The sequence below is a fragment of the Mercenaria mercenaria genome, chromosome 12, assembly GCF_021730395.1.
Source record: "Mercenaria mercenaria strain notata chromosome 12, MADL_Memer_1, whole genome shotgun sequence".
NCBI classification, from domain to species: domain Eukaryota; kingdom Metazoa; phylum Mollusca; class Bivalvia; order Venerida; family Veneridae; genus Mercenaria; species Mercenaria mercenaria.
In genome coordinates, this window is record NC_069372.1 from 52263609 (window position 1) to 52335697 (window position 72089).

General features: G+C 33.4%; 2 protein-coding genes across 2 annotated transcripts in view; one reads left to right on the plus strand and one right to left on the minus strand.

The window, feature by feature from the left end:
- Positions 1 to 989: 989 nt before the first annotated feature.
- LOC123535333 (protein phosphatase PTC7 homolog) lies at positions 990 to 19997 on the minus strand. Its single transcript, XM_045317949.2, has 6 exons — positions 19651 to 19997; positions 10932 to 11111; positions 10016 to 10214; positions 8647 to 8770; positions 7317 to 7443; positions 990 to 6844 (listed from the first exon to the last, which is right to left on the minus strand). Exons 1-6 carry the CDS (start codon positions 19862 to 19864, stop codon positions 6783 to 6785), a joined length of 906 nt encoding a protein of 301 aa, XP_045173884.2. The 5' UTR covers positions 19865 to 19997; the 3' UTR covers positions 990 to 6782.
- Positions 19998 to 59408: 39411 nt separating this feature from the next.
- The window catches only part of LOC123535018 (uncharacterized), a 14996-nt gene continuing 2315 nt past the window's right edge, over positions 59409 to 72089 (plus strand). Inside the window, exons 1-2 of the mRNA XM_045317530.2 lie at positions 59409 to 59619; positions 69826 to 72089. The exon at positions 69826 to 72089 is cut by the window's right edge and continues 2315 nt beyond it. Of these exons, the coding sequence (XP_045173465.2) occupies positions 69928 to 71427 (1500 nt within the window). The 5' untranslated portion in view covers positions 59409 to 59619; positions 69826 to 69927 and the 3' untranslated portion in view covers positions 71428 to 72089. The remainder of the gene's footprint in view (positions 59620 to 69825) is intronic.

Here is a 72089-nt window from a genome sequence, read left to right on the forward strand (position 1 = left end):
GCATCTCCTCTATAGTGAAGCTTCCTAAGAAGTTTCGCTAAATTCCAACTAGTGGTTGCCGAGAAATATCCTGGATAAGAAATGTTACACGGACGAGGCAGAAACTATATGCTTCCCCTTCAGGGAGCATAAAAACCATTTCTATATAGATGATTGCTATTGCATTTCAGTTGCTTAGCCAACTGCATTTCAATTGCTTAGCCAACCATCAGGGTCATTTTGACTTTGGCTCATGCCCTCTTGACTTCTTACCAATGACTGCTTTCCAGGGAGACGTGCTTTTCTACAAAAGCATCTAGCTGGAAAGGTGGCCCTTTTGTGCTAACTGGGTGGGTGGAAAATCATTTTCTCCATTTACCTGTCGAGTCAATAGGTTGTAACATCGTAAGGTCCTCTCCCAAGTTTGTTCAGAAAAGGGCACTTTGCCCCTTCAAGGTGCCACTGATACTAAGAATAGAAATACCTTTAAACGACTTCGTCTCATGAACCGCTTCATGGATCTTCATCGCTGAACACCATTGTTGCCATTTGTGATTCAGTGTGTCATACATATATTCAAGGTCAAAATAGTTGAGGTCAGTTGAGGGATTTTGTGCCATTGTTTTAGCACATTTTTAAACATTATTTCAGTTATGTATCTGCAGGCAGTTAACCTAACCAGCGTTTCTTGGATTCTGCACCAGTATTAACCTGTTGTCTGCAAGTAACTGCAAACTTCTTCACATGAAACAAAGGTGGAGGATGAATGTTTTCAGTGTCTTTCATCAAATCATTCAGGTTAGATATATAACAAAGTAGACTCCAAAGCCGACTGACTGTTGTACATAACTCTGAGAATTTCATCTGAATACAAGAATGAATCAGACCAGTAAAATACTCGCCCATTAAGATAATCTTCCTAAAATACTAAGACAGAATGACTGACACTGAATAAGAACTGCATCTTTATTCAGTCTGTTATCTGGGTGAGATATAATTCAAGTCAGACGAAAGGTTTAGTTCTTTATTTTGAGGATACAGAGTTCAACCTTTACCACTGTAAAGAGAACAATGTTTATAACAATCCATTTCAAAATTCATATCTATCATTAACAAAAAGCATATCAATCAACTTTAATGCAACTATATTTGTTTAGATAAAATTTGGGTCAATCGTTAGTGTTTATGTGAGCAGAACCAAATTCTTAGTAGAGAATTGTGTTTTAACTTGAATGATATAGATTGCCATCCATAAGGTATCTGAAATTCTTCAGTGACTTTAATATTGTTTATGTAACTATTTGTTTAGATATAAAATTTAGATTAATTGTTAATGTGTTGGGGACTGTGTTGATTTCTGAGTAGGGGATCGTGTTTTAACTCTAAGGATGTAAATTACTTTTCACTGGGTATCTGAGCTATCTCTTCATTGATATATTGTTGTTTAGTTAAAACCTTATTCACACAGACTACATGTACATGGGTACCAGATGTTTAGCCGTGCTGAATTTTGTCGTGAAAAAACTTACCCTATAGTCACTTTACAGCATATCTGTTTCAGTTATAAAGACAATCGCATATTTTAAATTTAAGTGTGTAAACACTACTGACTGATATCTAAGATGTGTAATAAATACTGACATCTATAAACATGTCAACGGAAAAGGAAATTCTGGTTGCATTAAAATCAATTGATTTACATTTTAACATAACTGGGAACATCTTCAAACAAATACAAATAATGGAATTTGCATTTACATAATGCGAATGCAAAACTGAACAGGATCAAAGAACTTTAAAATACTTTACAAATTATTTCATATTTTCACATGCTGCAGAATGGATAAATTTCACATTACTTTCATCTAAACAAGTCTACAATTGTTTCATTTTCTTATGTCATAACATTTACATGTCAAATGTAAATCTTCTACAGCTATATGATGGAAGTTCTGATTAAAAATGAAAAAAAAAAAAGATATTGTGAAATGAAAGCAAAGCAAATAATATCCAATCTTCAGAATGAGTTCATTATAATGAAGTTTCTCTAACTAAAAGAAAAGAGCATTTAAACTCAATAAATAAAACAGCAAAATTACAGTAAACTAGATACTTTTAACGTCATTTTAGACCAAATGAGAAAAAGTCCTCTTTAGCATGCTTTGGTGTGAATGCCCTATCTACTTAGTACTATTGACCTGTTGACCTGTTCCTTGGTGAATGGTGCTACTGATCATAAGCCAAAAGCTGAACTGGCAACTTTGAATAAAGTATTGGTGTAAATATTGCAAGTGGTGTGTGTTATGTGGTAGGGCTTTTTGAGAACTATTTGTTGGGAAAAAAACGCAGTAATTTTCTTACTTTTTTTGTTACACATTTAAAACACATTTACTAGTATTAACAAAATTTGTGAAGGCCAGCCTCAAACAATTCAATAAATATTTAAAAAAAAATGCTTCAATGTGTGAGCAACCACAATGACTTGACAACACAAAATAATAAATTCAAATACAAGGACAAAACATGACAAATTAAAGTGTAATTAATCCAAAACTTGAGGAAAACATACAAATGTTCATATCATTTCAGTGGAGAACATAAAGATGACTTTTCTATGCACATTTTATCATTATTATTATTAGGTTAATTTTTCTGTCAGAGGTGAACTAAAGAAATAGGTCATATCCTTTCAAAAAGAAACTGGAGAAATATTTTTGACACTGAAAGCCCTGCAAATTAACTTTGCCCAATAATACCATAAACTGCCAGTCTGTCTGATACGAAGATAATACACCAGTAGTTTACAATCATCAATAATTATTTCTGAAGTCAACTGTATAAAATAACACATTTACATAAACTGTATTAATCACAATACTTGAATGCACCAAATTTCTATTCCGTTTATGGAAGTGGTTATAATATATGCATAATATCTATTATCAAGTGTACAACAAAAGTTTAAAATCAATAATACATCTCCATAGAGTGTAGTGCTTTTACAAAATGTTTAATGGTATCGTATGAAAATGGGTGGACACAAACACAACAAGAGGGTCATGATGACCCTGGATCGCTCACCAGAGTAATATGAGCTACATGTTTCAAATGTCAAACTGATGATTTTTAGAAATTTTTTGGAAAATTTTCCGATGTACAATCAAGTAACCCCTGGGGCGGGGCCAATTTTACCCCGGGGGTCATGATTTGAACAAAGTTTGTAGAAGTCTATTAGGCAATGTTACATATCGAATATCTAAGATCTAGGCCTTCTGGTTTATTTTAAGCAAATTTATGAAGATTTCCCTATGTACAATCAAGTAACCCCTGGGGCTGGGTCAATTTGACCCCGGGGGGTCAAGATTTGAACAAATTTTGTAGAGGTCCACTAGGCAATGCTACATTTCAAATATCTAAGCTCTAGGCCTTCTGGTTTATTTTTAGAAAATTTTGAAGATTTTTCTATGTACAATTAAGTAACCCCATGGGGCGGGGCCAATTTGACCCTGGGGGTCATGATTTGAAGAAATTTTGTAGAAGTCTATTAGGCAATGCTACATGTCAATATTTAAGATCTAGGCCTTCTGGTTTATTTTTAGAAATTTTTTGAAGATTTTCCTATGTAAAATCAAGTGACCCCTGGGGCGGGGTCAATTTTGACCCTGGGGGTCATGATTTGAACAAATGTTGTAGAGGTCCACTAGGCAATGCTACATGTGAAATATCTAAGCTCTAGGCCTTCTGGTTTATTTTAAGAAAATTTTTGAAGATTTTCATATGTAAAATCCAGTGACACCTAGGGCGGGGTCAATTTTGACCCCGGGGTCATGATTTGAATAATTTTAGTAGAGGTCCACTAGGCAATGCTACATGTCAAATATCTAAGCTCTAGGCCTTCTGCTTTTTGAGAAGAAGATTTTTTAAGATTTTCCTATGTAAAATCAAGTGATCCCTGGGGCGGGGTCAATTTTGACCCCGGGGGTCATGATTTGAACAAATTTTGTAGAGGTCCACTAGGCAATGCTACACGTGAAATATCTAAGCTCTAGGCCTTCTGGTTTATTCTTTAGGAATTTTTTGAAGATTTTCATATGTAAAATCAAGTGACCCCTGGGGCGGGGTCAATTTTGACCCCGGGGTCGTGCTTTGAACAACTTTAGTAGAGGTCCACTAGGCAATGCTACATGTCAAATATCTAAGGTCTAGGGCTTCTGGTTTTTGAGAAGAAGATTTTTTAAGATTTTTCTATGTAAAATCAAGTGACCCCTGGGGCGGGGTCAATTTTGACCCCGGGGTCATGATTTGAACAAACTTGGTAGAGATCCACTAGGCAATGCTTCACACCAAATATCTAAGCTCTAGGGCTTCTGGTTTTTGAGAAGAAGATTTTTAAAGTTTTTCCTTTCGGTTGCCATGGCAACCAGAGTTCTGCATGGAATTCAATTCTTTGAGCAATTTTTAAAGAGGACCATCCATGGAACATCCCTGTGAAGTTTCATCAAAATTGGCCTGGTGGTTTAGGAGGAGATGTTGTTTAAAGGAAAGTGTGGACGGACGGACGGACGACGGACGGACGGACGACGGACGGACGCCGGACGGTGAGCGATCACAATATCTCACCCCGAGCACTTTGTGCTCAGGTGAGCTAAAAAGAGTGATGGATTTTACTGTCGTTTATCAATATAAACTTGCATACTCAAAAAAAAAAAAAAAACAAACATCAGAAAATGAAAGGAAAAGAAGTTACCCAAAATGAAATTTATACTTTTTGTTCCTCTATAAATCTAAATACTTTTATTGCTGTTCCTAACTGATAAAACTCATATTTCCAAAAAACTTTCTCAAGACTTGTGTGTTAGTTACTTGATAATCTTTAGTAAAACATACCAGTATTTTTAACCAGTATTAAAATTGTTTAGCCACAAGAAAATGACGACTTCCCAAAATCAAGGACTGGTGATAAATGCCATTCATCTGTATATCTTTGTATAAAGCATTTATGTTTCCCATAAAATGCATTGCAACTTGTGTATTTGTCCATGCTGGCTTTTTGCCAGAATCTATACTATACAGATCTTAATTCAGCAAGTCAAGCACATATAAAATAAGTACAAAACCTATTACAAATGCTCTCACACTTAAAATGTACAAAACCAGTTTCATTTATTCTGATATCACAGATAAGTAAAATAATGAACACAAACATTCAGTGAAAGGTGATTGCTTCATGCAAGTGAAACACTACAGCAAACAGATGTACTATATTTACATATTTTTCCGTATCTGTATACAAATAACTACAAGCTATATGGTACCGCTTCTTATTTATATATACATTCCTTCAATATCTACATTACTTGGCTTTATTACTAGTGTTTTATTCCTGTTGGTTTTAGTGCCGTTTTTCAACAGCATGGTGTTCCTGAATTCTGTGTCATTTTTCAACAGTATTACGGTAATAATAATAGGCAGCCAGTATTCCAGCTTTCTTTACCAGCACTGACCTGTTCATTAGTACCTGCCAACTTCTCCACACTAAACAGATTTGGAGGATGAAATTTCTAGAGTATATTACAATCTATCCAATGTTTACACTGTTTTCAGTACATATAAACCTAAATATTCTTTGAATAAACATATCCCTGTAACCCAGTCATATTTAAAAACATCCATAGTGCAAAGGCTATAATTTAATTCCAGTTTGCATTTAAAGTCAATTAGATTTCAGATGAAAACTTACCTGCCTGAAGAACTATGAACATGTTTCACAGTGAAGTGCCTACTGATACTGGATGTGGTATAACAGCAAAATCCCATACTTTAGGTAATAATATTTCTTGCTTCTTTACCCTTACCCTGCTAAATTTCTATAATGAACTTGTCCATCTTCAATTTCAACAGTATCATTAACTGTTAAAAGGGGTGATTACCAAAAGGATACCGACTGAATGGCAAACAGTGCAGATCATGATCAGACTGCATGGATGTGCAGGCTGATCATGACCTGCACTGGTCGCAAAGGCAGAATAACTTGCCGCCAGCAGATTAAAAGTTAATACATATTTCATGATCTTCACTATTTTGTCCTATTTACTCCCCTTTTGTTTACATTAAGGGAATGTACTCGTAATCCCATTTGGCAATTTATGTTTGTATGTACAAAATGTATTCTACTGATGGAAGATGAAAGTTATTAAAAAAAAACAAATTCAGATACAAGTGAAGCCAACTTCAGACAACTATTTAAGGTACATTTTCATTTAACAAAACTGTTCCTACTACTGGTAAAACGACTCTTTGAACAATGAAAATGTCCTTTGAAAAGTGCGGTGCACTCACTCTTATTACAGAGACATAATTTGCATTAAAGTTGTATTTCATTTTACCTTGAGTAACACATGACACTGAACAATCAACATGCAATATCTTAACTTAAATAATTATCACTTGATTGAACGTTTTTTTTTATTGTTGTTGACATTTCTTTTTTAGTTGTTGTTGTTGGCACTTAAACTGTCTTCAGCCATTCTCGTAAAATTCTTTCAATGCAAATGCATACTGAAAAGAATGGAGACTTCTATTTTTTCAATCATATTCTTACTCCACCACTCGGCTATACACATTTATTTTCCACCTCTTGGCCAAATACACGTTGCATAAACCTTTTCTGCATATGCAATTTTCCTCGTTCTGTTAACCTATCACTTGCTTACAGCATAACACAACAACTGCCTATTTGACATTACAAACAAAAAGTGGTCTAGATGAGTTGTGTCCCTTTGAAAAACTAGATGGCACTGTTGCTAGGTACCTAAATCACATGATACTGTAGCAACTAAAACTGTTATATCATCTGGCTTACCCCCTGAAAGTAGAACAAAAAAAAGAATATTTGTATTATTTCAAAAGTACTAGTGACACAAGATTATAAGCTAAACGCGAACAGGCAAATTTCTATGTATTCCAACCTCTTGGCTTTCAAGTAACCAACAGATGAAAACGTTTCAAACTGATAAAGATATGATATGTCATCGAGATGTTTTCAAATAACATGTCAGACTGTCTAGTAACTCAATTCTCTTTTGCTGTGTTTTAATGTTTCACCTTTTTTCCAAAAGATATGGAAGACTGACTATATCCAGTTAACCCAACAGCACTGCTGCACTGCTGAATTGTAGACATCAAAGGTTAAAAGTTGATACATACACAGCAACGCCTCCCCTGCCAGAACGTTCTGAAGCCTACTGATGCATCTATCCTCTGCCATAAATGATATTCTTCATGTATATTCTACTCTAACACTTATACATTTCAATATCCAGAAATCCAATACGTACCAGTAATAGGTATTCCTGCATTTAAAGCTGACATAGAGAATGGTGACATATAGTCAGGATCTAGAGAAAGATCGTGTGCTTTCTGTGCTATGTGATTGGCAGATACTTTTGATGCATCTTTATGATCCTGTAATTCAAATTTTGCATGAATCAAATACACAACATTACAAAATAGCTATCTACAGGCAGACTTAAGGAAACCAGAAAGAAAAGTGTCAAAACAAAACAATGGTAAGTTTGGACCCCTTTCTCTTTTCAATTTGTTTTATGAAATATTTTATCTTTAATATTTCCTTCAAATACAGAAAATCCTCATCAAATATATTTAACTTTTAACATCAACTATATAAATCAACAGTGTATGTAGAGCTACATTCATAATTAAATGTCATACAGTAACAGTCCTTTGTTAAATAAAAATCAGTTTTTTTCAGTGATAGTACAACTTTTTTTCAAGTTGAGCTATAAATGTATTCAGTGTGTACTATTTTAAACATAATGTAAAGTATTGTCAATACACTAAACTTGTTAATTTCATGTTTACAGAAACTATGTATATTAATTGTTGATATTTTCAGATACAAAATTTGGGTCTAGTACAACTTGAAGTTCCAGAGTCAAATTCATCACTTCAGCTGCCTAGCTATATAAGTTTCATTGTAAAACGTGTATGCCCCCCATAATGGTCTGTTGCATACAATTTGGTATGTACTTTAATATCCTGAGACCTTAAGCTCTTACATAAGGATCTCAAAAGTAGCAGAGGCCATCTACTCGCTTCAGACAATCAGAAAACCATTCTTTCAAAGCCATATGCCCAAGTGTTCTCCAGCAACTAATCAGAAACCATTTTCAATCTCAAGGTCACTCAGCCCAGCCCTTAAGGTACTGATCAGAAATCAGAACAGATTATACCATGCAATTAGAGGCAATCATCCTACTCTGGTCAAAAGGTTCTGGTTATACTATTTATACAGTGGAAATTGTTTTCTGTCTCAAAGTACATTTTTAACTGTGACCTTGACTTGACATACTGACCCAAAAAATGAAAGGGGTCATCTACTGACAATAGACAATCAACCTAATGAGTTTGAAGACAGTAGGCCAATGTGTTCTAAAGTGGAAATCATTCTGTCTTAAGTCACTGTGACCTTGACCTTTAACCTACTGACCAAAAAAAATAGAAACCATGTACTGTCCAAAGCAAATACCTGAAAAGTCAGATATTTTGTTTCGTACAATATTATTCAGTCAATTAACCTCTTTCAGAGCAAGGTCTGTACAACAAACATTTTTCTCCCAAGTGTTGTTCTTTCTAAATATCAAGTACCTTATATTTGGAAATGTAATCTAAGATCATATCTTCGTGCATGTTGTCAAACAAACCATCTGTTCCCATGAGTAAGACATCTCCCTCTTCCACTTTATATGATGATTTAGCTGCCATGTCAATCCTGAAAAAGTGTCAATATGTATAATTCTAATGACAGTAATTGCTGTACAGCCCTTGTATATAAATGTCAACTGATATTAACACTGCTGAACACACTCATTATATGAGTTATTTAAGTTTTTAGAAGAAACTGTCTGATATAATGTCACAAGCTATTACACAAAGTGAAACAAAGTAAATTTTTGTAGATTTCAGCACTAGTTACACAATATTTAACCTTTAAGATATTCAAAAGTGTCAACAGCCACACAGGTAAAGTGCAGCTGATGGCAGAATTTCACTACACTCTGCCTAAGTACCAAGCATTTTCCCCACATTAAAGGCCAGGGCACCTTCCCCTCTGTTAAAAACGCTGTTATTTTGGTATACTAACAAGGACGTTGACAATCATTCTTATTCATCAAAAACAACGAATATTTCTGAAATGCAACACCAGTGTATCTGAACTGCAAACTAATCAAGCCTGACTGACAGACCTTTCTTTACCAAGCTTGAACTATACTTGAAGATATTCTTAATTAACTTCCCCTATTAATCAACAATCTCTGTACATCAGATACATTTTAGTACTCCTTTCAGTTTTCACTATAGAGGTTGCATTGTACAGACAAGTAAGTGCTGTCCAGCAGACAGTGTGTGTGACTCCTCGAACTTCTAAGTTAATCAAGGGTCATAAGACTTGCATTATTTCATTACAATTTATTTTAAACTAATTTTTTACTTAGGCAATGATAGCAACTTGCATTCAAAACTTCAACATAACTTTTTATGTCACATAAAGTTGTTACTGAGACACAGCTTGATAATTGCATGCAAAGTTAACCAAATTTTGTAAGTCAATAAAGGCCCATAATTTACACTTAATTAAACCAAGAGTCTTGGTCATTTCAGTAAGCTTGACGACTGGAAGCCTTGTCTAACTTTCAATCCAATACATACAGATGTACCAGAGATACAGCTTGATATTCAATTACATAAAAAAAACTTAACACAAAATTTTTCTAGGTTGAAACAGGGCCATAATATTTATTAAATTTAACCAACAGTTATTTTTAAACTTCATTATTCCAGTAGGTTTGATGACTGGAAAGCATTATCTGGTTTCAATCCCAAATATGCAACAGTAACTGAGATGTGAACTTGCATGGAACACTTTAACCATTGATGACAATGCTTAGGTGAGTAGAATAGCTCGCACAATTATTCAAATAGTAAAGCTAAAAAGCAACATCAGTAACAATCTTACCTATCACTGAGTACGAGACCTTCCTGTTCCGGTGGAGCTACTGTTAGCTGGAATGGTGTGTTGAAGTAATGTTGTTGTTCCTCAGACCGATGTACTACCTCCCCATTACGTATCAGCATAAACCCACTGTCTCCTAGGTTAGCAGTATAAATGGTCCGTTCTGCTTTGTGTAATGCCACTACACATGCTGTGCTTCCACCTGTCGTAAGAATTAACATACGGTAGATAATCAGTGATAAACCAGTGATAAATCATACAGAGAGATTTTCACAACTATTCCTTAGAAGGCTTAATTTGTGCATGTTTTAAATAATATGTTACAATTAAAACAATTTTATTTAATATCCAATGGCCATCTTTCACTAAAATATTTTATCTTTAGAGTCTTCAGAATGAAACGTATAAAATCATCATCAAATATATAGATTAAGTTTGCATACAGAGCTACAATTATAATTAAATGTTAAGCAGTAACTGTTGATTGTTAAAAACGCCAGTTTTTTAGTGGTAGTACATATTTACAAGTATTTCTGTGTTTATCTATATATGTACATGTACATTGTCTGTACAGTACTATTTAAAACCTAAAGCATCTATAGTACCGTTAATACATGAACTCGTTAATTTATGTTTATATAAACTACAAGCAGTAATTGTTCATATTTTCAAATATGAAATTTGGATCTCATAAACCTTTATTTGAACTGACATCCATATATAGATAAAAAAAAAACAACTTCACATTCAACTTGTGTACTTCATAGAAAGATCTGCTAAATTTCTGGACTTTTTTCTGCCATCTATGATCTATTATGAGGGCCAATTTTTTTCTTGTCTACCTTAAAAATTAAACTGAACTGAAAATACATAACAATAATTATCATTCAATTTTACAAGATGTTAAACATAGCCTTACCTATCAGAGGATATTTGTGTGCTAATATTTCTTCATAACTGTCCTGTATTAAGTTGGCAGGTGATTGTGGTTTGAAATGACCGTTTTCAACAAGACGTTCACAAACTCTCATCAATGATGTAGAAAAGGCTGATGGATCTATCCCATAATTCCGCCAGCCTCCAACACCATCTGCCACTCCTAAAACAAAAAAACAAAGAACTTAAGAATACAATCAAGGATTTTAAAAACACCCATAAACGCATTTGGAGAAATTGATCTGAGAGGACTTTTGAAATTCAATGAAATCATATATTTAAAAACTAAGCATAACAAATAACCGTATTTAGAAGGTAATATTTCTGTGCTAAATAAAGGATGTTTACCACTCATTAACCTCATATTGATAATTCATATAATTTTATTAGTTTTATTCAGATATATAGAGATCTGGTTGTAATATCAAAAGTCCATTAAGTTAGGCCATTTTTCAAGTTGCAGAACGTCAATGCAGGTGATGTTGACATCATTTAAAATGTTCAAAAGGTGATCTCAAAGGCGCACCATATCCAGTATTATTTCCGTGATTCTCACACACCAAAATACATGTAACTGTATACTATGACCAGTGTTCAATATTTGTCATGTGATAGTGTTTCAAGAGAAGCCTACTTCCAAGTTTGTCCCTGACCTTAGAGCTAGGGGTCTGGATCTTGCTCATGACACATCGTTTCATTATTGGGTACATTTATGCCAAGTAATTTCAATTCTCTTCTCCAAGCACGAAACAGACCATGTTAACCTTTGACTTCTAAGTCTGACCTTGACCTTGGAGCTAGGGGTCTGGGTCTTGCGCATGACACATCGTCTCATTATGGTGAAAATTTAAGCCAAATTATTTCAATATCACTTCATGGATGGCAGAGTTATGGACCAGACACGAAACAGACCCTGTTAACTTTTGATCTGTAAGTGTGACCTTGACCTTCGAGCTAGGGGTCAGGGTCTTGCGTATCATTATGACATGTTGTCTCATTATGGTGAACATTAAATTTTATGCCAAGTAATTTCAAAATCCCTTCATGGATGGCAGAGTTACAGGACAAGGACAAGAATTTACACGGACGGACAGTGCGATTTTAATATGTCCATCTTCTGGGGCATAAAAATTATATTTTACAAGAGCCATGTTAGACATGGCTAATCTCCCTGCCGGGCATATTACAATTGAAGGCTAAAGTTCCTGGCAAGTTAGTGTCTGAAAGTATTAATTTTGGGGAAAGCTTTGAAGAACCTTTTAGTTGTGGTCCACATCAGGGGTTTTAAAGATGTGGAAGAAAGAATAAGTCAGTGGTGAGGTGGTTTAGTGCTAAATTTTATTAATTTTCATGAACAGTATAGCTATGATGTTTTTTCTATATAGCTACTGTAAAAAGAAGGAATGGAAAGCTAACAGGGAACAAGAGTGCCAAAATGTCACAATATACGCCCGTCACAGCAAATTTCTTTACTCTAGGCAGTAGCAGCTGTATTTGCAAATGGAATTTTAATTTTGTGGTTGTTTAGTAATCATTGTAAGTCTTTTGTTTATCTAAGTCCACAAAAAAACTCCTTACCAGGTAGAGATACCTTAAAATACACCTAAAATTGGAAAGTAACATCTATGTTGTACCACAGAAAAGTGGTCTTGTTTTTTCCCTACGGTCAATTATAAAAATGTTACAATATAAGTTATTTATAGTAACAACTAAGGGAAGTTAATCTTTAAACAAGAGGACCATGATGGTCCTGAATCGCTCACCTATCCCCACATGACCCAGTGTTGAACTGAGTATGACGTCGTTATTTCTATAAAAAATTCTGACCAATTTTCATGAAGATCCATTGAAAAATATGACCTCTAGAGAGGTCACAACTCACAAGGTTTTTCTATTATCTGACCTAATGACCTAGTTTTTGAAGGCACGTGACCCACTTTTGAAGTAGACCTAGATATTATCAAGGTGAACATTCTCACCAATTTTCATGAAGATCTCATGAAAAATATGGCCTCTAGAGAGGTCACAAGGTTTTTCTATTTTTCGACCTACTGACCTAGTTTTTGACCCCACATGACCCAGTTTCAAATCTGACCTAGATATCATCAAGCTGAACACTCTCACCAATTTTCATGAAGATCCATTGAGAAATATGGCTTCTAGAGAGGTCACAAGGTTTTTCTACTTTTAGACCTACTGACCTAGTTTTTGACTGCACGTGACCCAGTTTCGAACTGGACCTAGATATCATCAAGATGAACATTCTGATCAATTTTCATGAAGATCTCTTGAAAAATATGGCCTCTAGAGAGGTCACAAGGTTTTTCTATTTTTAGATCTACTGACCTAGTTATTGACCGCACGTGACCCAGTTTCGAACTTGACCTAGATATCATCAAGGTGAACATTCTGACTAATTTTTATAAAGATCCCATGAAAAATATGGCCTCTAGAGAGGTCACAAAGTTTTTCAATTTTCAGACCTACTGACCTAGTTTTTGACCCCACATGACCCAGTTTCAAACTTGATCTAGATATCATCAAGGTGAACATTCTGACCAATTTTCATGAAGATCCATTGAGAAATATGGCCTCTAGAGAGGTCACAAGGTTTTTCTATTTTTAGACCTACTGACCTAGTTTTTGACCCCACGTGACCCAGTTTCGAATTTAACCTAGATATCATCAAGGTAAACATTCTGACAAATTTTCATGAAGATCCATTGAGAAATATGGCCTCTAGAGAGGTCACAAGGTTTTTCTATTTTTAGACCTACTGACCTAGTTTTTGACCCCACGTGACCCAGTTTCGAACTTGACCTAGATATCATAAAGGTGAACATTCTGACCAATTTTCATGAAGATCTCATGAAAAATATGGCCTCTAGAGAGGTCACAAGGTTTTTCTATTTTTAGACCTACTGACCTAGTTTTTGACCGCATATGACCCAGTTTCGAACTTGACCTAGATATCATCAAGATGAATATTCTGACCAACTTTCATAAAGATCCCATGAAAAATGTGACCTCTAGTGTGGTCACAAGCAAAAGTTTATGCACGCACGGACGGACGACGGACGCCGCGCGATCACAAAAGCTCACCTTGTCACTTTGTGACAGGTGAGCTAAAAAGAAAAAAAAAAAAATTGTAAGTCCACACAAAAATCTTTACCAGGTAGAGATTGGTCAAAATACACCTCAAAATTGGATATAGCATGCATGTTGTACTACAGAAAAGTGGTCTCGATTTTTCCCTACGACTAGTAATGAAAAAGTTACAATAAAATCAATTTAAAGTAACAAGAAAGGGAAGAAATTCTAAAGAAGGGAACTGCGCATGACAATTCGTCTCATGATGGTGTATAATTGTCACAAGTTACATCAAAATCCCTCCATGCATGAAGAAGAAATGCTTCGGACAAAGTCATTCTTGTATCTGACCTTTGGCCTCTAAGTGTGACCTTGACCTTAGACCTAGGGACCTGGATCTTGCGCATGACACTCCGCCTCGTGGTGGTGAACATTTGTGCCAAGATATATCAAAATCCCTCTATGCAAGAAGAAGAAATGCTCCGGACAAGGTTTTCATTCTTGTATCCTTTGACCTCTAAGTGTGACCTTGACCTTAGACCTAGGGACCTGGATCTTGCGCAAGACACTCCGCCTCGTGGTGGTGAACATTTGTGCCAAGATATATCAAAATCCCTCTATGCAAGAAGAAGAAATGCTCCGGACAAGGTTTTCATTCTTGTATCCTTTGACCTCTAAGTGTGACCTTGACCTTAGACATTGGGACCTGGTTCTTGCGCATGACACTCCGCCTCGTGGTGGTGAACATTTGTGCCAAGATATATCAAAATCCCTCCATACATGAAGAAGATATGCTCCGGGCTAATTTTTTTAAGAAAATATGATAAAGGGAAATAATTAAAAAAATAGGCAAGATAGAGTTATTATTGTTCTTGCACACTGCACTTCCTCCCAATGTGTTCTGTCAGTGTATGAAGTTTGAAGAAAATCCCTCCAGTACTTTTGGAGTTATGCTCCGGACAAAATTTTTTAAGAAAATAAGATAAAGGGGAATAACTCAAAAAATAGGCAAGGCAGAGTTATTGTTCTTGCACACTGCACTTCCCCCCAATGTGTTCTATCAGTGTATGAAGTTTGAAGAAAATCCCTCCAGTACTTTTGGAGTTATGCTCCGGACAAATTTTTTTAAGAAAATAAGATAAAGGGGAATAACTCAAAAAATAGGAAAGGTCAAGTTATTGTTCTTGCACACTGCACTTCCTCCAAATGTGTTCTATCAGTGTATGAAGTTTGAAGAAAATCCCTCCAGTACTTTTGAAGTTATGCTCCGGACAAAGATCGTTGCGGACGGACGGACGGACACACGCACGGAGAGCATTTCTAATATCCCCTTCGCCTTTGGCGGGGGGATAAATAAAGACATGCAAATAAGACCTGACATGAAAGTTTTGTTATTTTACATAAAACAAAGGATTTGAATGAGTGTCAGTACCTTAAGTTAGATTCATTAATAAATTAATCATTTATATCCTGTTTTCTCATATTCTCGGGGGCCTAAGGGGTTGTTTTTATTCCCAGTAACAGATTAACCATTTCATAAACAGCATTTGGATGTTATTTTGTAGAAAATTCACTTGTCTAACACTCTTTCAGATGGAGTCATAAAGTATTACTGAAATTATCCCATTTAATTATTTTGTTAATGTATCTGATACCACCCTCACCCGCAGAAATGGACCAAGAGTTTCTTGTATTCCCGTGGATTTAGAGTTGACTTTTCATCACAAAAAAGTTGTAGACTTTAAAACATTAAAATTACCATTGTGTTATAACAGGGATTTTTTTCCTTACATGAGCGCCATTGAGCGGTACCGGAAAACGGTACCGTTCCCATTGCAAAATAGTATATTTTTTCCCCAATTTTGAATGTAAAAATTCCCAATTTACATTATGAAAAAAAAAAAAAAATCAAAATCGGACAAGAATTGTCAAAAAAATGGACCAGGGTTCTAGCCAGGATTTTCTGAAGGCATGTTGCAGAAGGATATTTTATGACGAGCAAAGGGGTGTGTGCGGGAGGGGTGTCCCCTCCTGAAGGGGGGGGTTATGGGGGGGTCACCCCAGAAAATTTTGTGTTACTACAACTCTTTTTGGTGCATTCTGGTGCATTTAAGAGTGAAAAACATAGTGGTATTTTCAGTGATTAATAAGCATCATTTACATGTACAACAAGAAAAGATATTAGGTGATAAAAATCCTATGCAGTTATTTGCTGAATGACAATTAAAAGTTCATCAATTTTAAGTTGCTAAAAATGTTCACTTACTATTTATTGTACATAAAACAACACAATTTAAGCACTGCACACAGATCTATTTGTATTTTAAAGTTTATGTCTTCTATAATTTCTGCGGAGTTTATTTGCTGAAAACTTATCTATTTTAAGTTTTTGAAAATGTCAACTGTTTGTTGTACATACATGTAAAACAACACAATCTGAGACTGTCATCCAGGGAAACGCTGGTTTCCATTTTGGACCAATGGCCATTTGGCGTGGCTGGGAGGGATTCTGAAATTGTGACCGGGGCCTCCGTGGCCGAGTGGTTAAGGTCGCTGGCTTCAAATCACTTGCCCCTCATCCATGTGGGTTCGAGCCTCACTCGGGGCGTTGAATTCTTCATATGAGGTAGCCATCCAGCTGGCTTACGGAAGATCGGTGGTTCTACCAAAGTGTCCGTTCGTGTTGAAATAATGCACGAAGGGTATTTCAAACTTTTCTCTACAAGTTCTATTTTGAAAGTGACGACAGAAAACATTAATTCTTGCATTGTCTTTTCGATATTCCGCCCGAGAAAACACATTTCATACATGTGAAAAACATTAATATTACGGCGATAATTGTTCAAAAGCATTTTACCGTGTTGCACAATTTTTGACTTAATTCCTTACATTGTCTTTCCTTGATTGCGAAAAACATTCGGACGATAATTGTTGAATCATCTGTCATTATATCTAATGACATGTATAATCTTAAAACTTGCGAAAAAAGTCACTTTCATGTACACATCACAAGATGCCGCCTGTCAAAGGATTTAAAGGCGGAGCTACGATGAAATTTACGTCACACGTTCCACATATAGGAAGCTGTCATTGGTTTATCGGTTGTCATAACTCGCATCGCTTTACCTAAACTATCGGGTAGCACGTGGAAGCTTTTCGAATACACTATCGGATTAATCGGGGTGTTTATTGGGATGATTTTATGACATGTCGCTTCGGCAATTAAGGGATGACGGGGGAAATAAGGGATGTCGAATATACAACTCAAAGTCTGAAGGCATGTCGCACGCGACAGGCGATAATAGCCTGGCGAGAACCAGGACAATTATGTAATACCAGACTCATTGTCAGTGTGATACAGATAAAATATTATGAGCAAAGGTATGAACAATTGTGTATTAAAGTCATATGATATGATTTGTGATTAACGTTTAACCCAAATTTTATAAAAGAAATTCCCAATTCTATGGGTACCGGCAGTGTTCCCAAAATGGTGAGAAAAAACCCTGTATAAAAAGATATTCTGTAGTAAATACATCAAGAAATATTACAATTAATTGCATAATCAATAATTTATGGCAAATTTGCTAGGAAGTGTCTAGGGGTACAGATCCGTACCTCTAGAATCTGATTCTAGAGGTACGGATCCGTACCTCTAGACAAGCCTGTTAGGGGTTTTCTAGGGGTACGGACCTCCGCTTTTCTAGAAATTAAGGGTCATTTACATTTCAAATTTTGTTGAAAATGAAATAACAAATAACATTTCATCAGAATTCACCTTAAACTTGAATCTAAATGGTTTACAGATAACAACATTCATCCGATTTGTTACATTTTCTTTCGGAACGTAAATAACCGAGGAACACCAAATAAATCACGAAGTTTCGAACTGGCAGAAAAAAAACGATATAAAGATTAAACAAAATAATTTTAAGTATGTTGGGGGGAAACTATTTTTAATTGATAATTAGCCCTTAGTGTATTTACTTTTTTCACACATTTGGTAGCCGTTACGAGATACATGGGACGTTTCCACAAACAGTTTCTTTTACTTAATGTCGCTTAATAATTATAATTGATCATTAAAGTTCCGTGCCGATTATCATTATACAACAATGTACATTGTTAAATAACAAAATAGATTGGTGCATATTATTATGCCTAATTTATTTATTTATTTATTTATTTGCTGAATTTCAAATAGAATTCATTTAAGGGATAGATTCATTCATTCATCTAGCTGTTATCAACAGTTTATTTGACAACAAACTAATTTCTATCGGCACAGAACAGTGTATTCATTTGGAGTTCCTCGGTTATTTAGGTTTTGAAAGAGAAGGTAAACAATCGCACGAACGCTGGTATCTGTAAACCAATTAGATCCAAGTTTTAAGCGAAGACTGGTTAAGACTTTGTTGTTATTTCATTTTCAACAAAATTTAAGATATAAATAACCCTAAATCTCTAGAAAAAGGAGGTCCATACCCCTAGAAAACCCCTAACAGGCTTGTCTAGATGTACGGATCCGTACCTCTAGAATCAGATTCTAGAGGTACGGATCCGTACCCCTAGACACTTCCAATTTGCTAACACCACCAGAAAAAAATAAGAATTTTTTTGGAAACTGAGTAAAATGCTGATAGTTTCGTCAATATGCATTCAAATCACTTGAAATTTTCAGTGTATCAGTTTTGTACCATTCCTGTCTAGAAAATAACAAACAATAAATTATTTGACAACTTGAAGGCAAAAAAAGAGAATACGAGAAACAGGGATAAATAAAGCAGACAATTATACTGGGTATACCAATTACCGTGAGTCTTATATTCAATGGACTCTATTTATAACAAAATGATTGTATTAAAAGATAAATTTTATTCTGTTTAATTAATTTATATTTTAGCTTTAGACTTTTGGCCAAAAAATCGTCAGAACCTCAGATAAAAGTTCCACTACTGTCATTCAAAGAACAGAGGTGGGTAATTTTAGCATTTTCTTGCATATACCTATTACCGTGAATTTCAACTTTCAATCTAAAGAAGTTGTTAAATTGATCTAAGACAAAGACAGCATTTCTATTTTACAATGGGCCAAACTAAATATGAAAGAGATATGGCAGAAATAAGCAATGTCATTGAAAATTTGCGGAGAAAAATTGCAAAGATTAACCATAATGACCAGTCCCTTAGCTGAATTCCTTAATTTCTGGGATCAGTGAGAAATAAAAAGAAAGACACTCCAATTTTCAAAAATAGTTTTGCTAAAAATCTAAGCACATTGAGCATGAATAATGAAAGAAAAATTGTAAAGCAATTTTCATGTTAAGTATCAAAACAGGACATTCACGGTAATATGTATATCCCGGTAATTGGTATACCCAGTATACTATTTAATATCATGAATAAAATTTTAGACCATGTAGCACAGACTTGATTTTAAAATTGTTGTCTTTTATCAAACCTAAGAAAATCTATCAAAACATCAGAGTTCAAATTCAATATATCTTTATACAATTAAGTTACTTTGTGTTTTCACTTTGTTTACATTTTGCTGTCACGTGATAAATGTCAAAATATATAACGTCACAGATGATGCACATAAACAGTATCTACCTAGAACATCGGCCGTTTTATCTCTTGCGACAAAGTAGGCATCATCACCGAACGACCATTTCTTTGGCCCTGTCCCAGTGCCAGCAGGTGATAAAGATTTGGAAAACCCCGTACACCCAGTGACGAATTTCAAAGGATCTTGCTTTGTTTTGATTTCTGTCTGAACATTCGACGCAAAAGCTCTGAAGAAAACTCGTCCAAATAAACCTTGCATATCAATTTACTGTTGAAGAACGTTCATTTGAATATTTTCCCCCTAAAAGGCACCGAAAAGTTAAGGATTTGGCACAACCATTCCCGCTTTACTCAGCGACCATCTTTGTTTTCCAACGAACGACCTCTACCGATGTTTGACCTTGAGGTAAGGGAAGTAACTTTTGTAAAATTTACGAAATGAAACGGAATGGTCTATGTTTTTTTTAAAACTGAAATTGAAACTGAAACTGATTAATAAAAATTAAACGTCTAATTTTACACAATGGCATATTCAATGTAAACTTATTATCAGGTGCTAAAGAGAAAGCTGAAATTTTGGTCAACCAGGGTCTATTTTTCTTTTATTTATTGACATTTAGGATCAGTAGCATACTGTAAAACACAACACATGGCAATAAATATAAATATCACAGCATATAAAAATCAATTTCTTTACATAATTATAAAAAACAAATCTATATTTAAGACTAGGGTAAGATGCATACTTTTAATAAAACAGAAAATTCTAAGCCAAGGTGTTACACTTTAGAGAAAGCTAAAGATCTATGGATAACCCATTTAGCTAAAAGCTTATTTCCAATGGGGTCCATGCTAATCTAATAAAGATACAGTGTAAGAAAGGAAAAAATAATATAAGAAATACCCAGATTTTGGTACAACACGGGATTACTTAAAGTATGCATAACATATTACATAATATTTATCACAATTAATACTTTTTTTTGTTATCAACTTATCACATTTGTGTTTAACTTATTTATTACAGATACACTTATCACATATAGAGTCAGTAATATACAAAATCACTTTTACTTTCTGAAGTTTGCTTATCCAAAAGAAATTTCTTAACTAACCATTTGAAAGTTTTAATATTTTTAACATTTTTTATGTTTTCAGGAAGAAAATTCCATTCCTTACATCCAGTATAACAAAATGTCTGTTTACTAGTGTTATTATTAATACTAGGTAACATAAAATTCTTCTGAGTGGATCTGGAACTTTTAACAAAATTATCACTCAAGTATGATGGACAAGTGCCATAAAACACGCTATGCATATGACTGAGTCGTAGTTGCTTCACTCTATTTTCTACATTTAACATATTTAGATGCACATAATTTTGCCAAGTAACAGAATCCCTAGGAGAGTAACCCTTCATGAATCTAATAATTTTGTTTTGCATTACATGTAATCTAATAATTTTGTTTTGCATTACATGTAATTTGTGTTTTAAACGTTTATTCAGACCTTCATACCAGGACGAACAAGAATAATCCAAATGACATTGTAAAAGTGCAGAACATAAAAGTTTCCTTGTGTTAAAATCCAGACATCTATTTTGTCTATATAAGAACTTAAGTTTTCCGTTGACTTTAGTTATAATATTGTTTACAATTGAGTCACCTGATAAAAATTGTCTATTGAAAAACCAAGGTATTTTACCTGACTAGAACTTTTATACTATGACCATTGCAATTTACAGACGCTGATCCAAGCTTACTTAGCTTGCGCTTTGGGCCAAAGAGAACGTATTTTGTTTTACCTAGGTGAAGGGATAACTTATTGTCTATTAGCCAGTCTGAGCAACTTTCCAGTACTTGACCAAGTTTGACAGAAATAAAATCTGGATTTTTATGACTAAACAAAATTGTGCTGTCATCAGCATATAAAATAAGTCTGCAGTCTATGCTAGTAATCATGTCATTAACATAGCACAGGAACAGGAGGGGCCCTAATATGCTGCCTTGAGGCACACCACAGGTTACCGGATTAGCATTTGACATTGTTTTTCCTAGACTAACGACCTGACTTCTACCTGACAAATAGGACTTAAACCATGGAATTGACGTAACGCCCATCAGTTCTAATTTTCTAAACAGGATATCATGATTTACTCTATCGAAAGCTTTCTGAAGGTCTAACATTATCATACCTGTATAATGATTTTTTGAGGTATTCCACTTAATAGTATCTAACAGATGAATCAAACAACTATCCGTAGAATAAGACTTTCTAAAACCTGACTGATAATCATAGATGATATTGTGCTTTGTCAAAAAAGATTCCAATTGAGTGTAGACAGCCCTTTCTAAAACTTTTGAAACAATACTTAAGATATTGACAGGCCTATAATTACCTACGTCCAATGTACTACCTTTCTTGTGTAAAGGTTTGACTCTAGCTTGTTTAAAATCAGAAGGAACTACTCCTTCGGAGATAGACATGTTTACAATAAAAGTGATTGGGAATTTCAAAAAGTCAGCGCCATCTCTTAAAAACCTAGCAGGTATGCCATCTAATCCTGTACTTTTACTTGCATTCAAAGCAAGCAACTCTTTAAGAACAAAATCTTCTGAAACATGTTTCAAGTAAAGTTCCCTGTTATCAGGGTTCTTTTCTTTATAAAATCTTGACAAAAACTCAGATACAACATTGAACTTGTGCTTTGCTTTCGGTAGTTTTTGAACTAAAACTGAGGCAATACCAGTAAAAAAAATATTAAAATAACTACAAACTTTAAAAGAATCATGACAAATTTCACTATCTATTGAAAGAACAACATTCTGACTGTCTTTCTTACTGTTTTTATAACCAAGAGTTTTCAGGCTCTGCCATAGTTTTTTAGGATCAAATTTGTTCTCTTCTAATTTATTTGAAAAATATTCAGATTTAGCCGCCTTTATTTTTCGTTGCACACTATTTCTGTGTTTTAAAAATTGTTTATAGTCATCCCTATTACCATGTTTTCTAAAACTATGCAGGAAACTATCCCGTACCTTGATAATTTCTAGAATTTCTGCATTTAGCCAGGGTTCAGATTTAAATTTTAAACGAACTTCTTTAACAGGTACTACGATATCTAAAATATTTTTTAAAAAGAATCATAAAAGATTTTCATGCGGAATTTACATTGTCTGATAAGAAACAAGAATTCCAGTCCGCTAGAAGTAACTTCTGTAATAGGAGATCTTTACTGTAATTTTTTAAAGACCTTACTTTTAAAGTATTATGAGAAAAACTTCTAACTTTTGCCATTTTTCTAGTACAAAAAATAAGTGAGTGGTCACTAAGACCAACAGGTATTACACCAGACTGAGAAATCTTTTCTTTATTGTTACATAAAATATGGTCAATAATACTAGAACATGTGAGACCAATTCTGGTTGGTTCAGTGATTATCTGGTCAAGGTCAAACAGTTTCAAAATCCCACTATAGTCTTTAAAGAAAGAGTAACTTTTCTGAGAAGTACATATATTTGTATCACCTAAAATGATTATTTCACAATCTGATCTTAAAAGTTTTAGTACATTTTCAAGTTTATCAATAAAATCAGTTTGATTTGGTGGTCTATATATTGTACCAATATAGATTGGTTTATTCCTTGGTAATAAAAGTTCAATAAAAAGAAATTCTGCACCATCTATATGTCAATCAGTTCTGGTGTTAAAAGCAAAGTTCTCTTGTATATAAACACACACGCCGCCCCCTTGTCTGTTACGGTCTCTACGAATAATCGAGTAGCCAGGTATATGGATTTCTGCATCCGAAATAGAGTCGTCAAACCACGATTCAGTAATTGAAATAACTGCTGCTTTGGTTTTCTGAGCAATAATCTTGAGTTCTGGAATTTTATTTAACAAAGATCTCGCATTTATATGTAAAAGGTGTAAGCCTTTATTAGCAAAACACTGAAAATGTTCATCATCCACAGAAGATTCAAGATGGAAGTTTCTTGTAATTCGACTCCGAATTGCTGTTGTTAACTTCTGTATCAGTAATAACAGATGGAAGTTCAGAAATGGAACAAGTGTTACAAATATAATTTAAGTCTACTTGTTGTTGACACATTTTATCATAAAGTTCATTAGATATTGAATCTGTACATCTAATATAAGTCCACTTATGGCAATGATCACAATCAATAGCTTTGCTGGTTCTAATAATACCCCAATCTGTATTTAGATCTAGATGATCTACCAAAGATAACAACGCAACTGCTCCGAGAGACCGCATCTTCAGGTAAACTTCAAAGGGGTTATGAAACAATAAGAAAACATCAACACTTCGAAAGCAGTCGGACCTGATAGCATTCAAAATATCATATTAAAAGCTTGTGCAAAAGAAATTTCAACAGGCCTGTGCATAATGTTCCAATTCTCGCTAAACACGGGTGAATTACCAAGTGACTGGAGAAACGCAAATGTATCGCTTGTATTAAAGAAAGGGGATAAGCACACAGCAGAAAACTATATCGACCAGTAAGTCTTACCTCAGTAACCAGCAAAATCTTAGAACATATAATATGTAGCCATTTATTGAAGCCCTTTGAAAAATATAATGTTTTGACTACAATAAAACATGGTTTAGATCTAGGTACTCTGCAAAAATTGCCTATTAGTGACAGTGCACGATCTTCTTAAATCTTTTGGGGAAAGCACTGCAGGTAGACGTAACAATTCTGGATTTCAGTAGGGCGTTTGACACTGTGCCTCATGATCGACTTTTATACAATATGTCACACTACGGGGTTAAAAGTCAACTGTTGTCTTGGTTATCTTCCTTCCTTAAAGACAGATCGATGAACGTTGTGGTTGAAGGTGAACACTCGAGAAGCATACATGTAGACTCTGGCGTACCACAAGGGGCTGATGTTTCTTTTTCACATAAATGACCTACCTCTTTGTGTAAAGTCACAGGTTAGACTTTTTGCGGATGATTGTTTGTTGTATAGGCAAATACGGAATATTTCGAACCAAAGTAAACTCCAACAAGATCTTGCTACCCTGAAACGCTGGGCTACCACATGGGGTATGAAATTTAACGGAAAAAAGTGTTACATCTTAATATCAAACGACTTAACTTGGTCAAATCGCATTGCAAACATTTGAAAAAAGCTAACTGAACGCTTGGTTTCTTGAGACGTAATCTGAAACACTGTCGGTTAGAATGCAGGAAACAGCTTTCATTGCCTTAGTAAGATCACAACTAGATCATATGGGAACAATACTTAAAGAAAGATATTGAGAAATTGGAAAAAAATCAACGTTTGGGTGCCCGTTTCATCCTAAATAATTACAAATCTTAAGAAGAAGGATGTGTAACACAGATGCTCAACCTCTTTACAAGATCGTCGTATCTACAACCGACTGGTGATGCTCTATAAGATAACAAGCGGTATGGTGCCGGCAGTGGACGCAAGCAATTACCTTACAAATAAACTAACCAGACTATTGATAAAAGTGAAATAGTATAAAAACTTTTCAACACCTTAAGTTTTAGACAGACAAGTATCAAATAAATCTCGTTCGTATGTTATACTGAATGCTCACACTAATCAGTTTAAAAACTCTTTTTACGTACAGGTGCACTGGAACCACCTGGAAGATAGTGTAGTGAGGGCATCTACAGTCGAGGGATTTAAGAAAGCTCACCCAAACCACTTCTAGCCTCCTCCCCGTAGAATATTTACCAGAAGTGGTCCTTCTGCGTACATGAACAGATACAGATGCAGAATGGCTTAATAGATTGTTAATTTGATTTAACAAACCTTAAAATGATGAAACGTAAAAACTCGCATAAGATTAACAAGAGCACCGCAATGCGGAGCAATATACGCCCAAAGGTATGACTTTTGACCCCTAAGTGTGACATTGACCTTGAAGCGAGCCACCCAACGCATGTGCTCTGCACGTCATCTCGATGTGGTGAACATTTGTTTCAAGTTTCTTCGAAATTCTTCAAATGGTTCAAGAGTTACAGAGCAGACACGAAACAATGTCATATGACCTTTGACCCATAAGTGTGACCTTGACCATGAAGCGAGCCATCCAAACCATGCGCTCTGCACGTCATCTCGATGTGGTGAAAATTTGTTTCAAGTTTCTCGAAATCCTTCAAGGGGTTCAACAGTTACAGAGCGGACACGAAATTGCTAACGGACACCGGCGTCATAACATAATACGCCCCTTGAAGCAGTTCAGTTCAAGACACGAAACAAAGTCATATGACCTTTGACCCCTAAATGCGACCTTGGCCTTGAAGCGAGCCATCCAAAATATGCGCACTGCACGTCGTCTCGATGTGGTGAACATTTGCATATAAAAACTAACACCTGCTGTTAGCACATATAAAACACATATAAAAAAAAATCAACAAATTCCTTGAAGTTTCTAAAATACAAGACACTGTATTTAAGAATCTTCATGGAATTGTTTTGAGTTTTTTTATAATTGCACAATAACCTGATCTTTTTTCCAATTCTCTTAGCATAGTTTTGGAAAATCTTAATAATCTAGTCTGGTTGAAAACCTTATTTAGGGAATATATGTTTGCGGTTTGTCAGTCTATTCAGGTTGAAACCGCGAATTCTGGAGACTGCAAGAATTCAATAATGACAGTTTTCACTGAAGCAGATTAATCCGCGGTTCTATTTCCGCGCTACTTTTATTGATTATTTACGAGTGTACCGACCGCTTATCTATGGAAGCGTCCTGGTGCCAGCAGAGAGATTTAAATTTGTCTTACGTAGGACTTAGTATCTCCTACGTAGGAGTTAGTATCTCCTACGTAGGACATAGTATCTCCTACGTAGTACTTAATATCTCCTACGTAGGACATAGTATCTCCTACGTAGGACTTAGTATCTCCTACGTAGGAGATATTAAGTACTACGTAGGAGTTATTATCTCCTACGTAGGACTTAGTATCTCCTACGTAGTACTTAATATCTCCTACGTAGGACTTAGTATCTCCTACGTAGGACATAGTATCTCCTACGTAGGACTTAGTAACTCATACGTAAGGGTTCCTATTTTGGGGCGCTACAGCGTTCTGTGGTCCTACTCGCGTTTCCGGTACATGTGTTAATTGAACATTGCTGGTTGACTTTTTAATTGCGTGCTGATAAATGGCATTTATTGCAATATTTGATTTATTTTCTAAACTATTTACATTCTTGTATTTTATGTGTTGTCTCAGAAGGGGCTTAAATAAATAACTTTTCATTGCAATCAGTGAAATTATCTCTTGACCACTGTTTCTAACCAATAACAAAGAATGAATTTATATAGACCTGATTGCATGACATGATTATCAATGTTCTATAACATTTCGTTAGTTTTAACTAGTCAGTTATTCTTTTATCTAGTCACTCTGATCAAACAAAATTGTAAATGTTATTTCGCATGAAAGTAGCTCTTATATTAAAAAAAATAGCCTCTACTATGAAGAGCGATAAAGGGGAATAAATCATGTTTACCAAGTTACTTGAGCCGTGCCATGAGAAAACCAACATAGTGGCTTTGTGACCAGCATGGATTCACTAATGGTCTCTCTAATTGCAATAGGCTTTAAAAGCGAACAGCGTGGATCCTGACCAGACTGCGCGGATGCTCAGACTGGTCTGGATCCATGCTGGTCGCAAAGCCACTATGTTGGTTTTCTCATGGCGCAGCTCAAATGATGATAACGCCTAATAAATATTGATTATTAAAGGCACTGTCCTGGAGATCATACGACAACAGAAAAAAAGAGAAATTTTAGGCACCAGTATCAAGAAATTAATGCTAATACCGCTTAAGAAAGCTTTGAATTAATTACTGACAGATTATATGTTATTGAAACACATGAGAACTAGTTTTCTTAACTATTTTTTACACTGGAAGTTGAAAAGCGTTTGTAACGTTTTACTGAGGTAAACTGCCTAATTATTAAATATCTACATTCAAGGGTCATTGTATACATATTCCTCCGTGGTGTATATTGTTAAAGACAGCAGGAAAATTTTCATTGCCGTGGCGGCCCGGGTTCGATTCCCGGCTCTGGCATATTTTTTCCTTGATTGAGTAGATTAAGGATAGTTAAGAAACAAAAACTCGAATTTTAATGTCCATAGTATATATGACCGAACTTCAATTTTAAAGAAAGACCATTTTTAGCCAAAATTTGTAGGTCAGTGCCTTTATTGAGAGAAAGTTTATTAATCAAATCACACAATCGGTCAAAACAATAACTGGCGGTAATTATATTTTAGTAACTTTCATGATATACTTTAATCATACTTTTGAACTCTCTACATAATTTCAAGAGAGGCCTCCATAGCCGAATGGTAAAGGTTCGAAACCTCACATGACATGTTTCAATTCTTCATGCCTAGAAGTGCACCTTGTGGGTAGCGCAGTGTGACTATACCCAAACTACATAGTCCCCCAAAAAATACAAAAAAAAACAAAAACAACAACAACCAAAAAAAAAAACAAGAAACAACAACAACAAAATAAAATGTTCAAAAATATCTATTAAAACAAATTTATTGACTACTTCATCTATCAAATTAAGAACTTGGTCAAATGTGTCTTTAATTCATACTTACGAAGTTTGTGTGAGACATTGAAAGAAGGGAGATGTTTAATTATTTACAAATATGTAATCTACCGGTATCAGATAATCCTTACTAAATAATAGTACACACGAGTATATTGTTCCACTCCGCATGCTTGAGAGTCTTTTAGTCAGTGACATACATACGAGTTACTAACTCCTACGTAGGAGATACTAAGTCCTACGTAGGGGATACTGCGTAACTCCTACGTAGGAGATAATATGTCCTACGTAGGAGATACTAAGTCCTACGTAGGAGATAATATGTCCTACGTAGGAGATACTAAGTCCTACGTAGGAGATACTAACTCCTACGTAGTACTTAATATGTCCTACGTAGGAGATACTATGTCCTACGTAGGAGATATTAAGTACTACGTAGGAGATACTATGTCCTACGTAGGAGATACTAAGTCCTACGTAGGAGATACTATGTCCTACGTAGGAGATACTAAGTACTACGTAGGAGATACTATGTCCTACGTAGGAGATACTATGTCCTACGTAGGAGATACTAAGTCCTACGTAGGAGATACTATGTCCTAAGTAGGAGATATTAAGTCCTACGTAGGAGAAACTAAGTCCTACGTAGGAGATACTAACTCCTACGTAGGAGATAGTAAGTCGTACGTATGACAAATTTAAATCTCTCTGCTGGCACCAGGACGCTTCCATACTTATCCCATTACATAACTTCTATGTAAAAGTTCCTGGTCGGGTTTAACAATAATTTCAATGCACATAATAAAAGAAAACATATCAAATTATACATCTTTGAGAGCTCAAGCTTTCTATTGGTGTACGTATAACTTTAGAAAATCGAAAAAGAAACTATGCCAAACTGGCAGTTTAAGAATAGCATTTTCTATAGATTTTTAGCGTAAAGTAACTTTTATATCTTTCAAACTGTTAACTTGAATAATAAAGACACGGGTCTAATATTTCTATTATCTATATTCTCTTTGTGAATATTTGTGTTTTTAATGAAACAGACACTATATTTCTCGTTGGTAGCATTTTTTAATTAAACCGATGAAGTGCTGCCTTACCCAGCTCGTCAGTGTGTTTTAAGGCACTCAGAGCAGAATTACTAGTATATAATGTAACATGGATGCAAATGGTTCGAATGTAGCTGTTGCTCTGGGTCACTGGGAAAGTTAATAACTTATATGTCATGCAACAGATATCTAAACCAGTTACTGAAAGGCTTGGCAGTCAATATATAGTCAAAACTATTGTCAATAGTTTTCTTCTTCCTGTTTCCTTTATGAATTATTTAATTTGAAAGTGACATTTTACTGTAACGTTTACGATTATATAAAATGGAGTAATATCCAATATTAACAGAAAATGGGAGTATTTATTAAAAATATTTCGAAAGAAAAAGAAAAGACTGGTTTTTACCATTTCAATAATAAATCGAAACTAAAGGTCTCCTATGTTTGGTTGAGACATCTTGTGATTGAAGTACTAGCCTTTTACTTGTCGTATCATGGTTTTCTATATATGACGTTGGTAATCTGTTGTTTTTAGCTCACCTGTCACAAAGTGACAAGGTGAGCTTTTGTGATCGCGTGGCGTCCGTCGTCCGTCGTCCGTGCGTCCGTGCGTAAACTTTTGCTTGTGACCACTCTAGAGGTCACATTTTTCATGGGATTTTTATGAAAGTTGGTCAGAATGTTCATCTTGATGATATCTAGGTCAACTTCGAAACTGGGTCATGTGCAATCAAAAACTAGGTCAGTAGATCTAAAAATAGAAAAACCTTGTGACCTCTCTAGAGGCCATATTTTTCATGAGATCTTCATGAAAATTGGTCAGAATGTTCATCTTGATGATATCTAGGTCAAGTTCGAAACTGGGTCACGTGGGATCAAAAACTAGGTCAGTAGGTCTAAAAATAGAAAAACCTTGTGACCTCTCTAGAGGCCATATTTCTCATGGATCTTCATGAAAATTGGTCAGAATGTTCACCTTGATGATATCTAGGTCAAATTCGAAACTGGGTCATGTGGGGTCAAAAACTAGGTCAGTAGGTCTAAAAATACAAAAACTTTGTGACCTCTCTAGAGGCCATATTTTTCATGAGATCTCCATGAATATTGGTCAGAATGTTCATCTTGATGATATCTAGGTCAAGTTTGAAACTGGGTCATATGGGGTCAAAAACTAGGTCAGTAGATCTAAAAATAGAAAAACATTGTGACCTCTCTAGAGGCCATATTTCTCAATGGATCTTCATGAAAATTGGTCAGAATGTTCATCTTAATAATATCTAGGTCAGGTTTGAAACTGGGTCACGTGCGGTCAAAAACTAGGTCAGTAGGTCTGAAAATAGAAAAACTTTGTGACCTCTCTAGAGGCCATATTTTTCATGAGATCTTCATGAATATTGGTCAGAATGTTCACCTTGATGATATCTAGGTCAAATTGTAAACTGGGTCACATGGGGTCAAAAACTAGGTCAGTAGGTCTAAAAATAGAAAAACTTTGTGACCTCTCTAGAGGCCATATTTTTCATGGGATCTTTATGAAAATTGGTGAGAATGTTCATCTTGATAATATCTAGGTCAAGTTCGAAACTGGGTCATGTGCGATCAATAACTAGGTCAGTAGATCTAAAAATAGAAAAACCTTGTGACCTCTTTAGAGGCCATATTTTTCATGGGATCTGTGTGAAAATTGGTCAGAATGTTCATTTTGATGATATCTAGGTCAGCTTCGAAACTGAATTACGTGCGGTCAAAAACTAGGTCAGTAGGTCTAAAAATATAAAAACCTTGTGATGTCTCTAGAGGCCATATTTCTCAATGGATCTTCATGAAAATTGGTGAGAATATTCAGCTTGATGATATCTAGGTCAAGTTTGTAACTGGGTTATGTGCGGTCAAAAACTAGGTCAGTAGGTCGAAAAATAGAAAAACCTTTTAAAAAACCTTGTGATGTCTCTAGAGGCCATACTTCTCAATGGATCTTCATGAAAATTGGTGAGAATGTTCAACTTGATGATATCTAGGTCAAGTTTGTAACTGGGTCATGTGCGGTCAAAAACTAGGTCAGTAGGTCGAAAAATAGAAAAACCTTGTGACCTCTCTAGAGGCCATAATTTTCAGGAGATCTCCATGAAAATTGGTGAGAATGTTCACCTTGATGATATCTAGGTCAAGTTTAAAAGTGGGTCACGTGCCTTCAAAAACTAGGTCATTAGGTCAAATAATAGAAAAACCTTGTGACCTCTGTAAAGGTCATATTTTTCAATGGATCTTCATGAAAATTGGTCAGAATTTTTTATCTTGATGATATCTAGGTCACATGTGCTCAAAAACTAGGTCACTATGTCAAATAATAGAAATAACGACGTCATACTCAGTTCAACACTGGGTCATGTGGGGATAGGTGAGCGATTCAGGACCATCATGGTCCTCTTGTTTGTTGTTTGTTTTTTCAATATTCAGACAAGAAATCTTGACTTTTTTCTTGTCAGTTTGAAACTCTGTGGTATAGTTCAGAAAATAAAAGCATATTGTATAAGTATAGATAAGTCAGCCCAATTATAAAAAAAAAAACTTAAACTCATGTAACTCATGTAGCTCAGTACCCCTTTCTTATGACATGCTTTTGTTACGTGTCTACGTATTATTCCTTGTATTGTACATTAGTCAATATGGAAAGATATGATGTAAAGATCGATTCAGATCAGACAGTAATTAAACATTCGATATTACCCATTGATATTTTGTTTATATTTTAGGGCAAATGAATGTTAAAGTACTCTTTCGTGCGTCGTTCATATAAATACACAACAACATTTTAGATGCAATTATTATGAAGAAAACATGGTGTATATGTTACTTTTGGTAAAGTATTCAGCAGTAAGAAAAGGAAGTGTAAATGAAAATAACATTATTACTAAACATCGAGATTTTACTGCTGTCATGTATCAAAGAGATGCAGTTGTCATCCCAAGTCAAAATCCTGTGAAAAGTACAAATTAGGTAAGTGAAAAGTCCAAAAAGGTCACTAACGGAACCGGATACACCTAAATGCGTTGCAACTGTATCCACCGCCCCTGCGTTGGAATCATTTCGGTCGATTATTTCATATGCCTACGGTGATAATTCGGCTATTTCCAGAAAATGATTAAGAAATAATATATCCAAAACAGTGGTTTGTCATTTAATAAAACTAGATCTATTGTTTGGAGTTTAGATGCGATGGAATTATATGATATAATAATACGCATCAAAACGGTAAACAATGATTTTATTCATGAGCAAATCACTGTTTGAGATATATTATTTCGATTCTAACACGTTATCAAGGATTATGTACATCCTTGACGATATCCATCAAATATTTGCCTGATTTCTGTTGATCTCTTTTCAAGCGCGCCGCTATGCAGTCTAACGCTATGATGTACTTGTAATATATGTATTTATTATCGGGAGCATACACCGTAACTAGAAATCTCCTTATAAGGAAATAAGCGGGTTTATGATTACGCGGTAAAAATGCACGAGTTTTTCGGTAGTAGTAAGAGTTGCCATTCGAGGTTTATTAGACAAGCCGTCAAGTTGTGAAATTTTAAAACATGTCGGAATCGATAGACGAGTTAAAATCTTACTTTGACTCAAAGTTTTCGGAAATTAAAAAGGACTTTTGCAAACAACCGGATCCAGTTACAGTGAAACCTGTATCCGTGAAATCAAAAGGAGCACAGGTACAAATTAATTTCAACTGTGAATTACTGACTTTAGTGAAAAAACTTGAACTGTGTTTTGATCACTTTGAGAGCTGTGAAGCCAGCGAGATATGTAATCAGCTTACAAAGAAGCTGAATCATCGTAACAAGCTAATACGTCTCGCCGACAAATCTCCAGGAGGCTGGCTCACCGTTTCCGAGTACGAGCAGGACGATCTTGCCAGTGACGACGAGGACAACAAGAAAATCAAGAAGGCTGAAAAGGCAGCCTTAACTATCTTGAAGGAGAGGGATGAAAAACGCAAGGCAGAGAAAAGAACTTTTAACTCACGTTACTCTCCTTATTCTGTTCCGAACGTGCCTACTGCTTCAAACCCGAACGCTCAGAAACCAGCGTTCGGACAGGGTTCTTTTCGTCCCTACACATACGATTTCCAAGGACGCCAGAGATTTTTCTCGGGACCCAGACCTACGGACCAGTGCTTTGCCTGCGGTAAATTTGGACACTACCGCTCAAGTTGCCCAAACAACTTCTTCAATCAAAAATCCTACGCCGAACCCAAAACCGTCAACAGCCCAGCAGCCAGCAGCAAGACATGCTGAAGCGACAACGCATGAAGTTAAAGATTTCAAAGTTGAGTATTTAGATACACTTTCTTTTTTCGAAACATACAATGATCATAAAGAATACTTTGAAATTCAAGAAAACAAATTCTCAAATAATATATCGGTAAAGGGCAGACTAAAGGAAAAGTTTAAATTTTGGGAAGAGATAGGTGCTAATAGTTACATACTAGAAGTTATTAAAAACGGATACAGTATTCCGTTTATACATACACCAGAAACAAAATTTTTAAAAAATAATAAGTCGGCCTTAGATAACATGCCATTTGTTTTAGATTCTTTATCAGAGTTATTAGATTCAGGTAGAATTTTAGAGGTTCCCTTCCAACCTTTAGTGGTAAATCCTCTTTCAGTTTCTGTAAATCGGTTAGGCAAAAAACGGCTTATACTAGATTTGAGGCACGTAAACAAATATGTATGGAAAGAAAAAATGCGTTTCGAGGACATAAAGTTAGCTTTAGATTACGTAGAAAAAGATGGATTCATGTTCAAGTTTGATTTAACTTCAGGCTACCATCACATAGATATTTCTACCAGTCACCAAACTTTTTTGGGGTTTTCTGTTAGACACAATAATACTACCAGATATTTTGTTTTACTGTTTTACCTTTCGGTCTATGTTCCGCAGGTTTTATTTTCACTAAAGTTTTGAGAGAATTAGTTAAATACTGGAGAACACATGGTATAAAAATCATTGTGTATTTAGATGATGGCTGGTCAACAAATTCCTCATTTCAGGAAACGTATAGAAATTCTGATTTCGTACGTGATTCTTTAAGCAAATCTGGTTTTTTAGCAAACGACGAAAAATCAGTTTGGATCCCTGTACAAATTTTGACCTGGCTCGGACACATTTTCAATCTCCAGTCGGGTTACTTAATGGTAACGAAAGACAGGGTAGATAACTTAAAACAAGAGATTACGGCCTTGAAAACAATGGCAAACAGAGTTACTTCCCGTAGACTAGCTAAGGTAACCGGCATGATAGCATCAATGCATTTCGTGTTGGGCAACCTAGCACGTTTAATGACCAGGTTCATTTATAAAAGAGTGAACGAAAGTTACAGTTGGGATTCTGTTCTTGTTATTGCAGAAAATGGCCCCGAAATGCGGGAATTAGTTTTTTGGTTTGATAATGTAGATCGTCTGAACAATCGTAATTTATTCCCCATTTCCCAAGACTCAGTCTTAGTTTATTCTGACGCCAGTGATTTAGCCTGTGCCGCGTTTTCGCCGTCTTTTCCAGACTGCATTACGCACAAACAATGGGCGGAGTCTGAAAAGTAAAAAGCTCCACATGGAGAGAATTGAAGTGCATAGAGTGGGGTCTTTGCGCATTATCAAAGTTTTTAGTTAACAAGCGCGTTCAGTGGTACACAGACAACAAGAACTGTGAAATTATTGTTCAGTCTGGAAGTACCAAGCTCGATTTGCAATTCCTGGCTTTGTCTATTTTTAATTTTTGCAATTCAAACGGAATAGATCTTTCAGTATTATGGATACCTCGCAAAGATAACGAGATTGCGGACGGTTATTCCAGAATTTTTGATGCTGATGACTGGGGCGTTTCCATAGAGTTTTTCACATTTTTAAATACAAAATGGGGACCCTTTTCAGTTGATAGATTTGCTAATTACAATAACAGAAAAACAGCGCGGTTTAATTCAAAGTTCTGGAATCCAGAATGTGAGACAGTCGATGCTTTTTCGACAGACTGGTCCGGTGAAAATAATTGGCTGGTACCCCCTGTGAATCTAGTTTGTAAAACAATCATACATCTGATTAAGTGTCATTCAGTAGGTGTACTTGTAGTTCCCAGATGGCAGTCGGCTGCTTTTTGGCCTCTAATTTTCGAAGATGAAACACTTAACTGGAAGCACTATGTTAAAGACGTTTTAGAGTTTTACGACCCGAGCATTTTTGTTCATGGCACAAACAAAAAGTCCTTACTCGGATCGAAGCATTTCCATGGCAGTATTTTAGCCATAAAATTAGATGCTACCTTTTGATACGCTATCTTTAACCATTTGTGTTAATCCTAGAATGTAACAATGAATATAGGAAGTAATATTAAGAAGAAATAGTTATAAAGGTTAGTTTTTAAGTAAATCCGGGAATAAATGGTATTAGTTTCCTATTATAGGCCACAGGAGCCTTATTAGCTACAGAGGTTAGCCATTTTGAAATCTATATACATATATATATATATAAAAAAAAAAAAAAAAAAAAAAAAAGGTCACAGGAGCCTTAATTATTAGCTACAAAGGTTAGCTTGGATGAAAATTAGAATACGAGGTCACAGGAGCCTTAAAAGATAAAATGATAAGCTCTAATGAAACTAACTTTATGATATATTAAAACATACAGATTTACAAAGTTATTATGATTTTTATTATTTATTTTTTTTTTTTTTTTTTAAATATTCTATATTAAATTTGTTAACAGAGGCATTCATTAATGCATTAAAATTTTCAGATATTTTCAAATTTGGCAGTTGGAGAGATTTGCATCTTTTAACAGAAGAAAATCCCAAACTAAATTGCTTGGCTAAAGATTTACCTCAGATGATTTTACAAAGTAGAGCAGATAATACTCGAAAATCTTACACAACCTATTTCAATAAGTGGATCTCGTGGTGTAAACAAATGGATATTTTTCAAACTTTTCCGGCCTTGGATTTTCATGTAGCTTTATTCTTGCTATCAATGATACAAAATGAGAGTTCTTTTCCGGTGATTGAACAAGTCTATCACAGTTTAAAATGGGCGCATGACGTTTCGGAAGTAAAAAATCCATGTAATTCGAAAATAGTTACTTTTATGTTGGATTCAGCAAGAAAACTTCGTGGAAGACCAACTGAAAAGAAAAAACCCATAACGTCTGATATCATTTTAAAAATGTTTAGTCGACATCCTCCAAATTACGAAAATTTATATTATTTAAGATCATTGGTTTTTGTCACATTAGGTTTTGCTGGCTTTTTAAGAGTTTCGGAATTGTATAGTCTTAAATGTTCTGACATTTCATTTTACGAAAGCTATTTAGAACTGAATATCAGGTCAAGCAAAGTAGATCAGTCTAACAAAGGAGAAAAGGTTCAAATTTCTAAAACTGACAATATTACTTGCCCTTATAACGTTTTACAGTTGTACTTTAAAAAGGGTAATATTTCTGTAAATGATGACTGTTATCTATTCCGACAACTTTCTTTCTGTAAAAAACGTAATGATTACGTATTTCGGAAATCGAATCGTTTGTCTTATACTCGATGCAGTGAGATTCTTAGAGAATTATTAAGCGAACTGGGACTTAACGCACATGAATATGGAACGCATAGTCTAAGAAGAGGTGGCGCAACAGTAAGCGCAATGAACAGTATATCAGATAGACTGTTTAAGAAACACGGAAGGTGGAAGAGCGAGAAAGCAAAGGACGGTTATGTCCTAGAAGACATTGATGAGAAATTAAGTGTTACAAAAAACTTGGGTTTATAAAAAAAAAAGAAAAAAAAAAAAAGATCTCATTGACATTACACTTCAAATATTTGAAGTAATTAACATTGTGTGTTACTGTTTACTTTATATGTAAAATACATTATATGTTGATATTTATAGTTATGCTTAATGAAAATTTCCAGTCTCAAACGTAATGTTATTTCCGGTTGTCGATTGATTTGGAATAAGTCTGCGTGGAGGCTGGTAATTTTCCCGTTCTTTATTTTTCGACGGTTTGCTTACGATCCCTCTAGCCTAATTCAATCTTGTGTTATGTTGTTTTTAAAGTGTATGTTCAAAGAGTGTAAATGATTTATGCTCGTTTGAGAGTAACGAATTAGAGCATAAATGTATTTATTATCGGGAGCATACACCGTAACTAGAAATCTCCTTATAAGGAAATAAGCGGGTTTATGATTACGCGGTAAAAATGCACGAGTTTTTCGGTAGTAGTAAGAGTTACCATTCGAGGTTTATTAGACAAGCCGTCAAGTTGTGAAATTTCCGAAAATATTTAAATATTTTCGTTTATTTGTTAAAAAAAAAAAAAAAAAAATGTCAACAATTATTATGTCATACCATTTCACATGACTCACAGTATTTAATTTTAATTTCAGATTTACAGTTCGGCAGGCGATTAAATGGAAGTGTAACAATTGTGAAACATATTATGGACTCTTTTTTCGTCACATGAAATAAGTTTGGTTTTTCACATGCAATTATACATGTACATTGTTTTGTGCCTAAAGACGTTATTATACGTAATGTAAAAATCGATTTATATTTCAGGAAAATTCCTCCTATATTTTTAGTCATGTTTTTTTGCGTCAAAACTACAAAAACGTTTTATTTTGTTTCAAAATTGGGTATATATGTCAGGCAGGCCGGAAGGAGCCGCTGGTCTTGAGCCTTGGACCCCTTCATTAAATACCTCCCCCTCCCACGACGGAGTAGGGTTAGGTATCCCGCTCGCAGCACACCTGACTTTGGCTTTTTCAGAAATTTACTAAATATGTTTTTATAAAGATATTTTATTAATTAGAAATTTCATTAAAAAATTTTGTTGGTGAACGAGAAGATGTGTAATATTTTGACAGTATGGATTCTGACAGTATATCTTTTTGTTGGTTGGGTTAATAAACGGTTGATTGGGACGGTTTGCTTACGATCCCTCTAGCCTAATTCAATCTTGTGTTATGTTGTTTTTAAAGTGTATGTTCAAAGAGTGTAAATGATTTATGCTCGTTTGAGAGTAACGAATTAGAGCATAACCAACTTAGTTCTTAGTTGGTGGACGCATTGGTCGAGAGGACTAAGACGCTTTCCTACGGAGGTGAATGCCCCTGCTTCAAATCCTGGCTACTCCTATTGCGGTGTGTCCTTGGGCAAGGCACTTTATCACGATTGCCTCAGTCGACCCAGCTGTAAAAGGGTACCAGCAAAAATTGCTGGGGGTGAGGTATAATTGGTTTTAAATGTCGCAGAAAAGCGCTGTAGAGCTTATATTAATTGTTTCACCAAGCGACGGTAAATAAAACTTACCTTTATAGTTTCTTGAGTTTTAATGGGCATCGAGAAAACGGTTTCTTCCCCGGAACTCGAAAATTCAACCTTCGAGAAAACGTAAACACAGGCACGAAAATTTCTATTTATTTGTATTAAAAATGAGTGAACAGTTGTTTGATATTACTTATATTCGTAAAGTGACTTAGTTACAAATTTATTTTTATATATGAGCCGTGCCATGAGAAAACCAACACAGTGGCTTTGCGACCAGCATAGATCCGGGCAGTCTGGTCAGGATTCATGCTGTTTGCTTTCAAAGTCTGTTGGAATTAGAGATACTGTCAGAGAACAGACTGCGCGGATGCGCAGACTGGTCTGGATCCATGCTGATCACTGGTTTTCCCGTTACACGGCTGAATTACATCCGTACTTGACCACTGACAATCTGTTTTCCATGGCTAGAAACGTCGAGTGTGGTGAATAGCTTTGACTGCGCATTTCATCAAAATATAGAAGAGACAATCGCACATTGAAATTATCTCTAGGATGATATATATCCTTTAGTTTATTTAGGGCTCAAGCCTTTGACCGCATATTTTTCACCTATTCCAAATGTTATTTAGAGACAGAGGCATAGAATATTTTATGTCTGTTTACTGTCATAACTTGAGAGAGAAATAAAGTATTGTTGACATAACTTTGATTTAAAGGAATTGTATATTACTTCTATCAGCTATGTATTCTGAACAGAATTTTCCGGAGGAGAAAGGGCACGCACATGGAACTTAATAAGGGCAAAAGAATCCTAAAGAGCTTACAAACTCTCCAAGAAAACATGCATTAAAGGCTTACTTTTTTTATTATTTTCAAGTCATTTATTGTTATGACTTGCAACATCAAAAGTACGTCTTTCTTTTTATTCCAAAGTTAAATGTTAGAAAAAAGAGCAACAGAAACTCCAAAATTAGTCATTGAATTTACAAATGTATTGGTCGTAAGTGGATGATGGATTTCCTGGCATCTGGCGAAATTGCTTTGAAGGTTATCAGACACTATAATATATAGATCATGGATATCTAATATACCGGTGAAATGATTGCAGTGTTTTCTAAATATATAACAATTTCTGTTATTAGTAGCTTCCTTATTCTTATGTAGTGAGGTGAAGTCCAAGGAGAATCTCTTTCTTTATGTGGCTAGTTTACCAACTTAGCCAACTTATTAGTTCTATACACTAGAAATATGGTTCAACTGCCAAATTTTCTTGTATCAGTTGTAATGTTTGTAAATATAACAATGTACCGCATCCCGGTAAACATAAAGATATATTGGAGTCAGGTGATGAGTGGCTGCCATGTATTTTTGGGGCAGTTTGTCATTAAACCTTCAATATTTAAGGATCTTTGGTTCTTTTATGTACTCTCAAGCCAATTTGATATGTTTTGGCCGTGCTTGTTGATATTTGTGACGAGACTTTTTTTTCTTCAAATCGTTCCTCGCCCGCTCCAAATACAGGTGAAATCCAAAAATAAAAATATATTTATTTTTATTCCGCTCGCTCGCTCCTAAACTTTTTGGAAAAATCCAATGACCAAGAAATTAATTTGGTGTGGCATAAGGGATCAATCATTAACACAAAGATTAATCAAGACTGGTACTTATCCATGCATCTGTATGACATCAATTAACTAACTGTAAGGTAAAATATTAATTCGCAAGGTACATATTGAAGAGTTTTTTCTTGTTTATATATATACGTGATGTGACATGTGTTATTCAAAACTTAAGTTTAAATATTGGATCTGAGTTAATATTACTAGATTGAAAACATTTTCTGATGTCATACAAAATGCTTGTATTCAACAACTACTTCAGCGTCAGATAAGTTCTTCCAACAATAATCGAATTGGCGATTAAACATTTATCAACGGCTTTTCCATAAAACGCTTATTAGTGAAAACATAAAGAATATAGCAAGAAAATTCAGTAAATAGTAAGTGTCGTTTGGATTATATTGCGTTACAGGTACATCAAACGTGTGAACCTCAAGCAAGTTCTAATAATGGAAATTATATGAAATTACTATATCCGAGCAAAATGGAAAATCAAAGCACTGAAAGGACTGATAGCCAGTGCTTACTGAGTGATTTTTAAACCGATACTCCTGAAGAATCAACATTTCATTTTGCCTAGACTGGTCACGAGTTGCACAATGTTGGTAGAGGTCACCTAGGCAATGCTACATGCCAACTATCTTAGCTCTATGCATTGTGGTTCAAGACAAGAAGATATTTAAAGGTTCCGTAGATAACTCTATGTAAAACTAAGTTTGCCCATAACCGCAACTAAAACCGTAGAGCGGAGTAATTCCGAATATTTTGAATGTGAATATAAAGTTCTTAATTATTCTAAAATCAGTTGCTCTTTTTTGTTGTTTAAAACAGTAGTCCTCGGTTGCTCACACACTTGCACAATAACAAGATTATAAAAAAAATAAATATGAGACTATTTTTTACACGTTCAGAATATTTGTGTGATGCGGTCACATAGAAATAAAAGGAAAACCCAAACGACGCGAGGTTGAAACTTAGTAGTTGATTTAGAGCTATAGCCAATTACTAAAGCACTGGCTAAAAACTGTTGTACTTTTCTTACTTTATCAAATATGCAACACTACATTGAGTTCTATCACTATGCAATGTAGAGATAGAAAGTAAAAATTCAAAGACAGAAAGACATTAAATAAAGTCTAACAACAATTTAAAAATATCCAAAAATGATTTTACAAATACGAATGTTTTGAAAGATTTGTTTCTATTAATAAGAGAAGTTTTGCAGTATATTTGCTGTACATTTGATATCAGTCTGTATTCACAAAGAATGACAACACTTGCCGTAGGCAAGCAAATATAAGCATAGATATTTATTTGTTTACTTCCCTTGCAAATACACACTTGAATGAAAAATATCTGATTTACACTCGAAAAACTGCTTCAGTAGTAATGTAAAATGATGGTGCGAAAACAATTTGACCCCACTTGACCCCATATCCCTATTCTATAAGTGGACTTTAACCTTACCCTAAACTTAAGTTACTAACTTGGTACCCTTGATACCCTAAAAATGTTTTAAATCTTTAGTTAAACCGAATGAAAACCTCCGGTTTAACCAAAAAAAAACATTTAGTCTTTGGTCCGGACTGACCAATGCCAGACAATTTAAAACCCACAGGTTTTAAACCCAGTTAAAAGTTTTAAATACATATGATATAGATGAGTTTACAGAATAAAATATATTGTTTGAAAGAAAGAAGATTTACTGATAATATAAATCCTCATTATGTTACAACAAAATACGGGAGAAAATTGATAAGGGCTACTTGTTCATTTTGTGGAAAAATGAAATCAAAGTTTGTTAAAAGTACAGGGGGTAATTTAGATATTCACAAAGCAATGTTACCTTTATTACCTAAGAAAGGTTTAACACTCCCAGGATATAATTATTGTGGGCCAGGAAATCCCCTAGATAATGGACCCCCTGTCAATGAACTGGATGCAGTATGTATGGACCATGATTTTTGCTATGACAGTGGTGTAAAAAAGGGTACATGTGATAAGCAAATGCTTTCCAATTTAAATAACACTAAATCAAAAACATTTGGAGAAAAGATTGCAAAACATTTAGTTGTGAAACCTATAATTAAAACGAAATACAAACTTGGGCTGGGACAGGAACAACAGTTTTCTATGGGTTTAACACCCAGACAAAAGTCAAAAAACGGGAAAAGGGGGTAGAGTATACCCCCGGAATTACATGGAGTGATGAATTAGCAGAAGAATTACACAAACCAATTAAAAGAAAATTTAGGAAACGAAGAGTGATTGTTAATGATATTGATGATACTTGGTCAGCTGATTTAGTTGACATGCAAGCTTTTTCAAAATATAATAAAGGAGTAAAGTACTTGTTAACCGTTATTGATATATTTAGTAAATATGCTTGGGTTATTCCATTAAAGAATAAAACTGGAGAATCTGTTACAGAAGCATTTGAAAAAATAATTTCAGAAGGTAGAATTCAAGGACGAAAGTCCCCGAAGACTGCAAGGATTCCACAAAATTTATGGGTAGATGAAGGAAAAGAGCTTTATAATAAAAAGTTTGAATCATTTTTGAATAAAAATAAGATTAATATGTACCATACATTTAACGAAGGAAAGGCTGTAGTAATAGATTTAATAGAAGTTTAAAAAGAATAATGTGGAAATATTTTACAGCAAATAATACTTATACTTATTTAGATAATTTGCAGGATATGGTTGATAAATATAACAAAACAAAACATTCTAGTATAAAAATGACACCAACCGAAGCTAGTAAAAACTTAAATAAAGGTACTGTTTACTTTAATTTATATGGTGATTTAAAGATACCAAAGAGTAAAACAAAATTTAAAATTGGTGATCGAGTTCGCTTAAGCAAACTTAAAAGACATTTTGAAAAAGGATATACACCAAACTGGACAGAGGAAATATTTATAATTTATAAAATTAATAATACAAATCCCAGAACATACACTATTAAAGATTTAAATGATGAAATAATTCAGGGTTCATTTTATGAACAAGAACTTTTACCTACTACACAAGAGGTTTTTAGAATAGAAAAAGTTATTAGACGAGACTATAAGAAAAACAAGCTTTAGTAAAATGGAAAGGTTACAATGAAAAATTTAATAGTTGGGTACCATTTAGTGAATTGGAAGAAATTTAATTTAAAAAATATATTATATAAATGAGTCATAAAAATCTAATTTCTAATAATGGAATAGAAACAATAGATCAATTAATTATTCACTTAACTAAACTAGCTGCTGCTTACAGAAAAAGTTATAAATTTTGTGGGAGAGTAAGTACCGGATTATATATTACAGCAGGTATCTTTGGTTGCTCAGCTGCATTAGCACTTGTTCCAGCTATTCCTATATTTGTAGCAGTTGCTGGTGCTGTTCCATCAGTAATTACCATATTTACTAACAGACTAAAACTTGACGACAAGAAATTTATTTTAAAAGCACATCATCACAAAATAAAACAACTTATAACAAAAGCACGGATTGGAAAAGTAAATAAAGAAGAAGAGAAACAAGTTATTCAGGATATTTTTACAATACTATTAGAAATGCAGGAAGAAAAAAAATATTTAATGCCTTTTGAAACGTATATGAAGGAATTTAAACTTAACGGATATAAAAGTAAAAAAGAAGAAGAGCTGTATTAAATTTTACATGCGTTTTTAGAGATTTTTTCTATAAGTATATTATATATAGATGGTTAATAGAAAGGTAGATAGAATGATTATGCCAAAATTATCTAGCACTTTAGGAGAAATAATGAATCCAGACAAAAATTCATATAAAAAAGTTCTTAAAAGAAGAAATGTTATTAAATCAAAACTTGATCAAATAGTTAGTGATGAATATAAAAATCACGTTATTGATAAATTACAAAATGTTATAGATCCTTATCTTTTAAAAAATAATTTATTTGAATGGAACTGTGGTTGTCTATTAACTGAAGAAGAAAATGCTGAAAGATTATGTGATTGTCCCAGACCAAATAATATTCGAAACAATCCTAAAAAAGTTATTGCAACCAATTATGATACTAATGAAGAAAAAACATATAAAAGCACTTATGCAGCATCCAAAGACCTTAATATTAATTCAGGGTTAATAACAATGTGCTGCAAAGGAAAAAAACCAAGTTAAAAGTGGAATATCAAAAACCAGTGGAAAAAGATATAAATTTAAATATTTTAATTCTTCTTAAACTTTATTTATTTTATTATTTTTTTAATCCTTTTTTCCTTAGTGATTTTTTTCTAAATATAATATATAGATGGAAATCGAGAGATCTACAAAACAATATTATAAGAAATTTGAAATTAAAATTACATATAGACAAGATCCAAAAAATCAATTATATTTAACTATAAACGACTCTTATGAAATACTTAAATCTGAACTTAAAACTTTAAAAGGTTTAAAAATAAACGTTGTTTTAAAAATAACTTTTGCAGAAATGGATAAAACTGATACAATATATAAATCAGCTTATTTTCAATCAAAGGCTTTAGAAATTATTAACACAAACGAAATAAAAAAAACTTTACATCAAGCTTTTGATGAAATAATAAATAGAATTGGTAATTGGATTTCTGAAGGAAGCGGCTGGAGAATAGAGTCAGTTGATGCTCATTATATAAATAGTTATAAGTATAGTCCATTGGCTGCTTCAAGTTATTTAGAATTACCAAAACCATTACAAAATTCAATGAAAGGATTAATAAATATAAAGAATAATGATAACGAATGTTTTAGATGGTGTCATTTAGCTTACAAATTTCCTGTTAAAGAAAACCCCCATAGAGTTTCAAAATATAAAAAACATATAAACGATCTTGATTATACTGGAATTAAATTTCCTGTTACATTAAATCAAGTACCTAAAATTGAAGTTTTAAATGAAATATCATTTAATATATTTGGTTATGAAGAAAATAGTATTTATCCATTGTACATATCAAAATATCAATACGAAGAACACTGTGACATGTTGCTAATTACTAATAATAAAATAACTGATGATGACTGTAAGCCCTCAAGGACTGTAGTCCAACATTATGTTTGGATAAAAGACTTTAATAGATTAATGTTTAACAAAACAAAACATGCAAATAAAAAACACTTCTGTAAAAGCTGTCTGCAACATTTTTCTCAAGAAAGAATATTAAATGAACATATTCCAAATTGTTTAGCTATTAATGGTATCCAAGGTGTAAAAATGCCAAAAGAGGGAAGTAAAGTACAATTTAAAAATTATCATAAAGGTTTAGCAGTACCTTTTGTAATTTATGCTGATTTTGAATCAATAACTAAAAAAGTTTTAACTGCTTTACCATCAACTGAATCTTCATTTACTGAACCATATCAAAAGCATATAGATTGTGGTTACGGCTATAAAGTTGTTTGTTGTTATGATAACAGTTATACTAAACCAACCCAGATTTATAGAGGTCCTAACGCAGTTTATAAGTTTATTGAAAAAATGCTTGAGGAAGAGGAATATTGTAAAGACATATTTAAAGAACATTTTAACAAAGATTTGAGAATGTCTAAAAAAGACGAAATTGAATTTAAAAAACAAAAGTTTTGTCATATCTTTGAAAACGAATATATAGAAGGTGAAGTGCCAGTACGTGATCATTGTCATATAACAGGAAAATTCAGAGGAAGTGCTCACTCAGAATGTAATATTGATTTTAGACTAACACACAAAATTCCTGTTATTTTTCATAATTTAAGAGGTTATGACGGTCATTTTATTATGCAACAAATAGGAAAATTCAAAAAAGAAATTAATGTTATTCCTAACAATATGGAAAGATATATGGCATTTATGATTTCTGACTTGGTCTTTATTGATTCATTTCAATTTATGTCTCAATCATTGGATAACCTAGTAAAAAATATTCCAGAATTTAAATACTTATCTCAAGAATTTGATAAAAATATAGCGAAGCTGGAACCTTCGGTTACACTAGAATTATTAAAAACAAAAGGTGTTTATCCATATGATTACATGGATTCATTTAAAAAATTCAAAGAAACAGAATTACCTTCTAAAGAAGAGTTTTATTCAATTTTAAATAAAACACACATATCTGACAACGAATATGAACATGCTAAAAATGTTTGGAATAAATTTAAAATTAAAACAATGGGAGAATATCATGATCTATATTTAAAAACTGACGTATTACTTTTAGCTGATGTATTTGAAAATTTTAGAAAATTATGTTTAGAGTACTACAAATTAGATCCTTGTCATTATTTTAGTAGCCCTGGTTTAGCTTGGGATGCAATGTTAAAAATGACTGGAATTAAGTTAGATTTAATAACTGATATTGATATGTATCTTTTTATTGAAAAGGGACTGAGAGGAGGAATAAGTTTTATTTCAAACAGATACAGTAAAGCAAACAATAAATATATGAAAGATTATGATCCTAAACTTGACAGCAAATACATTATGTACCTCGACGCCAATAACCTTTACGGTTTGGCTATGTGTCAACCTTTACCCTCTGGAAACTTTAAATTTATATCCGAAAAACAATTTAAGAAATTAATTGCAAAAGGTAAAACTAACTTTATAGTTGAATGTGATCTTGAATATCCAAAAGGATTACATAAAACCCACAACGATTATCCTTTAGCTCCTGAAAAAATTAAAATACCAGATCAATGGCTTTCTGATTATAGTAAAAATATTAAAACAGAATTTGAAATAGGAAAAAGTAATGTAAAAAAATTAGTTCCAACTTTAATGAAAAAACAAAATTATGTAGTTCATTTTCAAAAAAGTCTTGAACTATATACACAATTAGGGTTAAAAGTAACAAAAATACATAAAATATTAACTTTTGATGAAAGTCCTTGGTTAAAAAAGTATTGATTTTAATACTCAAAAAAGATCTAAAGCAAAAAATTCATTTGAAAAGGACTTTTTAAGTTAATGAACAATTCTGTATTCGATAAGACGATGGAGAATTTACGCAAGAGGGTTAATATTAAATTAACACATGATGAAAATATTTTATTAAAATACATAGCCAAACCTTCATTTGTTAGTTCAACGATGTTTAACAAGAATTTGTTTGGTATTCATAGAATAAAAGAAAGTTTGTTATTAAACAGACCTTGTTATGTTGGAATGTGCATTCTAGATTTATCAAAATATTTAATGTATGATTTTCATTATAATTACATTAAGGAAAAGTACGAGGGTAATTGTAAATTACTATTCACTGACACTGATTCATTATGTTATGAAATAAAAACCAAAGATGCATATGAGGATTTTTATAAGGACAAAGATTTATTTGATAATAGTGATTACGATAGTAATTCAAAATTTTATTTTGATAATAATAAAAAAAGTAATTGGAAAATTTAAAGATGAAGCTGCCGGCATTCCCATTGTTGAATTTGTCGGATTAAGAAGTAAAATGTATTCTTATTTATTAGAAAATGAAGTTAATGTTAAAAATGTAAAGGAATTAAAAAACTTGTTGTTAAGAAAACAATAGTTCATAAAAATTACAAAGATACTTTGTTTAATTCAACCCAAAGTAATCACACCTTTAAAATTATTCGTTCTGATAAACACAGTCTTTCCAGTTATGTTATAAATAAAACATCTTTATCATGTTATGACGATAAAAGATATATTCTTGATAATGGTATTGATACATTAGCTTATTCTTAAATTAATTCTTAAATTAACTCTTAAATTATAGAACCATAAATTGTTAACAGAATATTCATAACGTTTAAAGAATTAATATAAATAACATCATTTATTTTAAATTCATTAGCATAATTAATAGAAATAGATTCATTTTTTCTATTATTTTTTACATTATAACTTTGAAGAATTACATTTTCTTTATTTTTTAGTTGTAATTTAGCTTCTCCTTTATCTAATTTAATTGCATCAACAAGAATAATTAAGATGCAATTTTGTTTAATTGTTACATTATTACTATTTTGAACTAAACCAGGACTAGCATTTACAGTTTTCCATTGAAATAATCCACTATCGGTATCTTGGGTATAACATGTTAAAAACAATGGAGGTTTTCTTATTAACTGTCTTTCTATTTTATTTACTTTTTCATTTATATTATTGAATATTCCCATTATATTAATTATTTCAGTTAAATAAAAACACAGTTTTAATAAGTTTTAATTAAAACAATAGTTTTAACCTTTTTTATTAAAATAATTTATAATAATTTATAATAGTTTGTTCATTTTGTTTTACATTATTAATTTTTAGTATTTTATACAATAAATCATACAATGGTACTTTATCTTGTAACATTTTAATGAAAAATAAACAATAATATCCACAGAGTGTACTTGTTTTGTCTTGATATTGTATGTTGTTATACTTAACCCCAGGTATATATTTAAATACTTCTTTCGGCGGAGGAAGTCCAAATGGATCGAAATACATATTATTTAAATAACAAACCCAATGTGTTCCAGGACCAACAAAGTCGTCCAAATTTATAATTCCACACTCGTCCTTTTCTTCGTTTTTGGTAAACCTGTGGTCTCCGAGAGTTTCACTCTTGGTAAATTATTTCTACTAAACACACCCCTAAAGTTTTTAATTTTTAATTGTTTTACCAATTGTTCAATTTCAAAGTTAGAAATTGGTTTGTTTATAAATTTTATTTTTTTTTTACTATAGGAATTCGTCTGTAAGGTCTCCGTTGTGAATCAATCTGTATACCCTGGCCATGTCCCTTACCACTTAACAAAGATGTAATCAAAGGTATTCCTAGACTAGCAGCCAACATACCTAAAAAGCCGCCATTTTGTTTTTGTTTTTGTGTTAATTTAATCACTCCAGATCATACTAATTGCTTTCTTTGATTAGGTGTAAGATATGGTGATATAATATTTCTCTTATCATTAGCTACTGAAATCATACCATTTCCAAGTATTTTACTAACACCAGTACTGGCCAGCCCAGACAAAGCACCAATGCCTAGAGGGGCTAATATTTTTGGAGCTGTTTTTGCTGCCATTGGAAGAATTGTTTTTCCTAACAAACCAGCTAAAGCTCCTAAAAATCCACCATTTTGACCTTGACTGGACATTTGTTTTTTTTTGAAATTGTAATTTCTAATCCCTTACTATTTGCAACAGCTTTTTTAATTTGATTAATTTGTGTTTTTGTTAAAAGTAAAGGAAAGTTTCCACGTAATTGTTCATGTTTTAATCTAAAAGTATGTGGAATTTTATTATTATAAGCTTGTGCTAAATTTTTCTTTTGTCCATCTGTGAGGTTAACTTTATATTCAATATAATTTGATACCATTATATATTTAAAATTTATTTTATTTAAACAATAACAAGTTCATTTCCAATAGTATTTATTTCAACTGATTCTTCATACAATACAATTGCGTAAACACGAATATTAGCTGCTGGTGGAATATTTAATTTAGCTGTTAATGTAATGTGTTTAGGATCTTCTGTTATTACTTCCTTTTTATATTCCAAGTTAAAATGAATAAATCCAAACAAACTTTGAAAATTAAATCTATTTAAGAGACTTCCAGTAGTTTTGTTATTTTGTTCATAATAATAATTAATTACATCATCATATATTCTTGATATACTTGTGTATTCTGTTTCCGGATAAAAAACACCATTACCAACTTCAAGACGACAAGATTCCAATGTACAATTATAATTTTCTGCATTAATTTTAAATGTATCTAATAAATGTGGATTATGTTCTTGTGAATTACTTTTGTCAGGTCGTTGTAAATAAACAAATACATATTGTGGTTTTTTTACACCAGCCGTTATTCTAAAAATTATATTATTTTGTTGTGTATCAGTTGATTGCGTCACCATTTCCCGAAGGTATGACCATCTTGCTTTTGTAAATCTTTCAGCAATTAAATTAAGTCCAAATTCATTAAAAATTAAACGTGGAACCCATAGAATTAATTTTGTTACAATGACTCTACCAGCATCAGCAGCATTAGCTCTAAAAATTAATTCATCATCATCTGTCAGCTGCAGTGTTATTTGAATTTGACTTGGAGGTATAATATTAGTTTCTAAACCCTGAAAAAATGAATAATTATTTAATGGAATCTTAGCATTTACCTCTTTACCACCCTGGATTAATCCTTTTCTAAGACCAAAACCTTTATTATATTCAGCTTGGTCTTTTCTGCTTTCAGCACTAGCGTTAACATCTAAATAAATAAATTCATTTGTTCCAGTTGATTCTGCATAATCATTAGATAGTTCAACCAGATTCTTTACATTTATTACTTTGTATAAATTATTACAATCATAAACCTTTTTTGTTCCACTTTCAAGTGCTGCTTTTCCTGCTGTTTCCAGAGCTTTTTTTCCAGCTGTGCTAATTGAAGATGCGGCTGAACTTGAAAGCAATTTCGTTAAAGTGTCAAAGATACCTGTTCCATGTATGATTTCTTTTCCCGTGTGAGCATCAACATAAATAAATATTCCTTGTTTTTTTTGTCATAAACTTTTTTGTACATTATATAAAACTAAAATTTATAATTTCATATTTCTTTTAAAATTAGTGTAAAACTTGTTTCAACCTCATTAAAATTAATTATTCTACCAAATACATCTGTAATATATATTCTAATTGAATTTATAATATATTTATTAATTTCAGAATATCCAACTCTTTGTGGTTCTTTTGTAAATGGATAAGCTCTTGTTAAATCTGCAGTACTTAAAGCATAGATAATATCACTGAAATTACCATCAACAAGTGAATTATCAATAAGATCACAATGAATGTAAATTGTATCCACAGAGTTAGTTATATTTGGTGTTGTAGTTCCCCATTCAGTATTGTTTAATTTTTTTTCTCAAATCCAAGCAATGTATGAAAATTTGATATTTCCAAATCCAACTCGAAATTATCTGTAATTGAAATCAAAATCTTAAAACTACTTAAATCAAATTCCAAACTTATTGGAGCAATGTCTGATTTATCAAATTCATAATCACCATTACTTATTAATGTTTCCCTAATATAATTATTAATATCTGTGTAACTGTAAGAACCATTTGTAAATATGATATCTTTCCATTCTTTACCATTATTGTAACGAATTCTTTTATTGTCATATTCATCACTAATATTATGCCAAGAGTAGGTCATAGTGTTAATACTATCCAAACCAACAACATAAGTTTTATTTTTATCTAAATTTAAGAACGACTAAATCTGATTGTAAAATCACTCGGAGTATTTTTGTTATCATTTTTAACTGTTTCAGAACTTAATACTATTTTTTGTTCCATTTATATATTCAAGAAAAATAATTTTTATATAACATTTCATGTTGTTCTGGTAAAAGTGAATTCATTTTTAATAGTTCATCAATTATTCTAATACCTTCATTCTTTAGTTCTTCATTATTATTTCCAGCATCAATTGAACCACAAATTAACTCCAAGTCATTAACCAATTCTTTTGGATTACATGGACAAACGTCATAACCTTGTCCCCTAATTACTTTTTTAAATTTCATAGATCTTTTATTGATAGGTAATCCTGATTTTTCTGTTAATTCTTTGAATATTTTTCTTGAATGAATTGAATGTTTTTTATTATTGTTATATCTTTTATTAACCAAATCAATCAAATCATTATCTACTTTAGTGTTAATTACTTCTTTTCCAGTTATTCTATCCTTAGCAATTAATTTGTTTTGACCATAAAGTTTATTTAAGTTAATAATTAAATTACCATATTGTCCATTAGGTGAAACTTTATATGAATTGTGATATTGTATTCCCTTTCCAAATACCTCTGAGTCATTAATCATTTTTGATAAGCGTTCACCATATCTTTTAAGATTTTTTCTGTCTAATTCTAACTCCGAAACATACTCACCTGCAGCCATAGGTTCTGCATTTGTAAATTCAACTATTTCATCTGGATTTTTTTTACTGTGTTCATTTATTCTACGAGTACATTTCTTTAATTTTTCGGTAACCTCTTTTCTTGTTTTTATCCAATCATCTTTATCTTTGTTTATTGCTAACTCTGATAATACAGGTAAGTTCCAATCTGATAATACATTTTTATCGATATTTATATCTAAATTTGCCTCAAATTCTTCAGTTGTATCATCAGTTGTTTCAGTTATTTCCATTTTTTTCTTACATAATCTTCTAATCTTTTAAGTTCATCTTGAGGAACCCATCCGACAGGTTCATCCCCCCAGTCTATTGGTGTATAAGGAGCCGGTTTTAAAGCTTGTTGTTTTTTAGATTCTTCTTGCATTCCTTTAGTTAATTCAGCAATACCTTGTGTCAGATCTTCTGATATACTTTTTGGAAGTAACGCTAATTGCTCCTTAATTCCAGGTAATGCTTTTAACTGACTTGATAATTGTTCTTTTTGATTTTCTATTCCTTCAGTAATTGGCTTATAAATTTCAGTGTACATATCCCGGTTTGTAGCTTTTCTTATTTTTTCTTTCATTATTTCTTCTTTAAGAGCTCTCATCTTTTGCCCGACTAAGTTTTTTCTTATTCTTATTTCATTAAGTTTTGATTGCATTTATATAATAATGTAAGATAATGTAAGATATTGTAAAATAATGTAAAATAATGTAATATTATATAAATGGAAATTCCAAATTATGATACAAAAAGTGATAAATCTAATAACTTTAAACAATTTAAGCAATATCCCTTTATGCCAGATTCATGTTTTAGAATGTTAATATGTGGATCTTCTGGATCTGGAAAAACAAATACATTAATGCATATACTTCGAAAACCTCTTATATATTATGATAAATTATACTTGTATGCTAAAAACCTAGAACAATCTAAATATCAGGATTTAATAAATGACTTAAGCCAAATTGCAAAAAAAAATTAAAGTAGATCCAAATGAAATACTTGAATATTCAGCTGATTCCAACCAAATTGAACCTTGTGAGAATCTTGAATCAGAAAAACAAAAAGTAGTAATATTTGATGATTTTGTATGTGAAGATAAAAAAGTTCAAAATGAAATAACAAAATACTTTATTCAAGGACGTCACAAAAACTGTTGTGTTATTTATTTAAGTCAGTCTTACTATAAAACACCAAAAGATATTCGAATTAACTGTTCACATTATATTTTATTTGAAAGTCCAGGTAAACGAGAAAATGATATGATTTGTAATGAACAAAATATTAACCCTAAATCTTTTACTAATGCAACAAATCAAAAATTTGATTTCTTATATATTGACAAACCAAGGAAGTTTTTAAGAAAAAACTTTACTGGTAATATATAATGGGAGTTTTTAATAATATAGAACAAATAAGTGAACCTGACAGTATAAGTAAAGTTAAATTTGATATTGATTTAAGTGATTATGCTACTAAAAAGCAATTCAAAAAACTTAAAAAGGAAACGGAATCGTATCTTCATAGAAATAAGAAACTTGATAACACAATGAACAGAGCATTAGATATGGGAGGTAATGAAATAATCAACCTAGGAGATCCAGATAAACCCAACGATGCAGTTCCAAGACGGTTTATGTATAAAAAATTCAAAGTGTAATAGATAACTATAAACTTGAAGATGTCAAAAGTATAAAACAAACACTAGAAGCAGAAGTAAAGAATATTGAAGAATTAACAAAAGATTTTAAAAATAATTCATTATTAATAGTTGAATTACAAGATAAAATTGAAAAAGAAATGAAAGCTATGGTTGATTCTATTAAAGAACTTGAAGAAAAATCTGATTTGACAGATGAAAACATAAAAAAAGTATTTAGAACTAATTTTGAAAAGTTATACAATCAAGTTCAAGAATTAAAAGATAGTATCATTAAACATGAAGAACTAAAAGACAAGATTATTGAAGCTGAGAAAAAGTTACAAAATATGTATCAGTTAGAAATTAGAACAGAAATAAATAAACTAAATACTGAAACTGAAAATAAGCATAAAGATTTATTAGAATTAATTTCAAATAAACTTGCAGAATATAAATCTGAATTGGAAAAGGCAGCTTCACAAAGAGGTGATGATCATGACACAGCATTAGATGACTTTAAAAAAGAGCTCAATTCTAAAATAGATAACTTTAAAACACAAATTCGAAATTGGATTAGTATTGTTGACAACCGTCATAATTTAAAGTATGCAGACTTAAGTAATATTACAAAAAAATTACAAGAAGATATGACGCAGCTTAATGCTAAAGTTGAAGAACATAAAAATGAACTGGACTTTGTAGTTGAAAAATCAGTTAAACAAGGAGAGTTAATTACTGTTAATACTGAAACAAATTAACATAATTAATAATCAGCTAGAAAATTTGAAGAAACAACTTGTAGATATGATTAATAATGTTGATGCACGTCACAATATAAAGTACGAAGAGTTAAGTAAACTTACAGGTTTATTACAAAAAGATATTAATGAATTTAATGATCAAATTAAAAAAATAATAAATGATTTGGACTCTGTAGTTGAAATATCAGCTAAACAAGGAGAATCAATCACTGCTAATACCCAAGTAATTACTGCTAATACTAAAGCAATAACCACTAATGTCGAAGAAATTACCACTAATGCTGAAGAAATTAAAAAAGTAAAAAATGCTTTCTTAAAACAAGAAACACAATTAGCTAGAATAAAGCGTGTTGTTGACAATTTACCTGCTTCTGAAGTTGCTATAACAAAACGAATTGATGATTTAGCTAAAATAATTCTTAAACTTAAAAAGAAAGACAAAAAAATAGAAGAAAGGTTAGAGGAAGTTGGACATGAAGTGTTTCTTTTTGAATATAACAGTTTTTATGATAAATACAGTTTTTATGAATTCGTAAAAATGAAAAAGTATTTTAGCCGTCACGGTGCCTGGTTATATTCAACATATGAAGATATGACCGGTCTGAACTATTTAAATGCATTTCAATTAAGACCTGGAATTATCGTAGATTTTGAAGATTTTATACGCATAAACCAACAACATAAAATAGCTGTACCAGATGTGATGTGCTTTTGAGGGGTGTGTTTGTGATTAAAAAAACCGGAACTTATATAATAGTTATTAATATTTTATTAGCGGGGGCCGGGTTTAAAGCTGAACCGAATAAACCGACTAAAAGCCCAATATCGCAGTTTATATTTAGGTGGTGGAATGATAGTGATGATCTATTTCTTGGTATATTTGGCAGTAATATAATAAATATAGTAGCCGAGGACTTTGACATTGGATCGGACAAAATAATATCTATGTATAAGAAAAAAATTAAAATTTATTTAACACAAGGGACAATGTTTGACATTCATCCTTATGACGATTCAACATCTACAGAAGTAAATTTTACGCTTTTGACGAGTAGTTACATCAGATTCTACATATCGGATAAACCTGTATCGGTTCATATCGGATGAATTAGTAAACAGACTTTTGAGTTAATCTTTAGTTTGTATCAATTACTGTGTTTTTATTTAACTGGAATAATTAATATAATGGGAATATTCCAACTACTCTCAAAAGCGTATGTTCAATCATGCAGATGCCTATGGCATACTCAAACGGTTGAGTGATCTCAGTTGTTTGTACTTAAATCTTGTAATACTTGTTTAATAGTTGTTAAAAAAGTGCAAAAGCCGTGTTGCATACACTTATTTTAACCCCGACGCCAGATAGAATTTATTACGTGCCCATAACTTTAATCTATTATTGATTCGGTGGCGTGCAAGGTATAACAAGATAAACATATTAGTTTTCAATGTCGACTTTATGAATAGAGTAGTAAATATCGCGGTAGTTGCTATGTGAAAACGTAAACAAACATTGCACAATATCAAGTCAATAAATTATTGAGTCTCTTTTAGTTTTATCTTGTACTCTTCTACCGACAGAAAACATTTTAAAATCAGACAGCAATACAAGAAAGTAAACGGGGATTGGAATTTTTAAAAGAACTTGGAAAGTTATTAAAACTTGAAAAAAGCAGACGAAATTGGCTGCAACAATTTGAGGAAATTAAAAGAAAAATGTCATTTCAAGGAAGAAAAAGAAAACTTGAAACGGAGGAAGAAGAATCTCTTGAAAGAGAAGTAAAAAATCCATATAGTAAGTTGCTTTGAATGTATAATTTTTATTTGTGTTTTTTATTTGATACTATTGTCATACTTCTTAAGATTTATTTATTTCATTTAAAATAGTCTTTCGTTATATTTCAGATTTGAGAAGTACCCCTCCACAAAGTCTTGAGTAAAAGAAAAGAATAGAAATACAGTAATTTTGTTGTAAAAAATATACTAATAAAACAATATATAAAATATAATGTGTTCAAAATTTTGTTATAACACTACTGTCAAATTTTGCCAAAAGTCTGCCAAGTGGCAGCAATGTGGCAGTGTCTGCCAAGTTGGCAGAAAAATGGCAGGCTTTTGATTGGTTGAATTTGTGGTTTCCTACATAGCCATTTTTAGAAAATGCACTTGATTTACCTATGACACAACAGGTACATAAAGGACAAGTATGTGTCTTACAAGTAGGACAAGCTCTCAATACACAATAGAATTGTATTTGTTATAGCGTAGTATTTGTTCTCCAGTTACACTGAAAACTTGATCTTTATCTTGATATGCACTGTCAATCAGGAAGTAAATACGCTACGGTGTATAGATATTTAAGTCAATTTTATTTCAGCTTATATCTTTGATAAACCTGTGGGTTTTAAATTGTCTGGCATTGGTCAGTCCGGACCAAAGACTAAATGTTTTTTTTGGTTAAACCGGAGGTTTTCATTCGGTTTAACTAAAGATTTAAAACATTTTTAGGGTATCAAGGGTACCAAGTTAGTATTTTAAGTTTAGGGTAAGGTTAAAGTCCACTTATAGAATAGGGATATGGGGTCAAGTGGGGTCAAATTGTTTTCGCACCATCATTTTACATTATTACTTGCTTCAGAAGTTGTTTTTGTAAGCTAATTTCTGATAACAAAAATCTAGCTCTTAACAATTGGAAGATAAAATGAAACATCACTTGGTATTTCATAATGAAGATAATACAGTGGCTTGTATCACATTTTCACATTTATGAACAACTGTTGAAATACCTGACAGTTAGTATTAGAAAGGTGCAATTGAATTGTTCTGTAGCTATTACATAAGGTTCATTTACAAAGATAGCTTAATATGTGTCAGGGTCCGTTGTGATAACTACTAGTAACTGTTTCATGATGTTTTGTAGTAACCTTTCCTCATGTTTTGAAGCAAAAATAACAATTTGGCATATTCGTAAAATTTTGTGACAATGATTGATGATGGAAGAAGATGGATATGTTATTTGGAAGGCATTCTGAGTCCAAAACACCCTTAATATATTTCAACACATGCACAGATGGATACATACAAAGCTGCAAGACAGTCGACAGAAAAGTTCATCAAGTGGTCACGAAGATCCAGTCCTTTGTCATTTTATCTAACCTTTCACCAATGCGTGCATGTTATTAACTTCTATAGAAACTATGCAGTTTCGGTCATTCCACAATTACTTTGTCTCTGTCAATGAATCTTAAACATTACCTGGGAGTGCCTTATTTTTATTCGACTTTGTTAACTCTGCTTGAATAGAGTTTTCAGTTGGGGTGGGAGAGCTCCGTTGGTTAAGGTTGCTGACTTCAAATCACTTGCCTCTAATCGCTGTTGGTTCGAGCCTCACTCGGGGCGTTAAATTCTTCATGTGAGGAAGCCATCCAGCTGGCTTACGGAAGATCGGTGGTTCTACCAAAGTACCGCCGCTCGAACGAGGGGTACCTGGGGTCTTCCTTCCCATCAAAGCTGGAAATTCGCCATATGACCTGTGTATGTGTCGGTGCGACGATAAACGCAACAACTTGAATAGAGTTTAATTGTGACTTTGCAAATCCTTCAGGAACGCCGTCAAATTCATGTTGAAAAGTAGCATATTGTGTAATGACATGTAGCAAAATACTTAACGGCTGGCTGAACAAGTACCAAATCCAAACACTATTTAGCCGTAGTACTAGAGGTCAATCAGTGACACAAATGATAATCCTTCCCTGCATTAAACTGTACACCTGTATGACACCAGTTAAATAGGAAGAATGAAGTAACTGTGTGGTTATAAACTTAGTGATAAGTCATTCCATTGTAATTTCAAATTTCATGGTAAATGCTGATTTTACTTGTTTTATATATGATGTGTGATATGGTAGAAATAACATTATATCTTAGTTTCAACTTAGGTAGTGGATCTGGATTTATGTTACTAGACTTGAAACCTATTCCGATATCATACAATAATCATATATTTGACCTTTTTTGGATTGAGATAAATTTTTCACTTCCAGGTATAATTGGGGAATAGATATTGATCAATGAATTGGAAGGTAGGACTGCAAGAGATGATACATGGAAATTAAATAAAAAAGTAAAAAAGAAGTAACATGCTTCAAAATAATCAAGTCAAGACTTTTGTATTATATTCCGTCTTAAATGTTATATTTAAACAACCATTTTTTAACTGCTTTTCATAATTCAAAATATTAGTTACTATCTCTTCACTATTCCATGAAACTGATACACCATCGCCGCGGCTTCCAGGAATGATGACATACGTGCTTTCGCCAAATACCCTAGCAGTAACCAATGTCCTACATTCGGCAGCATGGTCTGATATTTGAAATGAGCCGCACCATGAGAAAAACCACATAGTGCTTTTGCGACCAGCATGGATCCAGACCAGCCTGCGCATCCGCGCAGTCTGGTCAGGATCCATGTTGTTCGCTTTCAAAGCCTATTGCAATTAGAGACACCGTTAGCGAACAGCTTGGATCTTGATCAGACTGAATCAATGCTGGTCGCAAACACACTATGTTGGTTTTCCCATTGTGCGGCTCAAATCTTTTCTTAGCAAAAGCCTTCGTATAACCTATTTTATCGAGGGCATGGCAGTTATGAAAAGGTCGCTATCACAGGCATACCTAATACTTAGTTATCTAAAGTTTCTAGGGATTCTTGGTAATTGTAGCGGTAACCATTGAGCACTTTAAAACTTAAAGGTCTTCTTCCAGGAAAAAGATACTTCTTATGTAGCAGCACTATGGCGTAAGGAAGCAGGAAGTAAAGATACCTTTTACGTAGTGAAAGCCATCTTTCATAAGCTTCCGTACTGAAGAGCATGGAGTAGTGTTTGATGCGTATGAGAAACAGTAGTAAATGGATTGTGTATTGTTATTAGTATGCTTTACCAGAGTATTTGTTGTTGAAATATGCTACTATTTGAATAAAAGTTTACTTGGACATAAAAGTGTTACATTTCTAGCACTGGTGGATCATAGAGTGTATTTAATTAATTAGAAGCCTACCCTATAGTGCGGCGACAATTGAATGTGGTAAGTATTTCTTTCGTGGTTTGACGTATTGGATTTGTTAAAGTTCTTTGTTTGTAAAATATCAGAAATATAGATATATATACAATATACTTTTATGGAAATAAATAATGTTAAACGACAAGCTAAAATAAGGAAATGTAATAATTATTCTAACAAATTTGGATTAATATGTAATATTTTCTCCCTACCTAATCCCATGTCGAGTAGAATCTCCAAAAGGCCAATATGAAAATCACCAAATTTATCAAAAGTACCACTGAAAACGAGCGGTATTATATTTGTCTGCTAGGATGTCGCACTTGTTGTGGCGTTTTCTAATTAGTGTGAAACATCAAAAATATTTAATTAGGATATGAACATATTACATGAGGAAGAAAATTTGAGCCGCGTCATGAGAAAACCAACATAGTGCGTTTGCGACCAGCATGGATCCAGACCAGCCTGCGCATTTACGTAGTCTGGTCAGGAGTTATGCTGTTCCCTTTCAAAACCCATTGTAATTAGAGAAACCGTTAGCGAACAGCATGGAACCTGACCAGACTTCGCCGATACACTGGCTAGTCTTGGTTTTCTCATGGCGCGGCTCATTTGTAAAGATTAACTTACAGTACGCATCCATTATAATAATGATTTTTGGGGCGGTGCGTAAGCTCCGCCTCCAATGGAATTAAGACGGGAAAATGAAAGCCCGTCACTTCTTAGTGCAAAACGGCAAAGCGCATCCACTTTCTACATCCTCTCATAAAGAAGAGTACCTAAAACAAAGCGGATGAATATGACCTATATTGCGGCTATTTTAGACTTGTCTGGTTCCCGTCGTACTATGTATTTGATTCTTTGTGCCGCATTTTTATCTACCAGGGACTTTCAGCAGGAAATCACTCGTTTCCTGATAGATATTTCATAAACGGGAAGGGCTAGAGACTTGTGGTCGGTTTCATTTTGTAGCTAAATGTATACAGGAAGAAGTGATAGGTAGTTTTTTTAATTGTCTAAAGAATTATTTTCACAACGGCCCGGGAAGTGAACCCATTGCTCACAGGCTCGATTCTCGAGATTCTGGCCTTCAGTAGACATATGTATAATTTGTAGGGGGTCATATTTCATTACATATTTTTCATTTTGAACTCATTTAGGATGAAAAACAGGGCCATATTCTTTGTCCCAGATCCGATACTGGTGCCTGTGGACATAACATATTTTAACATTTTGAGGTCTATCGGTTATGTCAGGTCTTATCGGATCGCCATTTCATGATTTATAACATGTAGTCAGAAGTGAACACACATCATGTCGCCTTTATTCTTCAAATTACGAACAACATAACCCAATCCGAAGTGAAAGAACACTACTTACTCCGAAAACAATCCTTTTTTCAACTGCATATGTGAATAATTACAAAGGCAGTGGCTACGATTACGATATCATAACCCTAGCCTCCCGTTCTAGGATTACAGAAGTTCCGTATTCCTAGACCACCCTATGAGAATAGGCTAGGATTACGGAAGTATTTAAGAGGCATCAAATTTATGTTAAGACACGCATAAATGACATTGTAAACTTACACATTTCACTTAATTTCACTTATATTTTGTGCTATCGATCGGCCGTTTTGGGTTAGTATGATCTTAAAGGCGGTGCGGGGAAATATTATAAAATTATCTATGTTTCGTATATACCTGCATTTTTTTTTCACCAGGTCAACACAAATGGTCTTTAATAACACACGATATGGTTATAAATCATAAAATTCAAAGTAAAGAATTCTTTTTTAAATCTAACTTTGAAACTCATATTTCTAATATAATTCCGCACGCAGCCATTAAGATTATACTAACCCAAAACGGCGGATAGAAAACAGGAAATAATAAGGCAGGCATAAGACTCTATGCCTCTTAAAATATTTCCGTCATCCTAGCCTATCCTCATAGGGTTGTCTAGGAATACGGAACTTCCGTAATCCTAGAACCAATCTGACTAAAGTACTTGATCTTCTAAACGAAGATCTGAAAACGACCCATTCACATTCGTCTTCTACTTATTTTGGATTTCCAATATTGGTATTTTTACCTTCGCAAATCTATTTTTGTTTGAACCAATCAGACAACTTGTTCGAATGTCAAAGAGAAAGAAAAATTTGTAGTTAACCCAGGGCTCGAACCTGGGACCTCTCGTTTACAGAGCAAGTGCCCTACCGACTGAGCTAACCGGCTATCTGAAATCTTTCGACTTAAAAATTGTTGATATCAAAACCAAAGACTTTATAAAGCTTACAGAATGCTGTAAGGTAGCTTTTGATTGGCTAGCGGAAGGGTTGTCAGAACGAGGCCATCAATAGCTCGTTGTCAGATCCTATGCGTAGCGTAATAGGAGATGTACTTTAGTCAGATTGTCCTAGAACCGGAGTAGAGTATGATAAATAACGGTAGGCTAAACTGTTTAAATCTGCGTACATCGTATATTTTACGTTTGAGAAAATGCTACATTCTACATATTAGGGCCCTTTTAGACGTTACAATGCAGATTAAAAATGAAATATAAAATAATGAATGTTGAAGGTAAAATGAGCATGTACACATCTAATATTTTGGACTACTCTTATTTTATAATATTTTTGATTTTTTTCAAAGGCTCTATTCAATAATTTAGCTGTTTGTGTATTCTAGTATTCTACTGTCAATTCTACTTTTAAATTTCTTGTACAGGCGCGCAGCTGCACATAATACTCGTAAAGAGGGGTAATGCAGTATAAATAGATAGGTAATGCCGGTTTGACGTATTAATCTTCAGATTTCTATGCAAGGTAGCAGGGGTGGCAAAATCTGATTTTGTCTTGTTTGTCCTTTTTGTCAGTTGCTATTTTGTACTTGTCCGTATATTATATAGTAAATTCTAGTCAAATTAGACTGGTCCGTACAAGCTTTGGGACAACCTGGGCAATACGGACAATTGAATTTGCCACCCCTGGGTAGTCGAATGAATTTGATGATGATCATGAACGAGCATTAAATTACATCGTCAAAGGTAGTTGTTCTTTGAAAGTCAACAGGTGTACGGCTCCAGTCGCATTCGGTTTAATAATATTACAAAACGCACATTTTTACAAATTGGTATCCAATCAATTGGACCTCATTCTATTAGTGTACACTGAAAAACAAATTGTTTGTGCAACAAATACCACTCCAATTAACTGTATCCTGTCGATTTGCCATTTTGGGAATCGATAGTAACTTAGGTATTCCGTAAACCACATGACCGATTTTTGGTTTCACAACCTTTTCCATGTCGAATTAAATCTTAATTTAGAAAGAAATCAACTGTTGTTTGTAGCCACAGTTTTTCCTTATCAAATAGGATAGATCACCCAGACGTAACGCATCAACACCTGTTCATCTGGTGGTGGACAAAAAAAATAATTTTACATTGTTGGTGTATGGGATTTTAGATTTTTTATTTCTTAATAATTTCGTTCATTTTTAGATATTAAAAAATCAAGAAAGTTTCGAAATGCTAACGATATTCTCGTTTCGTTATTCAAATATCTTTTGAAAATGAATAACCGTTTTAAATGTCATATGATTTAAATAGCGCCATAGATGCCCTCAACTTTTAGGAAAACACCATAAGTTATTTTACACTAACAACATCTTTCCATAAATGGCATTTTTTCCCTATCTGAACAGTTATCACGCAGAAATTTTCACACTTTTGAGCAAGTCTCAATGAAACTTAGTCAGAATGTTACCCTTAATAAAACTTTTGATGAGTTCTTGATTGGGTCATCTTAGCTCTAAAACTAGGTCACCAGGTCAAATCAAAGGGTAAGCTTGTAAACACTCTAGAGGTCAAATGTTTGGCCCAATCTTAATGAAACTTGGTCAGAATGGAACCCTCAATAAAATCTTGGAAGAGTTTGACATTGGGTCATCTGGGATCAAAATCTAGGTCACCAGTTCAAATTAAAGGAAAAGCTTGTTTACACTCCAGAGGTCACAATTTGGGCCCAATCTTAATGAAACTTGGCCAGTATGTTACCCTCAATAAAGTCTTTGACGAGTTTGATATCAGGTTATCTTGGGTCAAAACTAGGTCACCAGTTCAAATTAAAGGAAAAGCTTGTTAACACTGTAGAGGCCACATCTATGACTATATCTTCATGAAACTTGGTCAGAATGTTGATCTTAAAGATCGTAAGGTCCAGTTTGTATTTATGTCATCTAGAATAAAAAAAACTAGATCACCAGGTCAAATCAAAGGAAAAGCTAATTTACACTAAAGAGGCCACATTTATGAAGATATCTTAATGAAACTTGGTCAGAATATTAATTTTGATGATCTTTATGTCAAGTGCAGATTTGGGTCAGGTGGGGTAAAAAACTCGGTCAATAGGTCAAATCAAAGGAGGAGCTTGTTGAGGCCACATTTATGACTGTATCTTCATGAAACTTGGTCGCAATGTTAATCTTGGTGATCTATAGGTCAAGCTCGAACTTTGGTCATGTTGGGTGAAAAACTGGGTCACCGGGTCAAATCAAAGGAAAAGCTAGTTTACACTTTCGAGACCACATTTATGACCATATCTTAATGAAACTTGGTCAGAATGTTAATTTTGATAATCTTTAGGTCAATAGCTCAGGTGAGCGATACAGGGCCTTCATGGGCCTTTTGTTTATATTTTCTCTGACTCGCTTAATAAATTTAAATTTATATGACAGTAACCTAATATTCTCTATTTATTACATATTTGACGTTGCAGGAGTGTAATACAGCCATTAAATAAAAACTATACTACACTATTGTAATAAAGCTTTGACATTGACGTCATTTATAGTATAGGCGACGTCGGTCAAATTGACTTGTGTATATAGCAGAAGAAAGTCGAACATTTGGTGTTTCGACAAGAAAGGCTAACGTGTGATAAAAAGAATTCATCTTACATTTGTGACTATCCACGTTGAATTTATTAAACTCTTTGAATATAATTGATAAAATGTGGTGTTTCACATTTTATCATGCAATCTATCTTATATTTGGCTTGAGTGTCATCGTCCGTCAGACGAAGTCTCTTGCGCAAACCACAGGTTCCTATCTCAATATTTGACTTTCATCTAAGAATGTTACAAAAAAACAGCTGAAATGCACCGCCCCATCAGTACTCTCAGTGCTTTGATTTTGAATGAAATAACAATTCCTTCTGTAAAGTGGTGCGGCTAACCTTACCCGTGATTCACAAGCTTTTTGGTAAGAATCCGCCATGTTTCATAGGGACATGTAACATTGTACTGGGTATGTTGTCTTTTATATATTCAATATTACAAACCTTCCACGAAAACAATTAATATGTCAATAATTAACATATTTCGCACTTGCCATATAATCATAGAATTTAACAAAACAAAAATATACAGTTCATTAAACCAAAGTCTTCTAAGAAATGTACGTTATTAGAAATGATCGCAAATATATGTAGAAATCTGCTGGTACTTAACAAATAATTTAACTTCGTATCGGTTTGTGAACAGATGCATTTGGAACAAATGTACCAAATACTGCAAGCAAATCATTGTCTTAGGGACCTGGATACTTGTTAAAATTAGTCATGTCAAAGTATTATTACCATATGTCTATAATTCATTTTTATTTGAATTTTATTTCTTATTTTTGACAAAACAAAATTCGCACCTATAGATATTGAAGACTGAAATGATTTTTGAAATAGTTCATCGTTTAATCTATTCTGTAATCAAATCTAATTTAGCATGCGTGAGATCGGGTCTAACGTCTCTTTCAACATTCTTTTTTAATCATATAAACGACGGTGTCTAGCTGTAGCAGTGAGCACAATGCCCAGCCTTATAGTGCTGCCTCGCTGGAATATCACACATGACATTAAACTGATCCCGGGCTGACCAGTCCGAGTACTATCCGCTTAATACTGAACGCCAAACTAGCAACTAGTACCATTTTAACGTCTTTTGTATTACGCGACCTGGGATCGAACCCACGACTTCCCGCACTCAAAGAAAGCGCTCTACCACGAAATCTAATTTAATCCACATAATATTCTTTATAATTACTCTGACATTTATACCTCAATATTGTAAGCAGGTTTCTAAAAATTGGTTTCCTTTGAAATAATGTTAAACTGTTACTGTTTAATGTTTCATTTCATTCAGGCCATTGTTTTCTATCCAACAGGCATAAAAAGCAGCACATATATGCTTGTGTCTTACATGAAACAAAAAAAAAAACACTCACCAAACTAGGCGTCCAGTAATATAACTCTGATTAGCACCCACTGTTTTTTTATAACCAACCTCCAGTGTGTTATAGAAGGAGATATATCCGGTTCTTTGAAATAGAATGTGTTGAGAATTAGAGTTAACACGCATTTTAGGAAACTAACAAATTTCATTTTCATCCTCTGAATATTTTTATCAACTGTATAATCATTTTTCGTATATTTTATCTTATTTTCAAAGAAGACAGCATAAAACAAATATGGTTCGTATATAAATAAATACAACAACGGGACATTTTGAGTTTATATAAACCATCACAAGAGGGACCACTGCCTAGTTGTGCATTTTCTGGCTTAATGATTTTTAGCGGAGTCTTGGCTCTTGATCTGTCAATTTTTTATGATGTTTTGACCACTTCTCATTTATTATTTGCTGAACTTCAACCAAAGCTTACAGGAGTGATCATTGTCAAGCCCAATTTCCCATATTACCGGCATTTTAAGATTTGGTAATATTCAGGCAAGTTATGCTACTTGATTAATTAAATTTAATGTTGTTTAGGCCATTTCTGTTATATTATTGGGCAAATTTCCACTAAATCGCGCAGGACTGGTCAGCGCTAAACCTACTTATATATTATATCGACATGTTTCGGTTTAGTGGTTTTAGTGGAGTTATGCCCTTGATTTGTCGTATTTTACTTTGTCTGAGCAACTACTCCAATGCGACCAGTATGAATTACACGAAACCTCATAAAAGTGATTGTTATGGATCAGTGATTTTCTCTGGATGCTCTTAGTTGTGGCATTTTACAATTTCAACATGTAAAGTGGTGCAAAACAATCTTTAGATTTTTGTATAAAGAAAACGTATAGTTCATACTTCTAGTATTACCACTACCACTTCAACTGCCCCTGCCACTACCACTATCTCTACAACTACTACTACTACTACTACTACTCCTAGCCCGCCCGCTTAGCTCAGTAGGTAAGAGCGTTGGTCTACGGATCGCAGGGTCGCGAGTTCGATCCTCGGGCGGGGCGTATATTCTCCGTGACTATTTGATAAACGACATTGTGTCTGAAATCATTAGTCCTCCACCTCTGATAATTCATGTGGGGAAGTTGGCAGTTACTTGCGGAGAACAGGTTTGTACTGGTACAGAATCCAGGAACACTGGTTAGGTTAACTGCCTGCCGTTACATGACTGAAATACTGTTGAAAAACGGCGTTTAACCCAAACTACTACTCCTAATACCAATGCTACTACTACTAATACTGTCACCACTATTACTACTACTACTTCTACTCCTACTACCAATGCTACTACTACTACTAATACTACCACCACTACTACTACTACTTCTACTACTACTTCTTCTACTACTACTTCTACTACTACTACCACCACTACTACTACTACTTCTACTACTACTATGACTACTTCTTCTTCTACTACAACTAGAAGTACTGCTACAACTATTACCACTGCTACTACTTCTTCGACTATTATTACTACTACGACGACGACTACTTCTTCTTCTTCTACTACTACTAGTAGTAGTACAGTAGTACTTCTAATACTACTACTTCTTCGACTATTACTACTACTACTACTACTACTACTACTACGATGACGACTACTTCTTCTTCTTCTACTACTACTACTAGTAGTACAGTAGTACTTCTAATACTACTACTTCTTCGACTATTACTACTACTACTACTACTACTACGATGACGACTACTTCTTCTACTACTACTAGTAGCACTGCTACTACCATTACTTCTATTACTGTTGCTACTACTTCTTCGACTATTTTTGCTACTACAACTACTAATTACACTACTACTAGTAGTACTGCTTCTACTGCTACTACTACTACTACTACTGCTTCTTCTACTACTACTACTACTACTACTGCTACTACTACTTCTTCTACTACTACTACTTATACAATAATACCACTACTTTTTCTACTACTACTACTACTACTACCGCTACCGCTACCACTACCACTACCACTACGAATACCACCACCACCACTACTACTACTACTACTACTACTACTACTACAACTACTACGACTGCTTCTACTACCAAAATTACCACTACTTCTTCTACTACTACTATTACCAATATTGAAACTACTACTACTACTACCAATATTACCACTACTTTTACTACTTCTACAGCTACTTTTACTACTACTACTACTACTACAACAACAACTACTACTACTATTTTCACTACTGCATAATATTTTAACAATTCGATTTGTCGTTGTGACAGACTTGAAATAAAACAACGTATAAAGATCAAAAAAAATTAATCCTTTGTGGCATAGACAATATGTAGTACTATAATAAAGAATTCAAAATTTAGGCAATAAAGTTGTGCACAAGCAGTTAAAGACGCGCCAGAAAAGAATAAGTGTATGCTTCTGTATTTCCATAATGGTAATCATACACGATAAGCATAAACAATAGAGAAATACCAGCATCTAGATAGAAGTATAAAGCCAAGAAAATGAGTTTTATGTCTAAATATATCATTAAATTAATGCAGCACATTTCTTGTGAACATTATTTATGTATTAAGTTAGGCTTAGACCACACTTTGTTTCAACAATGCAGAAAAGGGACTGACTTAATAAGTTTGCATGTGAAGTTGTGAAAACAGAATAATTCAAGAAGAACCTTTATTGTCCATCTGTTAGCTGTATTATACCAGTATTATCAGAATTATTTGCACGAAATTCACGTAGGCGGAAAAATTAGTTCCCTAGATTATAGTGGATCTTTAAAGAATAGATATTATTAATAATAGACTATTATGATAACAAAAACTAATGCACGGAAGTAATAAAATATATAATATTGTACAACAGAAATTGAAACTTAATTAAGTTTTTTTAATTTCCGAAACATCTAAAGGGAAAAATTACTTCAGACTGACGGAGGGAAAAAATCTGACCCGCATTTTTACTCGAGTAATTTAAACTTTCTTTTTTCATTTTTTCTTTTTTTATTTAATCGAAAAGCGAACCCTTTTATATACCTTAAAAAGATTTCTATTCTCTTTCATATATTTTACAATTAAATTGAGTTTTGTTATACTTAGTAGAGATGGTACCAAAACAATTCAAATTCGTCCTAAAGTCTAAAGTTTAAAACTGTGTTTTTCAGTGTGTGAAATTTAGCTTAGTTCATACATTTACTAAATATATCTATTTCATGCATTTAAAAAAATCATCGTCTAAAAATATCTGAAGTAAAAATGGATAACACTTGTATTGACAGGTTTTCATTAATTTTGGAATTTCTCCATTTATTTCTTTTTCATGTTATTTAAGTGCCTCTAACCGTTACTAATTTTTCAACATTTGGCAACATGCATAATCAAATTTATGTGATGAAAATCAGAGAGAGTGGTGGACACTAGAGACTCAGTTCGTGTCTACAAGTTCATCAAAAAGTCATTAAGTCACTAATGCAAAATTTAGTTTGTTAACATTTTAAACTTAACCTGAAATACATTTCCAAAAGTATGCGAACATATAAACACATATATTTTGAACAGTATATAGAAATATCAATAAAAAATCTTTCAGCCTTCTGATACACTTATCCAATTTCAGACCACACTACTTTTTAAAAAGGCACAAAACCGCATGAACGCAGTGATTTTTTAAACAAGAAATTTTGATTTTAGAGTAAAATAATTCATAAAAAATACAGTTACATATTATGTTTTGTCAAATTTAGGAAGAAACAAAAAAATCTTGTGTGTAGTTTTGAGGGAAAAAAATCATTATCTACGCCTTTGTGTGTTTGTTTGCTTTTTCCTTTTTTTTTTAATCTTTAAATTTTAAGAGGTTAGTATCATGATCACTGAAGAGAAAAAAAATGACGTGCCATACACAATGGCGATAATTCTGAATATTTGGTATTTTTCTTTCAGAATTGTTTAACGGTCCCGTGGACGTGAATCAGCTGGCAGCAGTTGTCGAATCTTACATTATTCCTGAGCTACATTATATATCGTGCTTCGAGCGATTGTCAAATGGAAACTAAACAGCTCATAGCAAGATACGAATCATTGAATGGAAAGAAATGGTCGCCTAATTCCTTTTATAACGAGGCCCTAGACAAACTCGGCTATACAAAGGCGCGTTTGGAGGAAAGGGTAAAAATATATGACAATGCAGCCGATTGTTTGACCAGGGTAACAAATAGAAACTGGCCAGAAAGCATATATGTTATTGTTCCTGGAAGTCGTGGTGAAGGGATGGCAGCTTCATGGAATAGTGATTTAGATATGATGTTTGTTCAGCCAGCAGTTAAATGTTTTGAAATTTATCCAACGACAGATTCCAAAGCAGTTGAAAACTGCGTAGCAGCCTTTGAACTTGACTTCCGTGATATCCCCGAAGGATATACAAAATTACATTTAAAACATTTTAAATGGTCCAGAGAATATAGAAAACTCACATCTAGAATTAAGAAATCATTGACGGACAATGATTATTTGAAAAATGGCGAAAGATTGATTGAAGCGGTAGAGTATCGTAGTGGTGCTGTTCAGGCTCAAAAAATAGGTTGGATCAGCGAAAATTACCGATTCGATGAAGTAACCGGACCTGCACAGCCACTCCAATTTCCACTTCCATTCCCTAACAAATACTTGTCTTTTGACTTTGTTCAAGCATTTCCTTGCGATTGCCAGTCGGTATTAGACGACTGGTTTAAACGAGAGAGACAAAATTCCTGGCCAGGCGTAGATGTCCTGAATGCAATAAAGGAAACAGATGTATTTGTTGTACCTGTTGGGCGGTCCGGTAGTAAAGAGGAGACCTTGCAATGGAGAATTTCGTTAACACTTGCAGAAAGATCTCTGGTACGCTCATTCAATGACACGCAGGTAAAGGTGTATGCTGCATTGAAAATGCTGGTAAAACATGAAGTGAAACCGATCTGTGCAAATATCACTTCATACATAGTGAAAAATGTGATCTTCTGGGTGTTTGAAAAGAGATCAGGCACTGTTCAGAGAAACGAATTCGTTGAGATATTATTGCAGACGCTGATATACTTGAAAGATTGTATATGTTTTGGATGTCTTCCAAATTACATGATTCCGTCCAGGAATTTGCTACGAGGAAAGATATCACAAGAGGAAGCATGTGCTTTGAAAGAGCATCTCGATATTTTGATTAAAGAAGATTCAAATGTTCTACTTCGTTGCCCTTTGGTATACAAAATGGCTGAACTGCCGGAGGATGCTCTTAAGGAGAAATTGTTATTTAGGAAACTGTCGGAAGAGCTGTTTCTTGCATTTTTCTCTGTTCCACCGCATGTATATGACGAAATTGAACATTCATTTCAGTTGGCACGGAACCCCGATGAATACCGTCGAAAGTACGCTACGCTTGTGTTACCAATAATACGAGAGCCAAATCCTTTCGGTACATTCCCTCTTTTGAAAACAATGGCGGATGAGGAAATACAAAGCCGGCTGTTTGAAGGATTCAGTCGTGGCGATGATAACATGTGGATGGATTAGGAAATAAAATAAATAAGACAGTTCATAAAATTATGAAACCTTAGCAGACCGAATCGAAAAAAAAAGAAAGTTCTGTTGTTTACTTATATTCCAACATTACATTGTTGTTATCTATGTAAACAAAGTTCATACATATGACATATTTCTACTTATACTGCGACATTGAAAGTTAGTGCAAGGAGTGAAGTTATTGTAACACAAAACCAATATTCTTCAGTTTACTTGAGAAAGGGAAATGTGAATAAGAGTAACCCAATTGTGTGTTGTTTTTTAACAATAGCGGGCGGACATTTTTCTGAAGTAATTTGTCCTCCAAAGCTAATTGGAACAGTGCATCTGTAATGACAATCAAACGATTCCTATGCGACCGCATATTTTCCTTAGGCATTTCGGTATTTTCAGAGGTAGAATAGCTGAAGGCGCACTTGAATTTCCGTAATTTAGGCATTTCGGTATTTTCCGATTTTTTTCAGAGGTAAAATAGCTCAAGGCGCACTTGAATTTCCGTAATTTAGGCATTTCGGCATTTTCAGAGGTAAAATAGCTCAATGCGCACTTGAATTTCTATAAAAAAAAAGAGGAAAAAGCCGATATGACAAGTGGAGATTACGTAATTTTTCGATAGTCATTACGAGTTCATTTCCTGAAAAGACGTAGCAGAT

Bases quoted from the DNA above. Each gene is read 5' to 3' on its own strand.
- LOC123535333 (XM_045317949.2), bottom strand. From the start codon at position 19,864: ATGCAAGGTTTATTTGGACGAGTTTTCTTCAGAGCTTTTGCGTCGAAT. The intron at 8,771-10,015 runs GTAAGATTGTTA...ACACTTTTTCAG, and splicing joins GGTCTCGTACTCAGTGATAG to GATTGACATGGCAGCTAAAT. The intron at 6,845-7,316 runs GTACGTATTGGA...TTCTACTTTCAG, and splicing joins TGCAGGAATACCTATTACTG to GGGGTAAGCCAGATGATATA.